Raw genomic sequence first — 72,089 nt, forward strand, 5'->3', positions numbered from 1 at the left:
CAAAGTATTGGAAAAGTTAGGTAATGCTAAAGAAAAACACCTGGTGGAGTATCTCATAACTAATAAGGTTTATTGGAAACAGGTCAGTGACATGATTCGGTATAAAAAAAGAGCATCCCAGAGAGGCAGAGTCTCTCAGCATTGACGGAGAGAGGTTCACCTCCCTGTAAACAATCTATGAATAATGTTCCACAATGTAAAACTGCAAGGCATTTGGGGATTTCATCATCTACGGTACAAAATATCACTACAAGGAGGAATGACAGAAGCTATTGATGTGTTTTTACTTAAATCAAGTTTTTTTCCTATTTACATTGCAGTGCTACAACCCAGCAAACATCTCAATGTTGAATATGTTGTTTGAACGTCCAATCAAGACGTCCCGTCGAGATTTAAAAAGTTGTCTGTCTGTCAGCTGGACGTCCTGGCAATGTTAAAATATGTCAGTACCACCAATGGGTCAATGCAGATATAGTGCTAAATTTAAACTGTATGTATATGTTACATGTTCTCCGATGGTCTAACCAATGTCCAGTCTGACCCGGACGTCTGTTATATACGTTTTAACAACATGTAACTTACAAGAGCCGCACTCTTGGCCAAAGCAGCAGGAGTTTAAATGATTCATGTGCAGAGTGTTTCCTCTGTGTGCTCAGCTCATCAGTATGCATGTTTCAGTCTGCTGTTTCAGTCTGACATGGTGGTAAAATGTGTTGCTCTGCCATCAGGTTTAATCACCAATGCTTAAGTTTTTATTGCTGCTGTGCGTAATCAGCCTGCTGCTGTCAGAGACTCTTATTTTAGTTGCAAATAAATAGAGTTGCAGATAAAATGCCTCTTGATTATGACCTGAAAATAAAGTGGGCTCCTCTGTGTTTTTTTTTTTTTACTAATGTAAAAACAAATCTTTTTCCAGCCTCTCTTGCCTTTAGGTATTTTACATTAAGGACACTTATAAAACCATAATGGAACTTGTGCTGTTATCTGAGGTTGTGCTTTTAGTACTGTCGCCACTTTGGAGACCATTTTCAGGAGCAAAATTTCTGCATATTTCAAGGGATGGAATATCTGTAGCGTGTCACCTTCATCAGTGACGTACGTCTGATTCTTCCCAGTTGAGAAAATATACTGGGAAAGCACAGCAGAACCCACTAACATAGACCTACACATTCGCATGATAATCAAATTAAGGGGAGCTAAACTATTGGTTGGATTTCCATAAAATATTGTAGAGACGATAATGGTGCCCACATTGATGAATCTGATACCAATGTCTAACTCGGATTCATCCACTGTAAAATGCTGGTATGTCTCAGCCTGAGATCTCCTTCCTGAAATGGCATCCATCCATCCATTAACTATACCCGCTTTATCCTGACCAGGGTCACGTAAGGGGGGGGGGGGGGGGCTAGAGCCTATCCCAGCTCACATTGGGCGAAGGCAGGGTTCACCCTGGACAGGTCGCCAGTCCATCACAGGGCCAACGCGTAGAGACAGACGGAAACAAAGACCATTCACGCTCTCATTCACACCTAAGAGCAATTTGTAGAACCACCAATTAATTTGAGATGCATTGTTTTTGGATGGTGGGAGGAAGCCGGACCACCCGGAGAGAACCCACGCAGGCACAGGGAGAACATGTAAACGCCGCACAGAAAGGGCCAGGCCCGGATTCAAACCCGGAACCTTTTTGCTGTGAGGCAACAATGCTAACCACTGCACCACTGTGCTGAAATGGCATAAAAACATGAATCATCCTCTGAGACTACGGCTAGACAGCATTCTTTAGAAAAGACTGTTGCTGATTGTCGTCTTTCGTTCTATTTACTAAATTCTGTATCTGTGATTAATTTGTTTTCTATCTCACATTAAACAAAGCTTGATGTAGTGATCTTCAGATGTTTGGTCCCTTTTGGTCTGCCTGATCGTGCTTTGATACAAGCGATCCAGTTTCCACAAAGTGTTGAGAGTGCCAAGCACTGCCCCTTCATAAATCCTTAAGTCTTTGACTAACAAGCTGACTTCTGACTCTTGCATCTAATTTTGATTCCATGTTCCCCACTATCACAATGCTACTCAGTCAGCTAATTAGCTCCCTGTGAAATGAAGAATAAAATATAAAATGCTTCTCCTATAAAGCTCTTAATGACCAAGCTCCATCATATCTTAAAGACCCCACAGTACCCTATTAACCCAATAAAACACTTAACTCTCAGAGTGCAGGCCTATTTGTGGTCCCCAGTGGAACCAGCTCCCAGTTTTGGAGGCAGACCCTCTCCATTTCCTATTAGATAAATCTTAAAATAAGTACTGGCTCTTATCTCTATTTTGCTCTGTATGCATTTGTGTGCCAGTATTACATTTTGTTTCTTTAACACTGATGTTTTAATGAGGTTGTCTTACTTTAACTTTTATAATTGAATCCGCTGCTTTATATTCTGTGTAACTTTTATAATTGTATTTACTCAATGTAAAACAGCAGTGGTTAATGTATTGTTTGTATTTATAAAGCATATCAGGACCACGTTGGATTGTGATTCTGCACTTTAAATAAAATTGATTGATTGCTTTGATTGATTCATTTATTGTTTATGGTCTCTGGCTTCAGAGTCAGACACCGTATGGAGGGCTTTTTTGGCTCGATAAATTGCAGGTATGAGCTCTCTGCTGGCTTCACACACTTTCTACTCATCACCACAAAAACAGCGTTTGTCAGAGTGAATCCGTCCCTGCAGAGTTAATTTGGCTCATGAAGGAACAAAACAAAACCCCAAAACAGAGGCAGAGTTAGAAAAGACAATTTTCCATCAAAGGGATCTGGACAATCTCTCCTCAATTTAAAGCCAGCTGTGTCATCGTTATTGATCGTATGCAGCTGGTGTGTGCGTGTGTGTTTGAATTTGCATTTGTTTCATGCTGGGTAAATTACTTCCTCTGCTTCCTTCACACCTGCTGAAAGTCATTGTAACAGTCTGGTGGAGTTTTAATGGAGAAGCACACATGCAGCTGATTTCCATGAAATAAATACAAACACACCCAGAGGATTTTTAATGGTGTTTGAAATATTCTTCAAGACAGAAAGTTGACACAATTTCCCCCTCTGTTCGTAAAAAAACCCGGCAGAGATTGTTCTGCAAAGAACAGAATGAGGAGAAAAACTTAATCGTCAGCTTTTTCCTAAATCAACAGTATCCACACAAAGTTTGAATCCGATTTTCATCTTGCTTTATTCACATAAATTTGATAGCCGGTATGGTTTTGCTGTCATTTTTCAGCTATTTGGCTGCGCTTTCCAGGATGCACCGATATCTGAGCACTGAGACGAGGATGCTGTAACTACAGAGTGTGTAAGAAATAACAAAAATGACAAGATGCCATCACTTAATTTGCCACTAATTAATTCTAAACTCACGTTGTTCATTTTACACTATGACGTCTCCAAGGTTGTGCAGTGTATTGCATCGGTCTTATCAGCTGTTCAGTCCAACCTCAGAAACCTTGGTGTTATATGTAATCAGATCAGACTATGTGTTTTCAGCAGCATATTACATCATCAAGTCGTACACGTATCTTGTATCTAAAAAACATTGCCAAGCCCAAGTTTGTTGTATTAGAACCGGAACTGAAAATGACCATTCGTGTTTTCACATCAAATAACTGACATTGTGGAAGATTAACATTTTCTTTTGCCACCCAAAATATCCCCCGTGTAGAAGCTGATACTGCCGCTTGACTTGTTGCACTGTGATTAATAAAAACATTTGAAATGAAACAACATAATGTGTATGTAAATAATTTAGCTGTTTGTAGAAGAATGCTGATTGACATTCATAAGGTAAACCAAGTCGACCTTAAATCAGTTATTTATCTTTTGTCCTGCTATCAGAGAAAATGAGTAAATTACATTAATGACGCGAGTCCACCTTCTAAATTGCCCTCGAGATATTTGTTAAACATATATTTATTAGATATTTATCAAATAGTCATTAGATTTGAATAGGGATTTTTGATTAGCGTAGGAAGGCACTCATCATTATCATGCAACCTTTTTTGTCTTCTTTCTCTCTTTTCTGTCTGCTCTTTTGACAGACTTGTATTGTGGGTGGAGTGTGACTTCTGCGTGGGCTAGCTGGATCATCCAGCTCTGCCACCGGCTACATCTGTTACCTCCTCCGAACACGACACCCTTTTCTGGAAGAAAACAAACGGCACCAACCTTGACCTCCTGTGGTTACTTCAACATCCACAATTAAGTACAGGCATTACTGACTTTGTTGTCTTGTGTGGCAAAGCTGTTAAATTCTGCATTTTTTTTTTAATGATCCTACTGCCTACAGTTACAGGAGGCAAGCTATTATTGGGCTGATTTTCCCATGTCCAGCAGCTTTAACAGCCCTATATAGGGTGCTGGTGTTACATGTTTTTTGGTGACCAATCAGATTCTCTGACTTGCCCTGATAATTTGTACCTATTAAATGTTAAAACTGTGTTTTTAAAATGAACATTTATTTGTGTGGACATGGCAAAAGACATGTCAGTGTGACAGCGAGCCTGCAGGACCCTGAAACTAGTCCTTAAATCTGGACTGAAGGGTTTAAGTTTGCTTCACACAAATCAAAGTGATACTTATTTCAATTTTCTCCATGTTGCCTTGTAGTTTGATCGAGTCTGTGCTCACAGGTATGCAAGTGTTTTGAGTCTGAACCATCATCATCTCAGTCTGACTCTCCTTCCCTGTCAAATGGACAGTTTTCATTTCCTGTGCTGTTACAGACACCAGATGAGTCCTGACAGCGCTCGCGTTGATCTCTCTCTCCAGACTTGTCTCCTGCGACACCATCGGCCGCTGAATGACGGCTCCGTGGAAAGCTAATCAATGGCAGGAAAACATCAGCAATAATCACCGCCGGCAGTGGCTCAGAGAGCACGACCTGACGGAGACAGATCCCCGTCAGAGCGGGAGGGCAGCGCTGATGGAGTCTGTTTGACAGGCTGGCGAGAGCTTTGATGAAGCCCTGTGAACATAACCTGGAGCCTCTGAAGCTGAACCATCAATCAGCTGCAAGGATTCATTCGGAGAGACTGCGGAGCTGACACACTGCTGCTGCTGTCATCCTCAGACGTCTCCATCACCAACCAACACTTTCATCAGCCATCATTCATCTCCAAACACTGAACGTGTAGGACAAATGTTGCTGCCTGAAATGTTTCAGGTGATTTTTCACAAATATATATATATATATATTTATGAATTACTGTCTCCAGGTACTACACACCACATATGGTCATATGGTACCACATATGTCTACTATTTGGGCAGCACGGTGCTGCAGTGGTTAGCACTGTCGCCTCACAGCAAAAAGGTTCCGGGTTCAAATCCGGTTCTGGGCCTTTCTGTGCGGAGTTTGCATGTTCTCCCTGTGCTTGCGTGGGTTCTCTCCGGGTTCTCCGGCTTCCTCCCATCATCCAAAAACATGCACCTCAGGTCAGGTTACCTGGCGCCGCGGTCGTGGCAGCCTGCTGCAGCATCTCCCCCCTGAGAGCCCCCCTGCTGTAGTGAAGACATTTCCCCTCGGGGATTAATAAAGTGTATAAAATAAATAAAAAAATAAATATTCCAACTGATATGAAAAAGGATATATTAACGCTGGTGTAAAGAAGGTTCTTAAATTTGTATGGTTCTGTAACAGCTTCGGTTTTCCACTTACTATGCAGGAGCAGTCTCTGAACTTTTTTATTCACAACATGGAAAACAGAGAGTTAGTCAATCAGCACTGTAAGATTCATTTTCATGCCCAGTTCAATCTGTATGAATTCCTGTGAAGGTTCCTGTAATGTGTTACGCTGCCTTTGAGGACTTAAATTCATAATGACTAAAAACAGGTAAAACATTTTTTTTTTATCAAACTTTATTCAGATAAAAGAAAAAAGTTGTATATTCTATTTTTAATTTTTTTATTTATTTTAGAAACGTTCTCCTCCTATGTTTAACAACAGCGTCACTTGTTTCAGCAAATGCCCAACATTTGTGATTAAGCTTAATGGTGGCTGTTGAAGTTATGGCTCTTGTTGATCAGGAGAAAGGGAGGAAGGAGTGTTTACGTGCTCGGGTGAAGTCAGTGAGGGTTGATTTGATATGATTGGCCGAAGTGGCCATTTCTCATGAGCGCAGAGAAGGTTTTTCATGTGCGCCCCAAATGACGGGCATAGAGAGAAGAATGGTTAAAGCCAACAGCCCAGCGATGTGAAAACCCACCTCAGTATTTTAGGCAATCTCAAAGGCCAGTACACCACTGAGTTGAAATACTTTACAGATTATTTATGCACGGATATAATGCCACAGTTATTTCAATAATGCACAAATAACAGGTCCTCCAACCATATAGTAGGTTACTTTAACCCAAAAATCAACCTACAAAGAAAAGAAGACAAATGTCCTCACTTTCCAAACTCCCTTTGATCCCCACACAGATACAAGTACAAGCACACATACACACAGAGGCAGTATCTCTGCTCCCAGTTTCTCAGCAGGTTGATTGATAGGTGGGGAGGCAGACAGGTGTTGCCTTCAACCCTGACCTTGGTTGCGGGAGAGACAGCGAGAGTGGTCAGAAATCATAGGACAAGTAAACACACCGTGATTGAGAGAGGGGAGAGAAATCTCTGTAGAACACACGGAGTCTTCAACGCCTCATCTCCCAGGAAACACTCAGACGATTGAAAAGCAGCAGCTTGTGACTATAAATAAATAAACACGGACATACGTTTATCAATAACTTACAGGAATGTAGACTTGTAAAGTCTTCACTTAATTATAAATATATCTTTCAAAAGACAATGCACTGCATATTTTAAATTACACATTCTAACAATAAATTCATTAAAAGCAAAAACAAAAATATAAATTGATCATTAAACTGTGAATAGTAGTCTAACTACACATTTGGGACCTATCATATAGTGTTACAGTGTCAGATGTTCCTATCAAATGTGGCCAAAGTTTCAATCACCTAGGAAAAAATAATTCCCTTGTCATTTGGCAAAGGCAGAATAAAATTCAACCCAGACATAAAGCTATTATCTGTGACAATACTGAATATATTATATAAGGCTTTTGACTGAAAGACTAAATCCAAGGTTTTGCCACATACAAGTAATGAGCATAATATTTTCCATATAATCTCTACTGTTATCTTTGTTGCTGCGGATGCTCGTGTCTGTCAATTCTTATATTCTGAATGGCATTTGGGCTCGATTATGTACGAATGATTTAAGAAGTTGCCATTTTCAATAAAGAGACAGGAACTAGTAAGTTTACAGATGAGTTTTGGTAACTTCACATCAGCAAGAGGATAAGCAAGGACCCATAAGCACTGGCTGCTCTCTGGAAGTTTCTCTATCAAAAGAAAGTTGGCTTTTGCAGAGGGGGATCTTACAGAGACAGGAGGTAAGACAGCTTGTTTTAGGCAGAGAAACCAAGGGGCTACGTGAAGGGCAGGTATAAGATATATAAGGATTTTCTGGCACTGTGAATTATGAAAAACTACATTGGCCAATGTAATGATGTAATACTATTATTACTATTACTCCATACATATAAAACTCCAATTTTTTAAATAGACAAAGAACATCTGCGCTAAAAGTGTGTCAACATGTTCAGAAAGTACATTTGTGCATCATGTTTTAATGCAGCTTCAGTCTCTATAGAAACTTTTAATAATGTATACCTTTATTGTGAACAACACATTAATTATGAGCTAGATGTAAAGAGCAGCAGATTGCAGAGTTGGATCACATTAATATCTGAGTTCAGGGAAAACATAAAAATAGTCATTGGCTGGTAGATTGCAGCAATAATTCATGTTGTCAAGGCTGCTCGCCAACAACTGCTGGTTTACAGAAACATTGTTATAGAAAGAAGACTTATATCTGAGAAAACATTTCTGCAGCAGGACGACAGAGGCAAGCTGAATTAATAGAAGTTATGAACGTGATATAATGCTGGTTTGTGCGTTTCTACAGAAGTCCTGAAATCGCAAAGTCAATATTTAAGTTCTCCCTATAAGAACTTGTACACGACGGTCACTTAATTATAAAGATTTCAACCACCAGCACAAGTTATACATTTATACTTGCTGTTTAGTAAGAGTAGTAGAATTAGCTTATTTTTCTTGTGTTGCATCATAATTGAATATTTGGGGGATTTTGGACTTTTGCTCAGGCAAAACAATATATTTGACTATATGAAATTGAATTACAAATTTGAAAAAAAATATAAATATGTATAATCAATGCTGGGGGCGGCACAGTGTTTCAGTAGTTAACACTGCTGCCTCACAACAAGAAGGTTCTGGGTTCGAACTTCGGCCAAGAGCCCTTTCTGTGTTCAGTTTGCATGTTCTGTCCGTGCCTTCGTGGCTTCCTCCCACCATCCAAAGATATGCATCTCAGGTTAATTGGTGATTCTGAAATAAATTGCCCGTAGGTGTGAATGAGAGCGTGAATGGTCTTTGTTTCGGTCTGTCTATGTATGTTGGCCCTGTGATAGACTGGCGACCTGTCCCGGGTGTACCCTGCCTTCGCCCACAGTGAGCTGGGATAGGCTCCAGTTCACGGCAGACAAATAGTTTGGCCCAACCCTAACTGTAACAAGGTGTGGACTGCCAGGTTGTGAAAACCCTTTTGTTTGTAAACTTTATGTTTTATCCTGGCTTGGGTATAGATGTTAACAACTCAAACATAAAGGGTTTTACAACAATGCTACAAATCAGGTCAGTGGTTTCCCTTTTCAGTCAGTCAATTTCACAACCTGGCAGCAGAAAACGTAGCCTCTTTACTGATTCATGAACATGTATAGTGCTGCCGCTGTGCACTGCAACGACCTCCGTCACTTTCTTACTACAAGTGTGGAAATAAAAAGTTCTTAGTTCTCTTGATTTAGTGGATATTGATTGACATTTTATGTGCTCGATATCCAAACATCTCTAAAGCATATGAGCCAAACAAACAAACAAAAACCTGAGAATTTTTGAAATTTAAAATGTCTTGACTGATTCCACAGTCAAAGCTGTAAAAGATTGATTCCTGTATATGTTTCAAAATAAAAGCCCTCGAGCTTTTCAGCAGAAATAAACCCTTCTATTTTACACCGGCTTTAATTGTGAAACATCTGGAATCTGTTGTGACTAAAATCGGACAATCCCACTTTAAATGTGCACTCCAGAACAGCCACTGAAAATAGCATCCAGCAAATAATATATCTGGCTATGTGATGACCATTGTATGTAAACTTGCCACCAGAGTGGTTACACATTACATCCACAAGTTAACCATGGGCTGTAGTCTACTTCAACATACATCACTACACCCCTGTGGAAGCATTAGTTCATCATTTATTATATATTAATATATTTTATACACAAACCAGGGTGCCTCTCAGTGCCCCCAAGATTCCGTTTCCCGCCCGTACTGAAGCTACACCGCATCAGATTCAGTCCAGGTGGCAGACGTCTTCAAACCTGTGGATGGTTTTGCACTGAGACGCTTTATTGTAACTGGTGTGACGTCAGTCCTTGATTTAAGAGCGCGAGAGAGGGAGAGAGAGAGAGAGAGAGAGAGAAAGAAAGAGGGAGAGAGAGATTGGAGGCTGCAGATCGCAGAGCATCTTCAGACGCGCTCTCAGCAGCTGCAACTCATCCTTCACTTTTCACCACCGGGCAACCGTAAACCGACCAGGACGCTAGACCCGGCGGGGAAACGTGCAATATGCCCGCTGCAGTAGGTCAAGCTGGACCCTGTGCCGGTTCTTCCATGTCTGGGGGGATTTACGCCGACAAGCGGACCAAGACTACTAATGGATCTGCAGCGCAGTGAGCTTTAAGTTGGAGCCTGAAAGCTGGAAAACTTAAAGAGTTTGGAGCACATTTAGTATTTTGATGAACGTGCTGCGGTGGACGGGACCACCTGCATCTGCAGCTGCTGTCTGCCGCCGCTGCGCCCCGTGACGCGCCCGGGAGCGCTGCGAGGACCCCGAAAGGTTCAGAGTCTGAGGAGGGAGAAGAAAAACCACTTTGCTGCCTCAGATCTCCCCCAAAGTGGAATTGTCACTTAAGGCTCGTGCGTGGTTAAACATCCCGGAGATGACATCTGTCCCCCGCGTCCGTCCTCCTCTGGGTCGGATAGGGATGGATGTAGTGTGGTGAGAGGCACCGGCCTGCGGATAATCACAGTTTGGACTTTTTGGCTCACTGCGCTGCTCGCTTCTCTCCCTCATGCAGCTCCTTCGGCTGGCCTGGGCTTTGACTGCCGCTGCGGTCTGCTTCCTGCTCCTCCTGCTCGTCCACAACCAGATCCTGAGGGAAGGTAAGTCTCAGGAATCGTCTCACAGTCCACGGGACAGTGCGTGCGTGCGTGTGTGTGTGTGTGTGTGTGTGTGTGTGTGTGTGTGTGTGTGTGTGTGTGTGTGTGTGTGTGTGTGTGTGTGTGTGTGTTTAAGATCAAGCAAAGTGTCCAGAATGTCTCAACAGGTCACAATATATGTCAAACACATATCCACCCTCAACCCTCACAAACACATACAACATTTCTGTGCGTAAAATCGTGCGTGTTTTGCGCAGAAGTGGATGATATGGTGATAAAAGGCGGGAGATGGAGAACACTAACCAGCAGCAGCAGTAACACGAGCCCAGCACCGGCTGGACTGTGCCGGGATGATCTCCAGCAGACCTCTGCTGTTCAAGGATTCAGATTAAAGACAGATGATAGAGGGAGGAAACACCCTTCCTCTCTCTCTCTTTCACGTGCCGCACACACACACACACACACACACACACACACACACACACACACACACACACACACACACACACACACACACACACACACACACACACACACACACACACTTTATTGCCGACAAAAGGTTAGGCTACATACTGATTTGAAATATGAGTATCTAATGATATTTTTCTGTTTTCAAATTTTCCAACAGAGAAACTAACTAATGATCACTTCTAGTATGGATTTATCAGTAGATTTTTTTTTTTTATGTAAATGTTAAATTAAATAAAAAAAAAAAAAAATTCACTGATTGCAAATGAAAAAGAAAAAAGCAACCAAAATGACAGACCCCACAAACCCACTGACTTTTTTCTAATACTTTTAAAAATCAATGAACCAGGGTGCTCCACCGGTGCACATGAGATACAACCATAAACGGAAGCTTCAGGGACTGGCGAAAGGCAAATGATATTTAATTATATCATGACATTTCAAGTAAGGTAAAAAATAAAAATACAGAGAACAATATTGAATCATCGGAGTCGTCAAAAAAATTCCAGTCTAGAAGATTGACAACCGTTACAAAATCTCAGGTTCCTTAATGAAAAGCCAAAGGTACTGGACTTAGAAGTAGATGTCACCTATGACACCCAATGTGCATTATGTTTATACACAACCAATTGTTGGGCGTAAAGACCCTTAGAGGGTCATCCAGTTGTATGTCGTTCATTTCTGAACGAATGGGTGAACAAGAGGAAAAAGTAGTATAAGTGCCACTTAGGTCTGTGTCATGCATACACACCAACCTCAGTTTAGATCTATCCTGCTTGTAATCGTGTATTCTGGATACGAACAGAGAAAAACCTTGTTACATCCTTGTATAATTCGTTTGTAATGCTTCCAGGCAGTCTGTCATTTCTGTTCCAAGGTACAGATATTATCCTTGACAGACATCATTTATGGATGTCCTGACTATGTTTTATCTAATATTTATTTCACTTTTTTTATGGTTAATTTTTGTCTCCTGTTACACAACTTAAAGAGCACATGTCACGTCTTGCTTAAAATAAGTAACACAAGTAAAACTATATCCTAATATGGTTTCGCTGGTAGACAACAGGGAACTTTTATTATCGTAGGTAGAGAGGCAATACTGTAAATTGCCAGATAGATTTAGTAGATACTGATAACTTAACTGCATACTTTTTCTTTATCGTAAATATTTTACGTAGAAATTTATACCACGTCTTTCGTGGTATTTGTATTTTTCTCACTTTGTATAAATACTTTTTTCACTCACATTTTCTATTTGCTGATAGTTATGCACCACTAAAACAGGATTTTTTTTATTTTTATTTTTTTTAATGAGAGAACAAAAATCTGCTTCTGCTTCTGAAGAATACACACTCCTTGGAGTATCAGCAGGCATTAGACTGTAGGAGAAATCAGAAAAGGCTATTTGCAATACTACATTTGCAATACTACATGACAACGCCCAAGACAAGGACTTCTTCGGTTTTACCCTATATTATTTACTGGCAAGGAAAATATTAAATCAATTGATTCACTTTTACATTAAAACATTTTATTATTATTGTTATTTATTAAAAGAGTTTTATTATTATCCAAATTGTATTTTTATACTGCTCAGAAGCAGGTCAACCCATGGAAGATAACTAGATCAAGATGCATCACATTCCTTCAAATGAAAGCTTGTCATTGACGTGAGGTGCAATAATGTTCCACATGCTCCATCAATTTTGGGCCCATAGAGCATGAGCATTAACGGCTATCTCAGTCGAGTAGGTAGAAATCATGAACAGAGACAAGGGTTGGAGTTTAAAACGTCTTTGATAATGATAACTTGACTATCTGTTCCTGAAAGATACTTTTTTTCTGTACCAATTTTATAAAATCTTATCAGAAAGAAATTGACATTACACATGGAAGTACAAGTCATGAGAGGGGGAGAGTGTAACTATGTTATTTTCTGTGCATATAATAAATGCCTCACATGCAGGCTATTGGTACACACTAGAATTTACCAATGTTATCTAAACGCCTCAGATTATTTGTAGACGGTAAAGACGTCTGTGCACAGGTAAGCCTCCAGTTACTGCAGCGCACGCAAACTAGTAATGAGACGTGGGCAGAAATGAGTTTGAAAAGAAGGGCATTACAAGTTGGTTCAGCGGTGTCTTTTTCTTGGCTTCAGCTTAAGGTCTGACCATCCTGACCATCCAGGGTCCTGTTTGGCTGGCAGGTTTAACCTCAGGATCTACGTGGGGTGTGTTTTTGTTCTTGTAAACTCATTTTGTATCCTAATAAGTGTCAAGGAAAAAAAATGTGTGTGTTTATTCCCAAGCAAATGCTGAGTCATTGCATAGCGGTTGTGCGAACGTCAACACGAGACACCCCGTAAAGCTTCCTACCATACAAACCTGTCTTTTCAGCAATTCTGCTAAGTTGTATGTATTCTGTGTGCATTCTGTGTTTAACAAAAGAAATCATGTCCAGTAGGGTCCAAGATTTTGAGATAATTCAATATTTGTCTGCCCCTTTTGTTTTAGTGACAACATACAATGCACTCATGGACTCCGCCAGTTTGCTAAAACCTGATAACCTATGACATCCCAGTATGATGTGACAGTGTTTCAAAGAGCTTCTTGTAATGTCAGAAGTGTTTGACTTCCGCAGTCTTCGAGTGCCCCATAAATCTTCAATGGGGTTGAGGTCAGATGACTGTGGAGGAAAGTCCATGACAAGTCAGCACTGCTTGGTCCTCTTTAATATTGAAGTAGTTCCTCAGAGAGTTAAGGTTTGTTTGGGCTCATTATTCTGCTGAAGTATGCATCCAACCAGAGGGTTGGAGGGTGTCTCTGAACAATGTGGTGCTACTTTTCTTTGGTCCGGGTGTCCCAACTCCTGAGTGGCAAAACATCCCCATACTTGTATATTCCCACCACCACGTTTCACCGTGGATTTGATACACTGTGGTATCATCCTCTCTTCTGTTTTCTCCCGACATCCACCCTTCTGTTACTGCCACAAATATCCAACTTGGATTCATCAGCATTTGACCTTGTTTCTCCTCCTAAGAAGTAGTTTAGAGACACAAATCGTCCTCTGAGACCACGACTACACAGCCGTCTTTTGACAGGAATTTTGCTGATTGGAGTCTTGTGCTCTTTATCGACCAAATGCTATCTTTGATGTTTTTTATCCCTCATTGAACAAAGCTTGATGTATTGATCTTCTGATGGTGTGCTCACTTTTAGTCTGCCTCATTGTGCTTTAGATACAACTGATCCAGTTTCCACAAAGCGTGTTAGAGTGCCAGGAACTGTTAGAAACCTCCCGTCTTGCTGTGGTTTGATGCTGAGAACACGGTGGATCCTTGTGTGTATTGGCGCTGCGCCTTTCACCTGAGAGGAGCAGCTGGAACAGAAAACATCTGTCCAGACAGCTGCTGGCATAAGCAATACGGGCTACTGCTAAGGCGCATGAGGACCAGGGGAAATATGCTGACGGAGGAGCTTGGCTCGTTCACGTTGACATTTATTCTGTCTCATTTTACAGATTTAAACGTACATCTTGATGGCTTTAAGGCCGACTCTTTACTCAAACACTGGCTGGTTATTACCAACTCTGTCTTTCCCAGCTGCTCTTTAATGTGAAACGTTTCCTGTTATAACGTAATTAATACCCATATTCATGGCCGTATTACTTTCTGAGTGGCCTCAGGTCAAATATCTGTTGCTGGGCTCCTAACGACCCCCCTACTGTACAAGGCAGTTTCACCTCCCCAGACACTCAACAACAGACCAGACCTCCAAATCAGCAGCTGATTGATGATCTGTGGACTTTTATTGTGAGCAAATCACCAAACATGCTAGTCTAGATAATGAGAAGGAAAATATGATTTCAATTTGAGATTCTTCAAAGTAGCCACGTTTTGCTTCGATGACACCTTTGTACTTTTCATTTTCTTAACCACTCAGTGTATCTTGCGTTGCACTGGGGTGCATTTTCGGTAATAGTCACGGCGCAGTGGTGACAGCAGGATGTTGTGGTAACCATGCTGGTTAAGTGCTGCCTTGAATTCCTGCTTTACATCTACAGACCTCTGATCAAGGTGCTGAACCCACTTTACTTTATTTCCATCCCATATAAAGAATGCGGACAGAGGAGGTGCTGTAGAAACTACACGGTGCCAGATGACCCGCCCCTTCCGGCCTGTTTGATGACAAAATCCGGCCACTGTACTTGAAACACAAGATGTAATCAAGTCAAACAGTCGCTACTTTGAATAATCTTAAATATGAAATATTTGGACTTTTTTCATTTTGTTGTTATTGTCTATTACATTTCATAGTTTGATGTTGCCAGTTTTGTCCTACGCTGTAGAAAATAGTGAAAACAAAGAAAAACCTCCTGAAGGTGTGTCCAAAGTATTCTCTAGTGCTGTAAAAGGCAAGTGGAGAGTTCTTATTGCTGTGCTATTGAAGGCATATTTGGGAGGTGGAACAGTATTTTTTTTTTAAATACTCTTGCAACATATACCTGTATTATATTATATCAGAAATGTCTGTAATGTTGAATTTATCCCTTAGTGAGAAGCCTGGCAGGAGGGCAGCAGTATTAATTAGCTCAAAACTTCAAAGGTAAAGTGAAGTGGACAGTTTGGAGAGCAAACCCTGATTTAAACACACATGCCGAATTAAAGAGTCACATGTCGACCGGTCATTATTTTGTTCTGGAAATGTTTCTCAGGCAGCAGTTATTAAGTTATCAGGATTAAAGGTGAACTCCTTTTTTTTGTGCTAAACTCAATTTGACACGTAAATTCTTCTTGTAAACGAGGTGTAAGACACGAGTGATTTTATTCTAACCCTGTCGTAATTTGAAAGCTGATTTTAGACATGAAAACAGTCGTTGAAGGTCTTCTGTTCACTGCAAGTTAACCGCTCAACTAACGCTCATGGTCCCCAGAGCCACCAACAGATTTCCCCTTGTCCAACCTCTCAGAGTTCATGAGTCTAAGTACTTCTTTTGAATATGAGTTATCTGTTTATACCCAGACTGTGTTGCTCCTTCGCATGAACAAATTATGAGACAACAAACCCCTGAGTAAAACATATAAAATATAAAGCATACATAACAGCCCCGTGATGTATCTTTGTGGCCTTTTTCATCGTTTGTGGTCACTTAAGGTGTCTTTTTAGTTGTTTTACATCACTTGGAATTTGTCTCTGTAATAGTTTTAACCCTCGTGTTGTCCTCGGGTCAAAATGACCCACAGCTGTATTCAACCAAGTTCTATTTTATTTCTATATTTTTATATTTTTTTGGGATCATTGGTCATCATTCTTTAAAGAAACCCTCACAGCCTCCTTGTCACCAATGATCCCAAAAAATATGAAAATAAAATAGAACTTGGTTGAACACAGCTGTGGGTCATTTTGACCCGAGGACAACACGAGGGTTAAGTATCTTGGTGGTTTGTTTATAGCCTGGCTGTGCCGACTGTCACTCACAGCTTCAGTTTTCTTCGCCGTGATAACAGTCTGGAATCTCTGCTCGTATTAATGTTTGCACAGTCACTTTGAAGGGCGGACCAATCAGCGACCGGTGTTGATGATTAACCCCATTTGTCACGCCCCTCCTTCTGTGATTGGATGGCTGGTGACAGTGAAGGGCGCATCATTAATATTTTTCGACTCTCCTTGATCGGAAAAAAATTGCAGAACATTCAGCGCAGAATTAACGTCAGCACCTCGTCACGCAACGGGCGTTCATTAAAGCCATTTAAAAAGTATGCTTTGGTGAACACGGTAAGTAGTCGCATCGGTGGCAGAGTGTCGGACGGTTTCGACGCATGCCGATTGGTAAACTTTTACTCGAGGTCAATGCCCAGTAGGATGGAATGACTGCAAACGATTCCCTATGGAGGGTCGCAAGACTCATATTCACTCAATAAAATTGGACGGGGTTCGCACCCAGCTATGTAGTTTAGTTGTCTTTCTAGTCATTTTGCATTTCCTTTGTTTTGTTTTTTCGGTCGCTGACATTTCTATGTGATCATTTTGGGTCTCTTTGTGGTTGTTTTGGATTTCTTTGTGGTCTTAGATCTTTTCACTGTCACCTTCCCTTTCTTTTTGGTTAGTGTACATCTCTATGTGTTTGTTTTTGGATGCTTTGTGGTCATTTTTACATCTCTTTGTAGACATATCTTTGTGATTACTTTGCTGGTCCTTTCATTTTGTGTCTCTTTGTGACTCAGGGTTCCCTAAGAGAACAGCATCCTGTAAAATGTAGTCTTCACAGACAGTTACAACATGAAGCACATGTTTTAATCAATGATATAAATCCAGACTTTACACACAGTGAGTGATAACTTGAACCACTTTTTATTTTCATACATCTTTCATGAATCTAGCTTCATTTTAACTTTATTTGTGAAAGACGGACAGAAAAATGTCATTCTTGTCAAATGGACAGATGACCACAACAATGACACATTTAAAGCTCCTCCTTTGTTTGTTTACAACAAACAAATAAGATGCCCGCCACTCTCTTATAGTCCAAAGCAGCAGTTCAGCGTTTCCTTTGCTCGGCAGCTGCTTCTTACTCTCCTCCTTATCTTATGCAGATGTTTTAGATCATCAGTGCTGCTGCAGAAAGAGGAAAATCATAAACTCCAGCAGCTGCTCATTGAAATTCTTGAGTCAGAGCTCGAACGGTCTGAGCTGAGCAGGTGCAGGTTTCCAATGATGCCGCAGAGGCTCTTATTTTTGAAAGAGATGAGGCCTGTCAGTTCATATTACATCCAAATGTCACATCAAATAGGTCAGCATTTTCTCTTTTAAAGAACATAAAGAATCAGTTCTGGGAGGTTGTGTCTGGGGTCGTATCTTTTGATTTCTTTTCATTGATCATCACAGTGTGAAAAGCTTTAATGAAGACAAACTGCAAGCCGACTATAATTTCCTCACGCTCTCTGTTTACTGAGTTTCTCTTTTTTTTTCTGTGCTTCCTCATAAAGCTCATTTAGATCCTGGAAACAAGCCTGTTATGCAGCACAGACACTGTTTTGCCTGCGGTGTAGAAAGCTTACCTAAGGAGCCTTCAGAGTCCAAATTAATTCTCAATGCTCCATTAAGTCGAGCATATATTCATGGGAATTATGAACACACTGCGTCTGAATGAAAGAAAAAATCATCAACTGAGAAAAAACACACACAAACAGAAATTAAGGGAGCAAAAAGCTGCAGAGGGTGTAATTGGATTTGAATAAATTCATCTGGAGGAGGAACATCAGCGAGTGATTCAGTGGTGAGCATGAAACTGCAACAAACATTGTCCAAACCCCCTCGGCTCGCTGAGACAAGATGATATCTGTTGTTGTGTGCAAAAACACTGACAGTCTTTACTCTTCACGATAAGAGTCTCTGCAGCAGGAACCTCTTTTATCTCGTTGCTAAAACCTGAAAATGTTTCAGCCCCTGAAGATGTCCAGTTTGAATCAATGCTGACACTGACAGGCGTTCAACATAAGATATTTATCACTCGAGTTTCACAAGCATGTACCGCTGTCCTCCGGCATCCAGTGTGCCACTTCTGTTTCAGGGGCATTCGGCGACTCTAAGAGGTATGTCACTATGGCGGTGTGTCGCTGTTGTTTGACCTCCATATTGCCCGAGAAACGCTCTGTCACTCCTCGTCATCAGTCACATATCACAGCAGCTGTTGATCCTGTGTGAGAATACGTCTGTCGGTTATTGATACAATGCTGCTGTGTCCCCGTTGTGCCACCAGCAGAAAAGTCACAGTCCAGCGGCCTATTTTCCTCCTGATACACGCAGTGCACTTAATACACTTATATTAAATACATTTGAAATGTTTTTATTTTGACATCATGTCCTGTGGTGAAACAATGAGTGTTGGCCAGACTTTGTTCAAAGCACTGTCTTAGTTTAGCCAGTAGGAAACTATTGCCGTGTTCCAGATGACATACTTGTCTTAGTACACTAACAAATAGTGCTCCCAAACATCAGGACGCTTACTTGTCCACCCTCAACCCTCACATGCAGGAGTTTCGACAGAGAAGTGTTGTTTCAAATCGCACACTGCGGTTCTGCACTGACCGGAAATCAACTGAGCATGTTAACACATCACCCTCCAAAAAATCTGCAGCTTTAATTATTTGACCAAGAAATTAACATGCTTTTGTGCCTTCGATTTAACACACCCAACAAACACACGAATGGCTTCTTCCAGCAGCAGTACTGAAAAAGAAACACTTTTATGCTTCCTCAGACGCCTTAATTTGAAAATTCTTTATGTCGGTGGCCCCGCCCCCTTCCTCTACGTAGACAAGATGGTGACCGTTTAGGGTGGAAAGTGTCCAGAGTTTCACACTTCTTTTTTGGACCGTTTTGAGTGCATCATCCTGGTACTTGTGGTGCACTGCATGTTTCTGTACTTGACACTGTGAACGCATTAATGCACTCAAAATAGTGAGTGTTAGTACACAAGTACAACATCTGGAACACAGAATATAAATCAGTGACTTTTCAATCATGTCTCCCGAAAATAATGTTTCTATAGCCAATAACTAAATTACAACAACAAATCAGTTTTAATACAAATGTTACCAGATTACCGTATCAGTTAACAGATTGAGGAAATATTATTTGATTTAATATTACTTAGGCAAGTTGCAAATACGTTGACACTGGACATCAGTAACATGTTTGTTGACAACATGTAGTTATAGCCAAAATATTTGATCTGCAGTCCCACATACTATATATACTGTAAATATGTATGTGAACACACAGGGACCTCTACCTGTATCTGCTATCAAAATGCAAAGGCAGTGCCCTTTTTATAAAGTTGCAGAGCGTGGCACATTCAATGGAGAGGCTGTCTGGCACGATGCGGCATTGTAGTGTGTCATTTCCATAACACCACTGTCACTGAATCATTGTTGTAAGTTTATAGTAATGATTGGGTGAGAGGAGTATTTCTTATCTCACTGTGGCCTGGTTATGATCACAAGGAGACTTAATATATGTTTTTTATTGTCTCAAGTGTCTCATTCATAGAGCCCAGGTTGTTCATCTTGGCCTTTCAGCTGTGGAGCCGCTACTGACTGGACTTGAGTTTTTGAAGGGTAAATATAGAAAAAATGTGGAAAAAAAAGTGTGCAGTGACTTGAGATACAATGTGTATTATAATTGTTTTCCCGGATATTAACCACAGTGCCTTTGATGCCTAATCCTAACCCAACCCGGTATCATGGCAAAGCGTGAAATAGACATGCCGGTCCACTACAGCAGAAGGTGAATTAGACACGCTTTGTCTCGGCGTGAAAGTTCCAAATTGTCCTGAGGTGGACGAAAAATGAAACCTACGGCATGCCTCTGTTGCGGGACGTCACATGACGTTTACGTGTGTGTAAGTTTCACTCTTTCAAAACGTGTAATTTATTATGCTTAGATAGCCCAAAGTTGGGCTATTTCACACTTTGCTGTCAGACTGGGTGTCCTAACCACAGTTGTCAGTCTAGATGTGAATGTGAAAGTGGTGTGCCTTGTAGGCCCACCATCCACCCCTCCCACCTCCTGCTGACTCCGATGAAGTTTATAAATTTGGCACTTCACTCATACAAACTAAACATTGCCTCAGAATTGAACTCAGACAGCTATTACGTTGCAACTACAATGCAAATAGGAAAACAATTTAGTTATATAGAAAGAAACATGCAGTAATGTCAAAGTGAGACTGTTGCCAACAATATTTGGCTTCAGTATACAGTAATGTGATGGCAGCTACAAGTTTCCAAACAACAAACTTATGATCTTCATCTTTCTGTAAATATCATATCACTTCCTGTCCAAAAGTTTCTCTCAATCTTAGTTGTTGGACATCTGTTTCCTGTCTGAGAAAAAGCAGTTTCAGAGACTTTGGGCCTGACCCAATGTTGGATTCTAAGTTTGTCTGTTGGTGCACAATAACAGACTCATTAACTGTCATCAGGGGATCGGCAAACAGACCCTGCATCACGCCAAAACCAATTTCAGCCTCATCATTATTCCTCCGTCCTCACTCTCAGTGCAAACACTGTGACTTTTCAATTTGCAGGGAAATAAAAAAAAGATTGTAGATAATAAAAGCTTATATCAACCATATGTCAGTTTATCTTTCCTCCTCTCATTCATAAATAGATTATATGTCAGCTCTCATTGGACAGGAAACAGCAAAACAAGCAGAGAAAACAATGTGATGTAATTGTTGTTGTTTTTTCTGCTTTCTGAGTGAGCTGTTTGGACGCTCCGTACTGCTGCAGTAACGGCTCTCAGTTTCAATCCAAGTAGAAAACATACACGAGTTTCACTGCAGTGATAAACTGTAGAGATCAGAGGGGAGACATCAATCCCCACAGACAGGAAGCACTGAGGGCTTACTGCTGGAAGACAAAGGAAATATGATAATAATAACACAAAGTTACTCGAGATACAAAAGATTAAATTAAAGCCATTATCTGTGCAGGTGCTTTCTTTATGAACAGTATAAAGATTTCCCTGAAGTTTACAAAGTGAGACTTTAAAACAGTGAGCTGTGATAAGATATGTAAGAGGATCACTGTGATGCAGGTTGTTTCTTCTGTTTAATGACCAATACTATCTTCTTAAAGTTAATTTTAGAGACTACTAAATCATTTTTTGATTCACAATTAAGACAACAAATTAAGCCTCATTATGCCTGGAAACAATTTCCTACCAATCCAGTTCTTGTACTGAACACATGTTCTCTCGGATTTTCATTTTGTCAAATTAGCTCTTAGAAGAAAAAAGGTTGGAGAACTCTGTTCAACATACTACTATGGCGGTCTTATGCCAGGATCAGACGACACGATATTAGCCTGATAACAGCTCGACCAAAAAGGTGGTGTAACACTATTTATTTCTTATATATATATATATATATACATGAAAAATTTTAAATAGAATATTTTGTAAAATTGTATTATTGGTTCATCAGAATAATGTACAATTAGGAACTGTAAATGGTCTGTGCTTATAGAGCACAATGGTTTACAAAGCACACATTTTTGCCCCCATTCACATAAACAATCACACACTTGATGGCGTTCATGCTGCCATGCAAGGTATTCAATAATTACCTCATGGCTGCTCACAGATTCTGCTGTTGTAGGTCAGACTTGTCATTTTTACCTTCTAGATGCACATTTGGCAGATGCGCCACCTCATCAGGAAGAATGTGTGATTATGTAAAATACAGAATATAGTGTGAGAGTCACATCAGCCACTGCAGCTTACAGTTAGCTTGTTATGCAGTGTGTCCATTTGCAGATGCAGCTGTGGCACAGATTGAAATAAAAAAGCATAGTCAGGTAAGAGAAGTAGAGAATCATAGTAAAGTTGTCGAAGGAATGTCTTAAATTGAGATAAGAGGATCTGCAGGGAGTGGCTGCACAGCCAGGGAGCAGGATTACCACAGCATCACTATATGTGAAGAAAAACAACATTCTCAAATTAAAGGAAGGGGAAGATATGACTACCTTGGTTTATTTGTACATATTCTCAAGTCAGTGCTATGCAAAATAGGGATTTCAATAACATGTACAGAGGAATATAAGCATTTATTTTTCTCAGATGAGCGACGTGTTACTTTGAAAAACTACAAGTCTAAAACCGTGGAATAAATAAGCCACATGTTAGTATTTCTTCTTTTACTTGGGTGAATTCAACACTCAGCTCCACCTTCGCTGAAGGCCCACTCCCACAGCCAGTGGCAGACGTCCTCTCAGAGGGTGACTATCTTGGTACACTGGTTCTTATCTCATTGCACAAAAATTAATCAAAATGTTCAGACAAATTAATTAAAATGTGAGCATGAGTTGCATCTCGTGCACACGCAATAGCTATTTGAGTGCTCAGTGGAGTAAAATGTTGCCATGGTGATTACCGTTGAGCTTGACAATTGATTAATTTACCCTGTGTGGTTTATTATAGTGGACAGTTGTGGCATCTGGGATGGCTCACCAAGTCCTGACAAAAAGACCAGAATGAGAGTTGTTGTTTTTTTAACTTTGTTCCATCTAACAATGTGTTCTGTGACTGTGAACCACTGGAACATGGAGCGCTCCTCTGCACACAATTTGAAGCAAAGCACAGGCTCCAAGAACAAGACCTCCAGTATCACACACACTGCTTCAGACACCACAGTTTCTTTACATTATTGTTTCCAGAGGTTGGGTTGTGAAAGTCAGTAAGCTAAGATTGGTTGGGAACCAATCTGTACAGTATCAGTGAAAAGCATGGACACCAACTTATTGAAGGCCTTTTCTGTATTTGCACTATTTTCAACAGTGTAGAGCAAAACTGAAAATACATACACATACAAATAAATACAAATGTTAATTAAATGAAGTTTCATAGTGTAGATTCTTAAAAGTAGCCATGGTTTACTTTAATTATAGATTTGCACAATGTCATCCAGCTGCATAAGGTAGTCCCATTGAATTGCTTTCAGTTCGAGAGCCTTTTCAATCAGTGGCGTTGTGCTGAGTACTGTTGGTATACAAAAAAAAATAGTCCTATCTGACTGCTGTAGTAATCTATATTATGGAAAGAATATCTTAACTAAGGAGAAACAACAGTCGATCATTACTTTGAAACATGAAGGTCAGTCAGGCTGGAAAATTCAAGGTCTTTGAAAGTTTCTTGAAAGTGTAGTGAAAAAAAAAACATCAAACACTGTGATGAAAGTGGCTCTCAGAGGGCCGCCCCAGGAAAGGAAGACCGAGAGTTCCCTCTGCTGCAGAAGAAAACCTGGGTAGAGCTACCAGCCTCAGAAATCAACAATTTACAGCACCTGATATGAGAGCCCACATCAGTGTTTTCAAGAGTTCAAGTAGCAAACCAATCTCAGCATCAAGTGAGAAGAGACTGAGGGAAACAGACCTTTAGGAAACAAAATTGTTGCAAAGAAACAACTCCTGGACACCAATAAGAGCATTTGTCATTTGTTGTTAAATACTGCATGTACAATCAGTATTTACCGTAGTATAAATACTGTGCAACCAGCATTCCTCCTTGGTAGGTAGGTAGGTAGGTATATACTTTATTAATCCCCGAGGGGAAATTTTTTGGCCACAGCAGCATACATACAGGAGCAATAATAGAAACAATAGAATAAAATAATAATAGAATAGAATAATATAATAGAAAAGCAATAAAATAAAATAGCCGTAAATAGCAGTAAAAAATATAAATATAAAATGCACAGTATATACAGTATATTATATATCTATATATATTATATACAACAAACCAATAAACACAGTCAACATATATATATATATATATATATATATATACATACAGTACAGTATATATCTATATATATAATATACAAGCAACCAAGAAACACAGTCAACAGTGTTATTGTACTGTGATGGATTTTGCCAGAGGTGAGTTATTGTACAGTCTTATTGCAGTGGGCAGGAATGATCTCCTGTATCAGGAATGATCTCCTGTATCAGGAATGATCTCCTGTATCAGGAATGATCTCCTGTATCAGGAATGATCTCCTGTATCAGGAATGATCTCCTGTATCTGTCCTTGTGACAGCGGAGCTGGAGGAATCTGTTAGAGAAAGTCCTCCTCTGTCCCTGCAGCAGGTGGTTGAGAGGGTGGACAGGATTATCCAAGATGGACAATAGTTTGTTCAGCGTCCTCCTCTCCACCACCTTTTCCAGACTATCTAGTTTGTAGCCGATGATGGAGCCGGCCTTCTTAACCAGCTTGTTAAGTTTGTATAAATAGTGCGTGTGCAACCAGTATTTACCGTAGTATACATACTGTGTGCAACTAGTATTTGTCATTGTATAAATACTGTGTGCAACCAGAATTTACCCTTGTATAAATACTGTGCAACCAATATTTGACATAGTCTAAATACTGTGTGTAACGGGTATTTACCATTGTATATATACTGCGTGTGCAACCAGTATTTTCCATATAGTGTAAATACTGCGTGTGCTGCAGTGCAGATAATTGTTAAATATTGTGCTCAGCAGCAACACAGCAGTCTCACGAGCTGTGTGGGATTCCCAATTAATAAAACAAACGTCGTGTCTTTTTATAACCTGAAGCTGTTCATGTTGCAGTTTTGACCTCGCAGTGAACGCAACTTATTTAAAAGACGTCCAGCAGTTCAGAGTTTTTAATATGCAGCACGGAGCCAAACGTCGGTGGAGCTCCTTTGATTTTTGATTTTGGTTTCAGTCATCTGCTTTGACTGATGGGAGATGAAGAGTTAGTGACGTTCTCGTCCCGGTGTGCTGCAGCAGATGGAGAAATAAAGAAGGCTGCTGACGAGCCACGGCTAACGAGCAAACAGAAACATGCCGCTGACGAGCCACTCTATCCCGTTACCACGGGATACTTGTTAGTGACTGCATCATACATCATCTACATGCAGAGTGAATCCCAATTACTGAGCCTCTCCTGCAGCAGCCGCAAGTCTGATCTCGGCATCTCAGTGGGCTCAGGGTCATTGAAATACAATAGTTGATACATGGTGTTCAATAAACACCTGTAAATTGTAGCTTTTTGTTGTTGTTGTTTTAACTAGTTTTACTGTGTGATCAGGGAGGGGAGGGAGAAATATTTTTCTCGAAAATATTCATTTTCCCAACTTCCTATCACAGCTCCACCTATCTGAAAAGTCACTAGGAGGGTTTAGTCGTTACATTGTCAGTTCTGAAAAACAAATTGTTGTTAGAAATTTCTGTCCAACTTTCCAACAAGCACTTGAGCTGAAACAAACTACTTCAGCAACTTTAAATCATACTTTTTTTAAGCCTAAATATGAAGTTCCCACAGGGAAACAAACAAGCTACAAAAATTAACAATTTGAATGAATGAATTAATGGACTAATTTGACTTTTTTTAGGCATCTTCAAAATGATCCAGGGGTGGGGGATGGGGTGAACGGGTTCTTAGGCTCATATAATCAGTATAAAGCAACCCTATCTCAGAAAAATTGCATTTATACACTCCCCTAACAGAAAAGAGGACCCAGATGCAGATACAACCAGGAAAGAGCAGTTAGGTGCTTTATTCATCTGAATAGACTGGCTTGCAGGTACACAGGCAGAAAACAGGGAGCGACAGGCATTAGATGTCAAGAGCTGAGCAACACAAAGAAACAAAGTGACAATCTGTCAAACTACTTTGGCAAGATGTCAGATATACTGTGTACACTTAAGCCCGGTTCAGACCAAAGATTCATGACGAGACTAAACGGATTGAAGACGCTGCAGGGAAAAGTTGCCGCCGTGTGAACTGGCCTGTCTCATCTCCACTCAAGCCAACTGATGGTGTCGCCGGAACGCAGCTTGTCAAGTCAGCTTTATTAGAGCAGATGCCAACTCCTCTAAATAACAGGAATGCTCTGGGAGAAATTGACAAAACAGTCTCAAGTCCACAGCGTACATTTGCAGAAGCCTCCTGGGTATTCTTTTAAAGCACCAATGGGCGGCTTCAAACTCTCAACCCTTTTTTAAAAATGTTTCTGCCACTACATTCCTACTAAAAATGAAACTGTTGCAAGTAACTTAAGTCAATTTTTTCATTCATGTTTTCAGACACCACACCAAAGCCTGAAAAGCCAGCAGTTAAAATGGAAGTACAGTCGTTGCTGTGCAGATGTTAAATCACAGGGTTCTGTTGCTTTGCTGGCGAGTTTCAGAATGTTGCAGACTGGAAAATCGCAAGTAGTTGCAAGTTTCAAATCATCTCGTTGTAACTCGTTGCTCCAAACTGCCCATTGGAGCTGAATGGGGTACTGGAAAGAGTTCAAATAGGTTCAATAGTCAAGTGACTGGAACCAGGATGAAAGTCAGAGGATAACCAGCGGGTGGAAAAGTGGTAACAACAGGGTTGAGACAGGAATAGTGACACATCCTTATTTTTGCTAAATACGTACTGCAAAAACATAATTGGTTCCAGGACTGAGTTCAGTGGACAACTTTAGTGTTTCTTTTCTTGTGTCTGACAGAAGTTGTAAGAGTGCAACATTGTTTAAGAAAACTTAGGGGCTTTGAAACCAGGGTTCACATCCTGAGTCGTGTATTTGGTGAGCACTAAATAAAAAGAGCAAAATGGGAAAAAGTGACATGTTCAGTTCAATGTTGAAAAATTAAATTTTGGTAAAATGGTCCGTACTTGTATAGCGTTTTATCACCTTTCGGTCTCAAAGCGCTTTAACATGGTTTTCCCATTCACACACTAATGAGACAGATCACCATGCAAGGTGCTGCCATCAGGAGCACATTCACACACTGATGGTTCACCATCAGGAACAACTTAGGGTTCAGTGTCTTGCTCAAGGACGCTTAGGCATGTGGACAGGAGGAGCTGGGGATTGAACCACCAACAAAACAGGTTGTTGGATATGTCGATTAAAAACATTTCCTCATGTTGTAAAAACATAGTCCAGGCACAGTTATGTTCCTCTCTGGCTGACTGTATTTGGTGTGGCAGAATATTAATGGCGTCTCTCGAAGGCAGAGTGGAATTGAGACTGTGTTTCCATGACGTTCAGAGATTCTGGCTTTAATTTAGTTTTTTCATTAAATCCTTTCCTTCACAGTGGAGGTCAGTCAGTCTGAGCTCCTCTGTTTGTTCGCATTCATGCTCTGACCCCTAACCTTTGTGTCAGACATGACTACACTCAGAGGGATGAAAGTTAGCGTGTCCTTTCCCCTGTACGACCTTTGACCCTTTAAACATGAAAGTGATTCTACCTATAGCTCTCAGAGGTCTGACTCTCAGCATTCACACGGAGAGGAGGGATAGGAGGAGGTGATAACCCTCATCACAGCGGCTCTCCGACAGAGACGAGATAGTTTATTAGCGTCCATGTAGCCCCGAGGCTAACAGGAGGGGGAGGACACATCAGACAGAGAACAGCAGTGGTGTTAATGCAGGCTGTCAGACGTAATTATGAGTTTCATTAAAACTGCAGATAGTTTTGACACAAAGCTCAGGGCAGTGTTAGTGTTTGAAGATGAAACTTCAACCTGTTAAATCTCCATTTCATGAAACAGAACTGCTTGCTTTGAAAGCCTTAGTAGCTTTTTAATAGCGACCTACATTTGTGAATGTTATCATATGTACACGTATACATTTATTTTTGTATACAAACTTTTGTTGCAACTGTACATTTTTTAAATAAATAATACTTTTTTTTGTTTCATTAGTTTGTTTGTCGTCAAGAATAACGTGATCGCAGAAATACCTTGAAATATCGTAATATCATTTTAGGACCTTCCCTTTTTTTCCTCCCTGTTTCACCTATTGTTTCGATTATGTTGTTTTTTTGGTAGGAATGGAGGAGCGAAAAATGTGTCTCGTCACACATTAATCCTCCTGAGCGATAACTCACCTGACGGACAGCAGCACTGACTCAGAGCCGATAGAAACAACAGCACGGTGTCTTCACTCATGTCTCACAAAGGCTCTGCTGACAGCCAACACTACTCACGGCATCCAAACCTCTCAGCTCCTAAGTGCTGCTGCAGCTGCATCATGTTTCAGTCTGACAACTGAGGCTTTTCACCCCAACAGTCAGGATCTCAAAGAGTCACAGCTACATAAATGACAGACTACACCAAAACAAATAAATTAAAAAAAAAAAACAGCTGAAGGGAAGAGTGACGTTAAAGAGAAGCTGTAAGACAAGGAACTAATTATACAGAAATACTGTAATACTGTTGTCCTTTTGACATGTTTTCTCTTCTTACATTTCCTCCTTTGACATTGGATAAACCTGTTTTGGGACCACAGGGCCAAAACAGTTTCATGCAAATTAAAAATGTTTTTTGTTTATATTTTGTTAAATTCACACTATTGGCCGATTTAGCTGTCAGCAGTTCCTCACTGCAATGTACTAATGGATGTACAGCCAACTAACAACACTTGATCCCTTTGATATTGGAGAAAACATAAATACTTTGATCTATATCATGTAGTTACAGTAAAAGGGGATTTAAAAAAAAAAAAAAAAAATGTGTATAAAATTGTATCATCAAGTTATTATAATATATTATTTTGGTTTGGAAGGTGTTGAACTTCTCACACCTGGTACAGAAAATAAAAAAATTGAAACCGTATTGGGTGGGTTGAGCTACAAATGACACTTCTTTCACAAATTTTTGAGTTTTGATATCTTTTTGTAATCAAAACATAATGTATATTATATTGACTGGATCAAACAATAACCATAAAAACAAATACATGGAAGGCACAAAGTCAGCAAGAATCAGTCATCTTGCAGGCGGGTTCCTCAATAGTCTCGATCCACTTCAGTGCCGCATGGAAATCTGTCCCCTCAATTGTTACGAGATTTGTCTGTCGACAGAAACGACCAGCTGCCTTGTCAGATACGATGCTGAACCTGTAGGATAGTATGTGCTCTTTAGACCAAATTGTCTTTAATGAGCTGCTGCTGCTGCTGCCGCTGTTGTTAGTGGTGATGATGATGTCGTCATTATTGTTGTTTTCCTCCGTCTGACCCCGCTGACCCCCGTCTCTCTGAACAGATCCTTCTGTGCTCCCTCCTCTCTGAGGTCCTGGCTGTTGTGGGTCAGGTCCTCTCTGGAGGGCGACGGTCCATGGCCCTATTGATGACAGTTCATCAGCATGCAGGGGGGGCTTCTGCCATCACCACGGCAACCACATACAGCCACCACCCCCCCACCAACTCCTGAGGCTTTAATCTGGCCCCTGTGATTCTCCCAACAGTCATCTAGCCATCGCTTTCCCTAAAAACTTTATTATTCTGTTAATCAATTAAAGTCTGGTTTAAAAGATGTCATGAATTATACAGCAGGATCACCGATCAGTGAAGCTGCAGCCCGCTTGTTTTCAACCGTTATCACAATGAAGAAATAGGAATTTTATTAATGAAGAAATAGGAATTTTATTAGAATTGAATGCCTTTATTGTAACATTTATTGCGGTGATTATTTAATTATTTGCATGAGTGAAGGTGTGGAAGGGGAACCAGGATTTGTCAGTGAGTTTGTAGAGTTCCATAAATAATTTTGACATTTTTCAGACCTGTAGGTAGACATGAGTGTCAACATTACAGTGCTTGGAAGCGTCCTATTTCTCAAGAGAAAAATCATACTGTGAAGTGACCATCTCAGGAGAATAAGTAATCTGGTCCAGTGAAATTAACTAGAAATTAGGACATGGTGTTAATGGAGCTGAAGAGTTAAATGTTTATGAATGTGAATACAATAAAATGAAACCCGCATTTCCTTTCCTGCCTCCTTTAGGTCAGCTGGTGGCAGGGACCTGTGAGATTGTCACTCTGGACCGGGACAGCAGCCAGCCCAGGAGAACCATCGCCCGACAGACGGCCCGCTGTGCCTGCAGGAAGGGACAAATTGCCGGGACGACAGCAGCCAGACCGGCTTGTGTCGACGGTAAGAAAGTCGCTGTGTTCAGACGGCTGCAGCTGAAATAGTTAGAAAACTTACAGTCATCAATTTGAGAAATGTAGCTATAGTTTAATCATTATTTGCAGTAGCTTAAAAGAATCAAGTGCAGCTGCGGTCAGAAAATAAAGGTGACAACTCAAATTTGACTAACTGCATTAATTACTGAATTTAGTCAGAACAGGTCTCAGAATTTTAGCAGTATAAGATCTCAGATTTATCTTCAATTCCAGATAATTATGGGTATCATCCATTTCATATCATTAAAGCAAGTGAGAACATTAGCGAGTTTTACAACATTAATCTCTGCAGTTCTTCGAATGAATCAGTTGTATTATAAGGGATTTTAGCTTTATAGTTTACGAACATTTTGCCAACCAAGCAGAATCTTCTCTGAGGCTGCAGTTTACTGCCTAATATTTCATATTTATGAAGGAAACAAACAGATCTGCGGCTTTTCTCTAAATCCTCAGTGTCTCTTCAGCTGGTCTGTGAAGTCCAGAAAGTCGCTGTCTAGTTGGGAAGTACCCAGAGTTACAGTGCATTTCATCACCGGCTTCCTCCTTATTCTCTTTCTGTTTCTACCATCTGGAAACGATGACAACAGCTGGAGGGGCTCGGTCTGCTCTGCAGGGATTTACAGGCTCTCCTGGTGATTTTCTGAACAGTTGTTTTGCAGAGTTAAAGAACCTCCGCGGTTTCCCTGCTGCGTTCTCTTCAGAGGAGGCGCTTCAGTTGAAAGGATCTTTAAATATTTTCTCATTCAGATTTGTCTTCAAGATAATATGTATTCCTCACGTCAGCACTGATTTCCTACTGTCTGAACAATTAAGCTCCAGTTTGGACAAAACTATTCAAAATCATCACATCCTACAGGATGTTACCAAAACCGTACTTTTGCCTAATCAGCATAAAAAGTTTCTGACCAGGTGTGAGCGCTTTGAGTTGTTGCTAAGGTGATTTTTTTTTTTTTTTTTTTACCCTTGGAGCTAGGCTTGCATTTTTCATGTGCTTCCACTCTTTTTGGTAAGCTAAGCTAAACACATCTGTGACAAATATATATTTATGAATTCCATTCAGTTGCTTGTAGCCAGATTTTTTTTGTTTTTCATTCTGTGGTTAGTGACTTAAAACAGCATTCATTAGCAATTTTTACATGATAGATGCAAATAAATGTTCATTTGCTTGCAAGTCAATGTCAACATACAGGACCGTGCTCGGTCCTGTTGTTGATTACGTTATGCCCTATTATTCTCACTTTTTTGCTTTTGACAGAGTTTAGCACTATTTTCTTGCTCATTAGCAACAAAAGTCTGTGATTTGGGCGTTGACACATCATTCAAGACTCAAAAAGTAATCATAACTACCCCCGTTGTTTATTAGGCCCTGTGCTATAAATTGTTGGCACATCTTTTGAAACTCTGGTAATGATGGAAATGCACAGTAGATTTTCTAACCTTTTCTACTTAGCCTTTCTATAAAAATAGAAAGTCTGTGGGCTGTTGGCAAACGTGTGATAAGTGCACATGTGGGCGTGCACACAATTAAGTTGTTGCTGTTTTTGATTCAAGGGTCGAGCCCTTGCTGGAGCAAGTGCCTTCCTCTGTGGGGTTTGCATGTTCTCCCCCGACCCTGTGTGGGTTCTCACTGGTGATCCGGCTTCCTCCCACCATCCAAACACATGCAAGTTAAGTTAATTGGTGATTCTAAATTGCCCTTAGGTGCGAATGCGAGTGTGCATGTCTGTTCCTGTTTGTCTTTCTGTGTTGGTTTCCATGCAATAGTCAAGAATGTATATTTCCATCACTTTAATTTGAGAAAGTCAAAAATAGATTTCTAGCTATTTTCAATGGTTGTTTTGGATTTCCTATTTTAGTCACAACACGTTCCCGCAAATGTTTCACTATAAAACCTTTGATAAGAAATGAAAGGTTTCTCTACTTAAACAGTGGGGTGCTTTTAAGCCAAATTGACTACAGGAAGTGTTGAGTTTGTATCAATGCATATTGCAGTAACTTTAACAGGGCAAACTGTGGAAGATCAAAATGAGGCTTTGAGTTGATCTTGTGAATTAATTGCTACACTTTAAATGTCAATAGAAGAAATTTCATCAGTCCATTTGGGGCTTTTTTTGCTCTTTTGCATGATATACACTTCAGAGATGATTTAAAAATTGTAAAAGAAGCGTGAATATTGTATGTCCTAACATGGAGAAAAAAAAGTGTCCGCGTTGTTCCAGCACGCCCTGTGGTTTTGACAGAGAATATAAAAACTGTTTTCTTTCAGTCTTAACACTTTAACTTTGTGCTGGATGAACAATTAAGAAACTGACTGTCTCTATTTTCTAAATAAAACAACTGAATTTCTGACCTGAGCCCAATTCATATTCATGTTGATCCCTAATGGAGCTGCTGAAGAAACAATTTGTGTTTGTAGAATTTTTCACTGTGCGTTGGAGAGTAAAATTGGTGTTGTTGAGCCGAACCTGTGCTGCTGGTGATCAGAGGTGGTTTGAATGCGCTCTGCTGCTATAAGAGGATATTTTTAGCAGCAGACTGGATCTGAGAATGATGGTGATCACTTCGACCTGTTTTCTGAGCTCAGAAACTCATCAACAACTTCCTGCTTTTTGCTCTCGGAACGTCTCCGAATAACTTAAACCTGCTCAAATTCTCTGAGATAAACAGGAGTTGTTTCTGGTTGTGAGATTATGTAGAAGATGTCACACACAAAACAAGTACAGCTCGTTGACTGATGGAGTAAAATAAAGCCTCTTTCTTTCTGTCAAAAGTATGTAAACTAATGCATTTTAGCCATACGGGATAGGTGACAGATACTCTTGGAAATAAAGTGTAACTTGCAGAGCACTATTACAAATGTTGTGGAAAAGATTTCTCAGTGCAAACTTTGTGGCCCTCATCTCAGTCTCTGTGACCTTTACAGAGCTCCATGATGATATTTATGTCAATTTGTATTTTGTGTTGCAATATCAGGTTAAAAAACAACAACTGTATATTCATTGCTCCAGCGGTAGTTTACCGATGCAGTTCACATAACATTGAACTTTATTCATTTTGAAGACTAAGTATAGTTTCTTTTCTTTTTTTTTTAAATCAGTGAAAAAAAATTATAGTTTTGTACAGTTTATTCATTGACTTTAATTCAGAACATTGCACACAGTATCACACAGACTGCATTGAGTCATTGCCTATTTTTTTTTATTTTGCACTTGCATTTATTCATTTTGTTAAGTTTATTTTATTGCATTGATTTTAAGTTGTATGTATGCTACTGTAAGTGTGTATTTATGTTTTGTTTTGTTTTTTAACTGTGTACGGTCACCTCCGAAAATATTCCAACCCTTCACTTTCTGTGCACATTATGGAGTAGCAGATTGCATTCATTTAATACAGATACAAGTTGTCCTTTTTCCCATCAATTACACTCAATAAGCCAGAGTGACAGCGTGACAACAGACCCTTCACCGTGGCTCCAAACAGTGGCTCGGAGCATCCTGTTTGCTTTAATTATCCTTGTGACGTGTCTAGAACTTGTTAAAGAAAGGAAGAAACCTTTGTACATAATGTCCCAAAACCAAGCCATGAACAAGATGGAAAGAAAATTGTGATGGGGCACAGATCAGGGCATAAAACCATTTTCTAAAACATTGGACTAAAACAATGTTTGTTTCTTAGGAAAACAGCTTTTAAAGGACAAAAACTCAATCCTTTGTGCAGAACCTTTAAGCACTAACAGCAGACACTGCTAATTAATTGGCTAACACCATCTCTAGAGTGAAGCACGGTGGTGGAAGCATAATGCTATGGGGATACCTCTCAGCAGCAGGCACAGGGAGAATGCAGAACTTAAGGCCTGGGACAAACTGCCTGCCTGGCGTGTGTGTTACCTTTCATGCGCTGCTCAGCTGCGGCTTGGTTGCGTGTGCGTATCCACACCGGATGCGTGTCGGCTGCGGTGCTGCGGCTGCAGGTCCTGTCATTGAATCAATGAGTTTTTCTGTTTTGATCGCCATCGGGATTGAATTTATGAGGTCTGACAAGGGATGAGTTGTCACCAAAAAGCAGGCACGTGGTTTTCGTTTACCCTCGTACGTAGCGAGGCACACAGACACACACAGGCACTCACACTGACACAGAAGAGCGATACGGACAGGGAGTAGCGGGGAAAACCTCGTCCTTTGTCTGCTGAAGTATCGGCATGATACAATTAGAACCTACGCTGTTTTGGTTTTTTTTGCAATGATTACATAGCACAAATATGATCACAGATAAATTCCCTGCATATTGTAGCTGTCCTTACGTGGCCCAGCCAAAACCCAGATTGAAATCCAAGACAAGATTTGCTGAGAGAGTGGACACAGGACATTTTCTTGCAATCAATAGAATTCTATATTTTATGATTTGTTATTTACCTAATGTTAAAACTATAAAGATGAAACAAACCATCATCTCAGATCTTTTTTTAAAGCTTGTTCAGAAACTTTTGAGTGTAAATAAAACTCATACCTCAGTAGCAGCTCCGTCTGGATCTCAGTGACCTTTTCTCCAGCAGTGTACTTTGAATCCGACGTCAATTTGTATCTGAGGTGGCGACTCACTTTTTCATTTGTTGTTTCCACCAGCAAAGTTCAGACAACCAAGTTCAGAGGAAGAATCCGACTGCAGCCGGTTCTTAGCTGTCCTGTCACATCCCACCAGTCCCGGCTTGACACCAGACTGTGTCCTGGTTACTACAGGTCTAGTCCAAGCGTAAATTACTGTCCAGAGAGAGCTACCGTGTTTACAGATACAGAAAAGAAAGCCCCATTAACTCTGGTTTAATTGTGAGCGCGTTTGGGTTTTACAAAGATGTTTTCCGACTTAGAAGCACCTCCTGTTCAAAGAAATCATAAAAAGTAGGCAGAGAACTCCTGAAAAATTAGAGCAGATGTTTTTTATCTGCCTAATCAGCCTTTCACACATGATCTGAGCAGTAAAATGAAAAGACGTAACAGTTTGAGAACACCACCTGCTGCTGCTGTTTTGTTACATTGAAATCAGACTGACAGCTATGAATAAAAAAGGCCACAGGGCTCTGAGCCTGTGCGGCAAAAAAAACAAACAGATGAGAGACGAGACCTTTTTCTTTCTCATCAGGTGAAGACGATCTGAAAAGGGCAGACAGGTGGGTGTGTTCAGGGACTGCGAGGTGTTCGGAGCGATTCCTATACTCGGAAGAGATGTTAAATCCTGAACTGACCTCAGATCTGAAGTCAGAAGAGAGAAAAAGAAAATACAGAAGTAGGAAAAAGGAGAGAAGTTAATATGGAGAAATAAAATTAGAAAAAGTAAAAAAATAAAAATAAAAAAAAGAAGCAATTTGGGGACATTTACTCATAATGTACGAGATATTAATGATTATTAGAAAAAAAAAGAAAACAGAGAACATATCAAATTAAAGTAGAAAGTGATAAGTTTGAAGATAGGAATGAAAAAGTAAAGGAAAATATGCACAAAATAAAGAACAAAATCAAGAGAAAGTTAACAAAAAGCAGGGGGATTTCTTTTCCCTGGGCGGCATATCAAACTCTGCTTTTAAAAGAGGAATAATGGTGTCGGTGTCCACGTCCTGTTACAACTGTAGCACATTTGTTTTCTGTTTGTTCTTTGCCTCATTTCCAGTCCGTTCTTTCCTCGCTGTTTCCCGTCCGATTGTCTAATCCTCCGGGGACGAAGCAGCAACCCTCCTTCTGGACGCTGTCTTTGATGAATGAAGCCATTACAAAATGGCCTCCTCTCTTTCTGAATAAATGAACTGTGCTGAGCGGTGGCGGATGGATCTGCATTGCGGTCGTTAATTTATCAGTGCGGTGATGCAGCGCTCGCAGGTGTTCAGGTGTTTACTGATACCTGCAATTAATCCACTGCATCTCCATTTCATACTACTGGCTCAAAACTCGGTTTTGCTGTTTCTGTTTTCTATTTTAACGTGTGAAAACACACAATGACTCACCTGGAAACACTTTTCATCCCTCCTGTGCTGTTATTGGTCAGAGGGTAAGAGACTTTCAGGTGAAGAGGTTTCTGCTGGTTCACAAAATACCTTTCGCTGATGACAGAGTTTATGATACCATAAGTCGGCTTCAATTCGGTTGATGATATTAAATTGATTTGGGGAGAGGTAACTAATATTATAAATGTCTCTTTTCCCCTGGCATTATAAGGCCCACAGGTTTGGTGTTTTGGTGAACATAAGTGCAGGGCGCAACTCTTGCGCAGCTCAGTGGTGAAGTAGGAGGAATAGATAATTAGAAGGTGTGTCTACTTCAGTCATGGCCAATCAAACCAGCTCCTTTCATTCGCTTTAAAACGGTCGTAATGCGGCCGACCGTGAATTTTTTTATCAATGAGGCACGCCGACAACAACATCCAAACCCACAGGATGAAACTGACATACTTTTCTGGAGGTTCAGACTCTAATCACTGGATTTGTGTTTCAAGGAGTCGCCCTCCGCAGGCTGATTTACGGGCTTGGGAAGAACTAACAGTGTGAATAACTCTTCGCCTGGTATTATTAGAACTGCTGCCCACTGTAAAAGGCGGTTCAATGATATAAGACAAAAACAATAAAACAATGTTGAGGAGTGAGATGTAAATTACGCACGCAATTAATGTATTAATGACACAAAGAAAGATCAATGTGCTCCAAACGTCACTGATGTGGTGTTAATAGATAAACTGCAACGGGGGCTTTGAGTGTGATTTACTTTGCAATCATGAATTAAATGACCTAAGCTGCTGTGTGTAAACTGCTTTAACCTTTTGTGTGTAAATGACACACTCTCCATGGTCTGACAAGCTGGTAGATTACTAAACCAGATGAGTAGGTGAAAGGACTTTTGAATTGTTTCCCCTTTATGTGTAATTTAATTACAATATTTTTTCAGCTGTCCTAAATTGCCTTTTATATTTCATGGTGTCCTGACGTGAGCCAACTGCAACTGATTCAATAGACAAGAGTCATCTTCATTTTTTATATGATTAACTAAATTGGAAGGTTGCATTAAACAAAAATTGTGTTTTAATTGTCTATGTAAGTGGTATTAAATACATATCCACCAAACTTGTATGTGGTATTTTGGATAGGTCTGTTCATGTGTGCTCTTGCGGACTGAACACTTCTTCTCCAGCTGTACCGGACTTAGACCAGGTCTGAGCTGGCGAAGGTGCAACAAAAAATGCCTTGTGCTGAACCAAAATGCAATTACTGTAGATGTGCGCTGCCTCTGCATTGCCCTGGGAACATAAATAGTGCCCTTAAAGGTCTCAACGCTTTGAGTGTGCCTAATGTGAATTATGAGCTAAAAGCTCTTTCTATACTGAAGCAAAATTAAAACGTTGAAGAATATTTTAAACTTCATAAATTTACTGTCCTCAAGGCCAAACAGACATAATTTCAGACATGGCACGTAATACAGTAGTTAGAGAAGCGCAACCAACGAGTACTCAGTATGTGTGAGAACTCCTTCAAGACTATTGGAAAAACTCCAGGTGAGGACCTCATGAGGGCGGTGGAGAGAACGAGGAAATTGAAAAAGCTTTTATCAAAGCAAAAGGTAGCTGCTTTGAAGAATCTAACATATGATTCAATGTGTTGTTTCATAGTTTTCATAGTGGTCTTCAGTTTTGTTCAGATCTGTAGAGAACAGTAAAAAAAAAAGTCCTTTTGTGAGTGAGATGTGATAACCAGATTTCTCACATGTGCTTAGTGTAACATAACATCATGTGAACACTTATTTCCAACAAGATTCAGAAATGTTTAAAACAAGACAGAAGCTAAAGTGGCAACATAAATGTCAGAATATTCCTTCAACTGCAACCTTCATCCTGTCAGTAATTTTATTTCATTTCATTAACTTAAATACAAAAAAAAAAAAGACCAAACAAAATAAGGTGGCGCCGAAGCATTTCCTCCTTCTGGAGGATCTCTCTGCCTCTTGATGGAAGTGTGATGCGATGTGAGGATTTAATTAAGTATTATGGCTGAACAGAGCTTCTGTTGTTCAGTAGGAAATTGGTTTGATAATTGAGGGCTAACGGGCTATCACAATCACACCACTACGCTGCCGCTCTAAAGGGAGAGCTGATTACCAGGTTATGTATTACAGGCCTGCACAGACTTTCATTTTCTTCATCATTCCCCAGGCCGGGCTCAGAGAGTGTAATTTATTGCTGGGATTGAGAGCGAGGCTGAAAAGATTGGGATTGATTGGGTCCGTAAAGTATCGGCCCAAACAGCAGGAAATCCCTCTGAGTAAAGAATTCATTTTCAAATGAGATGACGGTAAGAGAGCAGAAAGAGGATCAGCTGACAGACACAGATACCGACAGGACAGACAGCGTGTGTGTGTGTGTGTGTGTGTGTGTGTGTGTGTGTGTGTGTGTGTGTGTGTGTGTGTGTGTGTGTGTGTGTGTGTGTGTGTGTGTGTGTGTGTGTGTGTGTGTGTGTGTGTGTGTGTGTGTGTGTGTGTGTGTGTGTGTGTGTGTGTGTGTGTGTGTGTGTGTGTGTGTGTGTGTGTGTGTGCTGATTTCCACAGAGGACACATAGGAGTAGGACACCATTATATGATTTACCATTTCCACAGATCATTTGATATTACACTGTTAGATGATGTTATTCTTTGGTATAATTCCTGTAATCAGATCTGCAAACATGACCAAAACTAGTGGTACGTTTTTGGTTGTGAAAATTAACATCAGTCTGTTGTTTGTTGTATTAGTTTGTTGTTTGGATTTATATTTGAAGGCTACATATTCAATTAAATTCAAGTGGCTTTATTGGAATGACAGTTTCAGAAACGACACTGGGGCTCACTGTGGGCCAAACCAGGCTGTTTTAGACCAAGGCTTTGAATTTGCTCATGTTGAGCTGCTGCTAGTTTGCAACTTCTGCTCCATAAACAGGCAGGCTCACCTACCAGCGGGTCTGTGGCTGCGTTTTGCTCACTTTCCTTTCACCTATTGTCAACAAATTTGACCTAAAACTAATTTACATCATCCCACAAACCTATTTACATCAAGCCTGGGATGGCATTTTAATTGTGAGCCCTGTCAAATGAAGAAAATCATCATTTTTGTTTTAATGTTTTTTTTATTTAATAAAATATTCATCTTGTTTTTCCAATGCCTTTAGTAAGTAAAGTTTTGATAACGCTCCAAAAAAAAGCATCGGTTTGCTTCTGAGTGCTTTATTAGACATTCACTGGTTTGATAAAATAGTAAAGTCTGCAAGGAAAAACTAAATCAATTTAATTAAATGTATAAATAAATAAATATTTAATATTCATTATTCTGTTGCAGTTACTGTTGTATTGCAAAGCTAATTATTTTGAAATATTATGGAAGCCTGAATACTTGTATTCTAGAGCCAAGGATGCACTGTGGTTGCAGTCAGTTTTCCTACACGGTTAGAATTATAAATATTTTATCATTTGAATCATCTGAGAGGACAAAATAGAAGATTCCTGCTAACGTCAGCATCACTACCTGAGCTAATGAGTGCGTTGAGTGCTTCTTCCATTTATTTTTTTGTATGATGCTTCCTCTTTATATCTATTCTCTCTGTGATGAGGAAAAACGACTTTCTGTTCTCCCCTGAGTGATTCTCCCTCTGGGACTGGCAGCTATCTTTAATGAGATGCACATACAGTTCTGTTAATTGAAGACAGCTGTTTGCTCTACTGATAACATTAACAGAGAATACAATATTCTTTAGTTACATTGCGATCCCGAGTAAAAGAAACATCCGACTGTTGTAATGCTGGTAATCTGGACGGTTGATAACAATCTTTTTGCTTTATACAGCAATATCATGCCTCTGAAGGTAAAAATAACGATGAACATGTCTAATGTCATGACAGTTATCTGATTTGGCTAAAACAAGCTGAAACAAGCTGAAGGTGTGGTATATAAAAGATGAGGTATCAAAGGGAGAAACATACTATCCAGCTGCATTATGGGAAATGTAAGAGCCCCCATGTTTTTGGAGATTAACCCATAAACTAAAAGTGAGGGTATTCTTGTTGGTGGGTTCCTTCTAAATTAAAGCCCAACATGTTCCTCTCCATCATCACCCCATCCTCTCTCTCTGTCGGCCAATCAGGGAGCCACAATATGCAAATGGTGTATTTGTTTAAAAATAGCTGTGTGATGAAGATCTGGTCCGTAGTAAATGGAATCAGTTCTCAGGTGTTTAGTTCCCTTTCACTTGGATTTACTCTTTCCCTATTTTTTTAGATTTTTGGAATAAAGATGTCATATTTTGAGAATAAAGTCATTGTTTGGAATACAAAAATTGACAATGAATTTGTCAACTAAACTAATTAGAAAAAATGATATTATTGTCAGAAACAACTCGTAATTTTACACGTAAAAAGGTTTTAATAATTGGAAAAAAAAGTGATACTGGTAAGCAATAAGTGAAGAAAAAAATATAGACATGCTTGGAAATGTTCGGTGTAATTTAAAAAGAAAAGGGTTGCAATGTTTTAATATTAAATTCTAATTTTCACAAGACAAGTTATTGTAAGAGAAAGTCAGTTGTAATTTCTCGTCGTAATAACAGCAGCTATTGATATTACACGTATCTTTACCAAGAAAAAGGTTCCATTACATTCTGCGATGTAGCATTTTCGAGTATATCTTCGTGTATCAAGGCGTGTAGTTGTTCTTTGCGTAGTGGAGCTGAGTAGTTAGGAGGAATAAAATGTCAAAGTGCAAAAGTTGACCATAAGATAAGAGTAAGAGATCAGTGTATGGAGAAAACAAATAAGAGAATCGGATGGATAAGGCTGGTTTCAGACTTTTAGGAAAAGAAAGGTGTCCCCGTTGGTTCACAGAAGAAGGTCCTGGCTTCAAATCTCTCAGTCTCCCCCAGGTTCTTTCTGAGGCATTTTTTTCCTGTGTTCGCGGGTAGCTGCCGGATGCTCGCTCTCTTCCCACCATTAAAGACATATATGTGAGGGTGAATACTCCTGTCGGTACTCCTGACCAAGGCACAGGCTAAAGAACTGAAGTTGGTCCCCTGGTGCCGCAATGTGAGGCTGCCCACTTTTCCAGTGTGTGTGTACGTATATGGGTCAAAATGCATAGGATCAGTTTTCCAGCTGAGATTCATTAACTATTGCAAAATATGTCAGAACATATTTGCATATATGGTTTAGTAGGAAAAACAATATGTAAGAAAAATGGGCATCTTCAGAAAATCAAGTATCGACAAATGCAGTGTAACACTGTGTTGTGTAATGTTGAATAGTGTTGCTTTGCCTGTTGTAGCATAAAATAATGCATAATATTATCTTGTGTTACATTTGAATTTGAAGTGAAGTTACAGGGTGCATGCATGCTTAGTCTTCTTGAGGGAGGGCCGATAAGACATGAACAGGTGGTTCAAGATGAAAATCTGCTCTTAAAATAAATATTAGGAAGATGTTTAATTAAATTACTAGTAACACCATAAATAATATATGATCTACCACATCCAATATCAATGTGGACTGGTTTATGATGGTAAAAGGTGAGAAGCTTATTATTTCATTCATTACTTATTGGAAGAGGTTGTTAATTGTGTTGCTTTTTTTGTCGACACCTGTATTCAATGACTACCTGACTGTTTGTCTGAAGATGCTTGTAATATTAGAAGTCATTTATCTGTTATGGGATTGCTTAAGTTTTTCTATATTTCTTTCAATCTAAAAACAGTTGAAGACAAACAAATTATCATTCATTTATGACAAGGAAGTCGTAAGACATTGAGGAGTAGCATTCAACAGTGAGACATTAGAAAAAGAAAACACATAATACATACAAATAAAGCTGAAACAAATGTACTCACCTGTCTTGTCTCCTCTCCTCCTCCTCCTCAGTGCGTATCGTCAGGAGTCGACAGTGGTGTGAGATGACTCCGTGTTTGGATGATGAAGGTTGTAATCTCCTGGTTAATCAGTCGGGCTGGACCTGCACGCAACCTGGAGGCCGAGTTAAGACCACCACGGTGAGAACAGAACCTGAACTTGATTTATTCATTTCAGTTACAGGTATTTTTTTTTTTAATATATTTTGTGTGTTTATTTATGCATTTCTTTAAATATTTTTACATTTTAATTGTTCATAGTTCAAATTCCAATATATATATATATATATATATATACACTTTTTTTTTGATTTCTTTGTTTTTAATTTATTCTGTTATAATGAATTAATTCCATCTAGATTTCCTATAAGTATTTATTAGTTTGCTTGCGTGTCCCTACATGTTGTGTGCCCAGAGGTGTGCCGTGGGTAGAATGTTCTTTGGCGCAGTGATTGTGAGGCTGGCACAGCTTTTTAACTTTATCACCCAGCTGAGAACAGACTTCCAACAGATGTGAATCTGAATAATATGATAATAAGACTCTTGCTCTTGTCAACGACAGCAATGGGAGTAAGAAACACACTCCTACAGTTCAAACACAGTTCAGCTCAAAAACTGCAATTTCATGTTTATAGAGGCTCTTTCAGTTTATGTAAGTGAAAAAAAAAAATCATCATCACATACACAAAAAGAAGATTAAGGAAAACAAAAGTTTAGTCCAGATGGGTTTTTTCTGCTGTTGGAAAAAGGTTACTTTAGAATGGCATTAACGGCTCTGCAGGTAGAAGTGGCTGGAGATAATAATTAGGAATAGAAAACTCTGCTGAAAATGTTCTTTACAGTTCAGTTGCTTCACTCTTTCCTTCCCTGCCTTTATGTGTTTAGTGTCAATCAAAGATCGAGTTTTGACTTCAGCTTCATAATATAAAAACATCTTCAAATGGTCCTTATCAAAATCACAGCCTCTGTGTGTGTGTGTGTGTGTGTGTGTGTGTGTGTGTGTGTGTGTGTGTGTGTGTGTGTGTGTGTGTGTGTGTGTGTGTGTGTGTGTGTGTGTGTGTGTGTGTGTGTGTGTGTGTGTGTGTGTGTGTGTGATAGAGAGTGTGTGTGTTTTTGTGTATTTATTGAAGTTGATTGAGTAATTGCTGCCCATGAGTACTCTCTCCTCCATCTGTCTCACTCTTCACAGTGGCTGATTAACAGTATTTGTTTCAAAATCCTTCTCAAGCAGCTGATTATCCCATCAGCCAAACCTCATTCAACATTTGTTATGATACTGCGCTGCTGACAGTGATGCTGCGCTGGAGACGGTCATGGTGTTTTTGGGTTGTCTATACGTCTGTCCGAACGCCGAGAGGGAATTTATTCAAATTTTGATACGAGTATGAGCCGATTCGATTTTGGTGGTCCGTGGTCAAAGGTCACTGTTTTCTTCACGTCCTTGTAATAAATCAACAGCTCAGGAACACCTTGAGGAATTTTCTTGAAATTTGGCTTAAAGCTTTATCTGTACTCAAGGATGAACTTATTTGATTTTGGTGGTCAAAGGTTACTGTTACACATGTTACAGGACTCAAGAACTCAATGCTTATTTTGAAAAAACTTCATTCAATTGCCTAATAAGATAAAATAATGATGATGAAATAATGGCATTTTGCATCGAAAAGGTCAAAAGTCAACTCCACTGTGACATCATAATGTCCTGGATAAACAGCCATAATTCAAAACCATATCTCAGGAACAGAAGGGGAGATCCTGACCATTTGAATCGGCGACACTAATCTTGGATGTTCACCTTGAAACTGTGCAGATTGTATAGCTCTTCTGTGCTTTTGGGTTGAAGATGCGTGTGAAGAATTTCATGTTTTACAATTTGTAGTTTATTTGCAGCAACATTCTTATTTGAAGCATAGTCTACTGTTAATTAGTCAAGCACGCAAACATATTTATGGATTTCTTCAGCCTCAACTACATAAATGAGACTGGACAGATATGGAGGAACTGCAAATTGACCGGTTGGCAGAGGAATACAACCACAAGGCGTTGATTCTAGTTTAGTTTTTCAAAATGCTAACCATTATTTTCTTTCAATTCTCTATCACGTGCTCAGCCAATTATTTGCTGCCTAATTTGTTACTTGTTTTGGGGAAACCTTCAAACAGTCCCAGTTGTGACAGATTTTCCAGTTTATGCCTCCGTACTGTACCAATGTTTGAGTCACCAAACTTTTTTAGACAATTCAAAATCACAAAATCTCTTCGAGGTCTTCTTACTGGATATTTTTGGGGGGGCTTTTGTTGTTTCCCAGTCTTTATCAGCACAAACAGTTTTCAAAGTGTCTATGTTCAAACATTTGTTGAACACTTTTAGATCTTTTCCTCCACGTTAATTAAAAAGTTCAACAGTTTAAAAAAACGTGTTTGCATGATTGCTTTTAATGCATCAGGTAAACTGTTAAATTTGGTAGCTTCATTCCCAATAGTTATAAAGAAAGAATGTATGCTGGGAAATGCTAGTGTGGTTGTCCAATGACATCACTCCCTGTCATTTGTGATATGTCATGTGTGTGGCATTTGGGGCGAGGGGAGTGGCCAAAGAAAAATATCTGCATCAAGGCCAGTTGCTATTATATTATGCTGCTTTGTTTTCTTCATCATAAAATGTTGATGAGTGAGCCATGTTGTGGAGGGTCATATCAAATGAGCATGAGTATGTGACATCTATTTAATATATATTTTATAAAATTTACGGAAGTCCAAACAGCTCGTCCCAAACGTTACAGTTGCTAAATAGTCTACGGTTTTGCAGTATTTATAAAGACACCTGATTTATAATAAAACAAAACAAAACAAAATTAAAATGGAAAGCTGTATTTATACAACATGGGGACTTTAGAATCTGTGTCTCGCACATGGAAACTCAGTTTTGTGTGTATTCATGGCCAAAAAAATCTGATTCTGGAGGAGAAATGTAGCTGGGAAATCATGTCATTTATAATTTATATGACTATAACCAGTTGTCTGCAGTCAGACCCAAAGAGTTTCCTCTGGGTGTTTTCAAGCTGACGGGCGGCGTCCTGCATCAACCCAACAAACCCCCGCTTTTTTCTTTCCTTTGTTCTTCTGGTTTGAGACAAGTCAGTCTGCTCTCTGAATAATAAAGTGTGTCAAACCGCCGCTGAATTTCACATGTCAGGATGGTTAAAATCCTCCCCCCTCGCCGTGTAGTGTGCGAGCTTTCCCTCCACTGGGAACTTGTCTTTTTCAAAATGGACAGCAATGCGAGCAGCGGTTCTACGTCGGGAAAGTCAGTCAGATTGTTGGAGCTTAACCTCTCAGCCTCTGGAGGAAACAAGACAGAGAAACCGTGCCGGAACACTTCAAGACACGAGTAGACGACTGATAATTAAACCCGTACCAAAATGCAACCGACCTGAGCAGACCTTCACGGAGAACACAAACACCGGTGGCAGCATGATGCGCTGTCAGTCAAATTTACATTCAAAAAGTTCTACTTCCTCCAGCAGCAATAATAAAATCCATCAGCAATGTTTTTCTCAACTCTGTTGACTAAAAGAGGACCAAACAGCTTATGTGCCTGCAGGTTTTCCACTTCCCTGTACTCGTTTTCCTTTCATTTGTTCCTCATGTTGACAACAAACACATCCATTTTTCTCTTCACTTCAAAATTCATTGTCTCTCAAAACAGCATTTTCTCGCACAGTGATTGTGATGTATCGTGTAGTCAGAGATAAAAATGGGTCAATTTTGGTATTGGACATATCAACCCGTGCAGGATAACGAGACCCGACCCGATTGAACTGAGTGGATTTGGACTCTGATACAGCTCAGGTGTCTGTTTCTCAGAACTGAGTGAACCTGTGAAAACATCTTTCGTTGGTATTGATTTGAGCTTCACTTAGAGGGATAATTGTTTCCATTTCTGATTTCAATTATCATGTGCCAGAACGCGTGTTGCGTTATTTTGATGTTTGGTAACTTTGAGCGACTGTTGCCAACAGTCAAAACTGCACCACCCACTTTGGGGGCCACTGCTTTATTTAGTGCAAGATCTAGGAGATGAGAAAAAAAAAGAGGAGTTTTATTAAAAATCTAATATTTTTTGCTTTCTATGAAGAGAATTGAGACTCATGACCGAGGACCCTTTCATGTTTTATGTTACACTTCATTAGTTTGCTTTGAAATATACATTTTCAACAGATTGTAATGAGTCCTAGCCTTAACCGGGACTGTTGTATCGTCTGCGTTAGTCATGAACCTTCTCGTGAGACTCCACTCGTTATTGTCTTTCGTATTTTTAGGAGCGCCTATGTTTTTTTGTTGCGTTCCAGACAATTTTTGGTTGTTGACCTTGTTGGTCCACAGCGTAAGATATATTAGTTTCACAAATTATGATGTACTTACATTTTGCCTGGCCTAATCTTTTCTATTGGTGTGCTTCCACATGACCTGACTGTCCAACGAAAGCGTCTCAGTCAGACAGATATGCTACCTTAGGTTTAGTTATGAAAACCACATGGTAAAGTTTAGGAACAAATATTTCAGTTAGAATCAGAATCAGCTTTTTTTGGCCAGGTACGTTTACACGTACAAGGAATTTGACTCTGGATGTGACTTGCTCCCTCAATGTACAAAAACAGACATAAATAGACATATTAAACATACAAATACATTAAAAAAAAAAACATATATGCATCGATATACCTAAACTAAGGTGCAATTGCGCCTACTGCAATTGAGTATCGTGTGACACGATCACAGTTAAGTTAGGTTTAGGTACCAAAAGTACTTGGTAAGATTTAAGTTTACTAACTTGTGTTACTTAAAATTCATCCAAGCTGATTTTTGCTTTCTCACAGTCTCGACCAGCGCTCTCCCAGGGGACAGTGCTCTATCTGATGCATCCAACCCCCCCTACCTCCTCGCCACTGTCACTCTTTCTACTTCTTCACATGACGTCCTTCTTCTCCAACCCAATTTCAAATGTAGGCATCTCCCAATTTTATCTCATGTCATTGTGAAACTAATATGTTTTGTTCTGTGGAGCAACGTAGTTGACGCTACGTTGCGCTGTGTTGCGCTGACCTCCTTCTTGAATAAGTATGAGGGATCTGCTCCCCAAGCCGGAGCTCTTAGCGGAAAATTTAATCAGTCAGCAGTTAAAAGAATAATGTGATGAAAATAACAGTCAACCCTGTAAACTATACACAAATATACTGTATAACCATCATTTTCAATGAATTATTAATCATATTTTGATGAAGACATTAAGAACATTTAAGATAAAGACCCCAAAACATGCCTGACAACATGATATCATGAATAGATGGTTATTTAAGGTTTCTTTACAACGTGGATCAGGATCCCGACTCTAACTGGAAGCTGAGGATGCTGGGAGAAGAAGTTTCCTCCTGATGAACGTCTCCCCGGGCTCTGGCGCACAACAACAATCTCTCTCCTCATGTCTTCATTTTCTTCACGGCAGCACGTCGTTGCGTCCGTTGCCTTCGGCTCTGCACTGAATACATGGACATGGAACATGTAATTTTTTTAAAGAGCTTCACACAAACAAACTCATCTGCTAATGAAGGACAACAGATCTGATTGCCTCACTGGAAGGCAAATTAAATTACAGAGACGCTGGGCTGAGTGGGCGGACCGACATGAAAACTCTTCTGTGTTTACACGAGGAGTGGAGTCAACGTTCATTAAAACTCAGAGAGCTGGATCAGAGGAACAAATCACGTTCAATTGGCCTGGAGGAGGTTTACAGGCTTACAGGGATGTACAGAAAGTGTAGAGGATTTAGTTGGTGATATATAATGAGTATAGATGCGGACATGTCTCCCTCTACAGACGGATGGAGAGGTTGTTAAAGGGCACAACTGTTATGAATTATTTATGGTCTGGTGAAAAAAGGCAACTCCTACTTCCTCTTAATGGAAACACAGCACTTTTTACTGTGCATGTCAAGATTTCCAACCCTAAAACTCTCTGTAGGACCCTTTGACCTGTATAATTCGTACTTGTTTCAGAAAAAAGTATCTTTGGTAAATAGTTGTAGATGTCACAGGCGGCAAATTTATTTATTTGAAGACCTAAAACAGATTACGACAATTCAAACAATGTAGTTTCAATGTTGCATTCCCAGTACAGTTACAATACAGGTTCCATTACTTCTGCAAGGTGTTTGAAGCAGCCCTGTCCCCCCCAAAAAAATTACATTTACATTTTGGAAAATATGCAGATTGGATCAAGTTTTCTATTTCCATGATGAATAATTGTTGTTGATTAAAAAAAAGTGATCTTTCATGGTGACCAGTCTAAGGCACACCTGTGCAAGAGTGAAGCTGTTTAATCAGCATTTTCATGTGCCACACCTGTCAGGTTGATTGATGATCTTGGCATTGGTGAAATGCTCACTAACACATTTGTGAACAAAATTGAAGAGAAATAATCTTTTTGTCTGCATAAAAGCAGTTTCGTTGAACAGCAGGAAAACACATTCATTTCTGAATGAAGCTGTAGATATTTTGTCAGCTGATAAATGCTGAGGTCATTTCCGGTCCGTGCAGAACAGCAATGTGCGATTTGAAACAACACTACTCTTACAAAATTCCTGCACTACACAAGTAAGAGTCCTAACATGGAGGAGTATTTGTTAGTGGAAGCAGGGAAGTATGCCATTTGAAACACAGCTCTTTTACTTCAACCCTTGGAAAAAGTGTGGGACAGAAGGCAGTGAAATTTGATGTAAATGTTCACGGTCCAGTCACGATAACCATCAGCCTCGCCTGTGCTTTATGTTTAGTTTAGTGTGTTGCATGCTAACACAATTAACTAAGATGGTGAACACTGGCAACAATATACCTGCTAAACAGCAGCATATTAGCATTTACTGTGAATAAGCCTTCTATTTCTGGCACCTACTGTAGCTCATTGCACCACTGTGTCTAAGTACAGCCTAATAGAGCTTCTAGCATAGGCACTACATATTTACTGAAATATGATAATAACGTTTATTTACGGAGAAGTTTTCAAAAACCCACAAGGCAACAATTTCTAATCAACAACATTTAAAATAAAATGGAGGACTAAAATGTAATGAAAAGACAAATAAACAAGTACCGGTTGTATGCATGAAGAGGTCCCAAGTTTATGAATAAATAATTTTGTAAGGTGTTATGACCCCCGGTATACATGCTCTACAAGTCTAGTTCCCTAATTGCAAACTGCAACCAACACCAGGAGGAGCAGGAAGTTTTCTTCACCTGAAAACTCACCTCTGCGTTTCACAGTACTTTCTCAGGAGGATTTTAAATATCTATAGGCTCTCAGATTATTAAAAAACAGGTTTATAGTCCTCTTTAATATTTCAAGGAGCTGCAGCTTTGCAATATTAATGAGACAATTTCTGGCTTGTTTTTGCTTTGGAAGTGAAATAAATAGAAACGGAGCTCATTGTTTCTCATCACTAGCTGCAATTCATCATACGGCAATTATGTATGAAACAAGGCCGCCTGCTTTCCAGTTTACTCCCAGCTGTGGTGTTTATCAGGGAAATAGCAGATAACACTCTCACACACACACACACACACACACACACACACACACACACACACACACACACACACACACACACACACACACACACACACACACACACACACACACACACACAAACACAAGCACAGGCTGATTACTAAAGGCTGTTTGCACCATTGTAGAGCAGTAATATGATTCAAACTGATGTGTAACTAACAACACGGTGGGTCTCGTTTCTGGAGTCTCTGTCCCTGATTTAATTTCTTTGTAATGGTTTTTCTCCTTTAAGGGCTTCTCCAACTTCTCCTCTCATCAGAGTCTCTGATGATATCTAGCTCTTTTATCTTTCTTTTGCTGCTTCTTTGTGGATTTTGAAATTAGTCAAGCTTGTGTTAATTAGCTGTAGACAGTAATGCTGTGATATTAACACTGGCTGCTGATGACTCCTTTTAACTTTAGAAAGAGATAAATTATTATTCCAGCTTGTGTTTACATCTTTATTAAAATCATCATTACTGAACGGCTTCTGTATATTGTCTCAACGTACCCAGGATATCTTTTACTCATCATCTGGCTTAACTAAGACTAACAAACGTTATCCTGATAAACAATCAAACGTAGGTTGTTATCAACTTGTAAATCAATGCAGGTTTTCCCAATCTGGCTACAGTGTATACACATTCACAAAAGTGAGCGGGGTTTGCTCCATATCACATATGACAAACATGGACAAGTGTACTGGTAGCAGAGCGGCATACTGTACCTGTACATACTGAAAAGCAAACTATAATGTTAGACAAATATGGAGAAGTTGAACACATAATCCAGGATCAAAGCAACACAGTTGCAGCTGCCAAATGCAGGAAGTACAGCTGGCAAAAAAAACAAAAAAACAAAACACTGTGTGAATGCATAAGTTAATAGGCTTATAATATCACTGTCCTATCACAGTGCACAAGTACATCTGGCTCTAATTATATTTGTGTTCTCCATTTAATTAATGTGCTGCTTATATTATTATGGTGTCTTTGATTTAAAAAAAAAAAAAAAAAAATTCCCAGCAAAAACCGAAAGTTTGTAAGTGAGTAATTAAACATTAATGCAATTTAAACTTTTCCAAAAATTCCGAACTGAAACTGAAATAAATCTGTTGCTAAAAAAATTGTAGCTCAGCAATGTTTAATCTATTTCAGTGATGGCAGTGTCAGGCAGCTTCATCATTTTAGCCATCTGGATAGCTTTGTGCTCTTAACTGTTAAATCTGCATCATGCTAATAGCTCTCTGAACACAATACATTAAAAAGACAACAATTATTTTATTTCTAAATAGTGTAATATACTTTTTTATATATACTTTTTATATTTCTTATTGTGATATGGACAAAGAAACAGTTAACTTCCTAACATAATCATTTACATTGAATCTATTGCACCACACAATGGCCATTTATTGAGATAGCTTTAAAACAATTTTCAAGCTTATTCCCAAACGATTCACTCTGGATAAGGACATGCTGTTATATTAAAAATCCACCTAAGGCCATACAATAAATCGCCTTCAAAAACATGAAGTAGCACCAGTCTGGAATATGACAGGAAGGTATAGGCCACTGATTTCCAGGAATTTTGATTGAATTAACATTTGTTTTTGGTGGAAAAATAAATATTGTTCGTGTGGCTGTCAAACATTTCATGTCAGATTTTCGGCTAAGCTTTAGCAGACATTTTGCTCATATTGCTTGTGGATTGCTTGATATAATTAGAAAGACAAGACTGTCCAGTTTAAGATGATAACAAACATGCTGCTAGATCACAAGGGAAAACTTGTACAATAATAACACGTTAGTTTTATCAAAAATAGAAATTAAAACCATTTGTTTGCTACTCTGGAATATTTTACACCACCCCTTTTTTTTTTTCTGAAACATCAATTTTGTAACTTTCCCAAAATTATATTTTAATGATAGATGTGGCCCATCCTTGACACCAGGACAGGAGTGGTCTCCACTTTTTAATCCAGTGGTTTGTCAACCACTGCGTCCACCTAGTCTTAATGCTTACTGTGTTTCAGTTTGTAATCACATTTTGTCGCCTTCTCAGTTTACTGTGTTTTCAATGCATCTCTGATTGTTTCCTGTATTTATCCTGAGCTGTGTTATCAGCCTAAACACCTGGCTGTGAATTAAAACCACTCTTCCACTGGGGAAAGGAGAAAGCGATGCGTGACAGGTGCTGAGTTCTGGTCCTCTTCCTGTAATTGATCCCATTGGGCCGGCAGGCTTTAGCAAGAACCAATCAGAGCGCAGGTTTAAACTCTGCGGCCGCAGCTGCTGGTGTGAAGTCGACAGCGGGAGACAGGAAGTCTTTGAAGATGACCAGGCTCATCACAGCGGCACTAATTAACGCTGCAATCGCTGAGTTTAGTCGTGCCGAAGGTAAGATCGCCCTATGACGTCCTGTCATTTTGAATTTCATACTGTTTGTACTGTTTTGCCAAAATACATTCAGGATTTAAAGAGAAATGTTATTTGTTAGTTAGTAAATTTAGTTTCTCCCCAATTCTGATCTTTTTGATATATTATGTCTTTTTTATTGAGCCTTTATTTAACAAGGTAAAACACCAATAGAGATAGAAATCTCTTTTTCAGTAGGAGAAGGCAAGAAGGCACTAAACTAAGCTATCTGGCGTAACAAACAGACATGAGAGGGGTATCAATCTTCTGTCTGCCAAAAACTGAAAATATCAAAACTGATCATTTAAATTTGATTTCCTTATTTCTCCTCTTGATGCCGAAAGCCCTGGGCTATTTTTTTTTTTGTTAATTATTATTTCCACCAGAAAAACCATCTCCAAATTTAGTCAGTACTCATTCAATAACTTTAAAATGGAAAAATTAGGTAATTCGAGTTAAATATGTAACAAACACTGGAGAATTTATAATACAGTGAGTCTCCTTTAAAAGTGAAGTTCAGAGAGTCAGTAAACATTGAGCCACAGGTGATTCCTGGGGGAGTCAAGGAGGTTAAAACTGCTGTTCAGCTTTTTTTTTAAATAGAAATGGAGGAACTGATAGTGGTCAACATTTAATTTCTAACATTTAAACACAATGATTACAGCTTGTGGAGTAAGGCTGTAATTTGCCATTGCAAAGGTGTGATAGAGTCGCAGCGGAGACCGGAACTCATTTGCAGCCCGCTGCATCGGCAGAGTCTGACTTTACCTGTTTCCCTGAGTGTTGGTATGCTGAAGCTTCCCGTGTGGTTGAAGACCTGCAGAGGTACTTTGCATCTACTTTCAGTCACACTGGGAGAAAATGACAGAGGAGCGAATCACAGTCTGCTCAATCAGACAGAAATCCAATTCTCCTTGGAGAGAAGGGCAGCTGTTTACTTCGAATGTGAACAAGGCACAATGCAAATTCATAGACTAAATATCCTCTGTATGTTGTTTTACTTTTTAAAACATGAAAGAGTACAGCCGCTTGTTTTTCACCCTGTTGTCTGAGCAGGTAGAAACTCTCAGGGTCAGTTTTACTAAAAGCTCCCTGTGAACTTCAGGAGGTAGTCTGAAGGCATGAAGTGAAGGAAAAGGACTTAAAGGAATACACTTTTTACTTGACTATAATTTAAACAGTGTTTGTTGTTTTATATTTGAGGACTGCGTACATGTGTTCACACCATAAGATATTCTCCTTGAATGGAGAGTAATGGTTTTTACAGAGTGTTGTGTGATGGGTTGTTTGCAGCTTTATATTAGAGCGAGGATAGACAGATCCATGGTTGATTTTTAACTATTAAAAAGACATGTAAAACACCACATCTCTTTACACGTCATTGAATCTGCACCATGCAGGATAAGTCATGCTGCTTTAGCTGCTAGGAGTCTCTATCTGTTCTATAACTATTGAAACAGACAGCCATCACTGAATTACTTTTGACACTGAAGAAAATGTCTCACTGCGATAACATGTAACATGTAAAGTTATAAAATGGCGTGCCTTTGTATGGCCATTTGGACATCTGAAACTGTGCCTTTACTGGTCGTATTATGTGTCTGATGTACAAAAAACAAACAAGTTCTTCCTGTGTGTTCAGACACAATTTTTCGCCTTGCCTTATTCGCGCGACTGCGGCCGGTCAAGTTAAATATTGTCAACTCGAGCGGATGCAAATTTGCGTCCAATCACGTCGCCCGGTGGGAATTCGCAGACATTCGCATCTTTAAATTAACTTTGTATGTAATTGTTCTGCGGAAGAAGCTTGCTTGGCGTTTGGTTTGAACACACTATTAATATGCTCACACAAGCAGAACACACCACTGTGATGTGCGTGGAGCAGTTTGGGTTGTTTGGTACTGAATGTTTTCCCTCAGACGGGTCAGAATATTGCAGCAGGACTCAGCATTGACAGTCTGACCCAGATGAAGAATTCAAGGTACCCAACCCCGCAAACATCAACCAAAACCCGTCCTGTTGAACTGCTCTCTACTCATGTCCATCATGAAAATGCAAACAGACCAAACTGGCATGGGAGGAAGGGAAACTGTCTGCTGACATCACTGAAGAGCAACGTAAACTCACCGAGGCAGACCTCATTATCTTTCAGTTCCCCATGTACTGGTTCACTGTTCCTGCAATCATGAAGGGTTGGATTTTTGATACGCAGCGAGAGTGTTCAGTGTTGGCTCTTCTTCCTGTAAAGATGTTTCACGTTCGCTCTGACACAGATCTGAAAAGTTTCAAACACTCTCACCTCCATGTTTAATCAGCTATGAGTGGAGAGTTTAGGGACGGTCTGTGTGTTGATGCTGTTTCAGTGTGATGTATGGTCCTCAGTGTAATCCAGCTCGTCCTTGTCTGACTCCTCCGGCTCTTTTAGGATTCCAGCTGCAGTCAGACAGGACGGACATGAATAATTCAGAGGTGAGCGGCTCAGAGGTGCCACCACTGTTGCTGCTTCGTCTTCTTCTAGTGAGTCTTCACCTGGAGCAATTACAGGAAGGCTTCTTCCCCACAGCGGAGACAAAAATGAAGTGTCCCCAAGTTTTGTGTTTTTAATCCCAGAGCCTTCAGGAGGACATGTCCATAATGTGAGATATTTACTCTATACGTAGAGTGGAGTTAATATCAAACTGAGGCGCAGTTAAGCATCAAAAGCAGTTCAGCAGAAGAGTAAATTAAACATCCTCTGCTGTTAATGTATGACACTGTCCTGGTGTGGACCAGTCCTAATTTCACAATTTTGTGAATATGGGTCAGGCCCCCCTCCATAGGGAATCGTTTGCAGTTATTCCATCCCACTGGGCGTTGACCTCAGGTTCATTTTAACCAATCAGCATGCACCCATACCTGACGACCGCTGCAACTACCTCCCTTGTCCACCAAAGTGTTTTTTCCTGAGTACAGCATATTTATAAAGATTTTGTAATGAACTCCATCAGCATGTCAAGGTGCTGATCGTTTATTTTGTGCGCTGAACATTCAGTGACTTTTTTCCTGTCAGCGAAGGTTAACAGGTTATCATCGCGCTCGTCACTGTTACCAGCCGTCCAATCACAGTGAAGGACCTGGTTATTGGCTGACACTGGTCGAGTTAGCAGACTGTATTCACACTGTATTCTTGACTGTTGAGTGCTCACTCAGTAATTCTAGTGATCATCTCTATCTTCCTTATTGTCAACAATTCCATAAACAGATCGAAACCAGTGAGCCACACTGATGCACTGCACCATGAACACACACTTTGTAGTTTATTTGAAATCAGTCCCAAATACAACATCTTGCTGCCACAAACACTCACAAACAATGAATGTGGAATAATTTCCCGTGAAATATATTGCCCAACAAAGGCATCTTTTTCTCCCAAACGTTTTACAAAAGCTTCGGTGCCCAACTGTTTTAGGCAATGACTGAGATTTATTTGGCAAATTACCCTTAAAATCACGGGTTGTTTGTCATACAATTTAACGTACCTCACACATACAATCATTACCAAACGTTTATCAAGAATTGTCTTCTTCAGGTGTTTCTCATACCTCAGTCTTAGATAACACTAACAGATTAAACCATACATTAGAACCATATTTATAACCGTTCCACGGTGTATAACTAACGATAACAAAGATTCATTTTGTCTTTTTAGAAATTTACAATCATATCTGGAAGTCAGAAATGGGTGTTTTTGAAATTCACGAATATTTCTTAATGTCAACTGATTTATTTCATGTTCTAGCCCAAATAAGTCAGCACAGTAATAACTAATCAGTTACACACTCGTGGTTACTGTGATATGGTTATTCCAGTGTGTATGGCTCCATGTGGATGTACGACTGAGGATTTCCAGTACTTTCGAGGGAGTTTAGAAGTGATTCTGATTCGGGACAAACAAAAAATGTATAAAGCGTCCCTCTGCTTTTAGAAGTTGTTGCACCTCCTTCCTTTTCTTCAGCTGTGGCCACAGCAGCTGAACAACAACAGGCACACATACAATCACTTACTGTATATGAGAGTCTCTTCTCTTGGGACCACTAATTGGACGAATGTTGTACAGCCATTGTTTGAACTTTTGTCCCAGGTGCTGCGGCGTGACGTTTCTATGACAGGAAGCTAACAAAAACAGGCTTCTTTGTGATCAGGTCTATATTTATTCAGTGTAAAAGGGATGCAATCATGAATTGTACCGGTTTCAATTCCCCCAACAAAACCCCAAATGCTCCACAGCAGTGTACCAGCTGTAATGCATACTGAGACAAATCCGGTTGGCTGCTGCCTCAGTGGGCCAGCGAACAGTCCAAAAAAATCCATTCAATTTTCACCAGCGCTCTTTGTGTTTCTGTCATACATGTGTATGACATTTAGTAGGGGCAGTTGTCCTGTTGCAATTTAATGACAGTTCAAAATAATCCACCCTGTGATTCGGATTCACTCCAAAATGAGTTCTTCTATGACCCATGTGTTACTGTTATGCCCCCTGACTTAATTATGCCTCTTGTTAGAAGAGAGCTGGGTGTTTGTGTTTCAGGTATGCCACACCCCTTCCTGCTGAAACACCCACATCTGAGAGTCCTCAGTTCATCAGTGGAGCTGCATATCAACCCCAGATCCTGTGATGCTCTTTCTCTTCTGATTTTCTCCTGGCACGCTGCTGCTGCTGCCGTACCTGGTGCATCGACAACAGAACTGTTGTTTTTGGTGAACTTGTTACAGGGGTTCTCTGCCAATTATTTTAGTACTTCCTGTTTTCTCCTGTTTTGTGGCTAGGTAGAGCTCAGGATTGTTTTTCTGTTTATTTACATAGGCCAGCTGAACTTTTCTTTTCAAGTCAGAATGGGGGGTTTTGTTCATTGTTTTGGCCTTAGAGACCCTGACGTCATTGCTTCCCAGGTAGTTGGTTTTTGTTGTTGTTTACTTTTATGCTGTGAATACATGTCATTGATTGCAGCTGCCTTATCTCGTTCATTTTTGTCAACCCTTTTGCCAGTTTTTGTATCACCTATTATGTTACTTCCTTTGTATCACCAAACTCCAACTGGTTGTTTTTTCCATTATACTGCTAAAAATCAAACAAACAAACTGCATCTAAAATGTAACCTTCTTGGTGGAGGTAACAATCCTTTTCATGATGTTTTACTTTGTGACACCAGAAGAAAATTAATAAAGGGAAGTAGTTGGAGGAATAACAGTGAATAGAGTGTGTAATTGACAATGAAAGTAATTAATTAGAAGGTGTGTGATATAGTCCTGGTTCTTTAGCAATGCAAGGTATGAATATAAGGGTCAAAACATTTTTTTTTAACTTATTTAGTCAGAAAAGCTTGTTTTTAAAAGTGACTAAAACGCTCTTTTAAACTTTGCAGGCCTTTGTGCTTGAACATTTACAGTCTCTGTAGTGGCAATATTTCAGATCCTCATTTACTCTTGTTACTTTCTCCCTTTGTGTCTCCAACGTGTGTGGTTGTATAAATTTCCCATGCTGTCAGTGACTCCGCGTTCAGTTTGGATTCCAGAGCATCTGTTTTAATTGGATGGAGGACTGTGTGGGTTTTAATTCGGCGGTCTATGTCTATGTGTGGCTCGTTTCTTTAATGAAGCACAGCAGAGTTGCTCGAACCTTGACGCTCGCACACACCAGCTGGACGGAGCTGAACAGTTTTTAAATCAGAAATCTCAGAGTCATTTAATATGTATACTTTTCGTTTGTTGTTTATATTAGCCACTTGGTGGTGCATAATGATCTGATGCAGATTATTGTATGTAAGACTGCATTATTTAATTTTATTGTAAAGGTCTACAAAGAGTTCCTTGGATTTTATGGCTTGTTTTTTCCCCCCCCTAACATGCAGTATGAATAATGAGAGCCTACATACACAAGTGTGTGTCTGTCTAAACTACTGGCTGGCAAGGTCCAGTCATTAGCATAACAACAGAAACAGGATGTGTAGATTGTTGAGTGTAGATTGATGGGAATTCACCTTCAATAAATGGATCAACCAGTCGTATCCTCTTAGGTGAGCCTTAAAGGGGAAATCTGTAAGATGTTTATAATGTAAAACCTTAAAAATGCACTAAACCTATCCCCAGTATGTGTATAAATAGCAGTGTAGACATTTTGTCACAGATGTCTCAGTATTGGACCAAAGTTAGCATGCTTACCAAAATAGCACCTGTATTGTAATACCACTTTGGACCACAGGATGGTACAGTGAGTCACTGTAGCATAAAGTCTGTCCAACAGGAGAGACAGAAGAAGTGTATTCTAACTTCTAGTTATGATGAATGGAACTATAAATATGACAATGGTGGAAACTTTTGGGCAAAACAGAAGCTGAAAAAGAGTTAACAACCACAGAGATGCCTCTGAAAACTAAATGAATGATTTCAGGTTCTGACTTGTTACATTTAGTTTAAAACCGCATTTTCACTTTGTCTTGGTTTAATATTAAATTTAAAATAAAACAAAGTGTGAAAAAAGTGAAAGGGTTTGATTACATTCTGAAAATACAGTATCTGAATATCTTCTTGACAGCTGTCTTTGTCCTCTCAGACCAGCAGACACTGACTGTTTGTGAGGGATTTTCTCCTAATGCGTTTTATATCTGTCCTCCAGGTCTCCTGACAGCGGCGCTGAGGATAGACGCTCCCCAGAGAAAGACTGGTTCCCATCGTCCATCGCCCATCATCACTAAGCGGACCATCTGTTGCCGCAGCAGCGGCTGACGACCAATCATCAGCCGCCGTCAGAGCCGCAGGGCGAGGCGCTGGCACTTTGTGCTTCATGCTTAGGTGAACTGTGGAAACTGCTGCCTAAAGTTTTCCTTTCTTAGAAGAGAGTGACTCTGTTATATTATCCAGGACATTTAAGGAATGGATTACGGCGCGCTGCTGGGTGGATTTCTTTTGTTTGGCACAAAACTCTGTTTTGTTTTTACAGACCAAAGATGAACAGAGCCGTCGATGAGACACTTTTAGAGGGGTGGAGACTTTCAGAATGCCCTACCCACACACACACACACCATCATATCCTTGTAAAAAAAAAAATTGAACACATTGTAATATTATACAGTAAGTGACTTAAAATAAAATTGCATATGAGTTAATGATAAAACATGTATCTGAAAGAGGAGATATGAAACTGTTGATGTTTCTGTTGGGACAGTTCGGCTTGTTTGCTGAACATCTGTTTGGTGGAGAAGGTAACAGAAAATCCTTTCTGGCATTTTTATGACAAAAACATAAATCTCTGTGCACTTTTAGAGGCCACTTAAAGACACACTTTAAAAATGAGGGCAGGTAAAAGGGAAATACACTTGTACAGAAAGTGACTGTATGTAAGAGTTTCTACAGTTACACAAGCAGTTTATTTACTTCCAACAAAATGTATCATAAAATGTAATGTTAAATCTCTTTTGGGCCATTTGGGGTCCATTTAAACTTAAAATGGTCAGTTTTTGTTTTGTATATATATTCAGCTCTACATATTACTTGAACGCCAATGAACAAGACACTGATGATGATGATGATGCATGAAGAAAACAGCCGCAATATTAACCAACCACCTGATTTGATAAAGACATACATAGGATCAGATGTTTTAGGTAATCCAAATATTTTTGTTCCTCCCAGTGGACAGGTGACACTTCCACTCACACTACTTTTCAAAATACAATGTTAGTGTGAAAAATCAATAAAATATTTAAAAAAAATACCATAATAATAGTAATAATGACTATATCAGTATGCAGAGTTTTTACTCTTTATCATAAAAACTGCAGATTTCGAAAGGATTTCTGTCTCCTCTCCACCAGATTACATTATGCATTACATCAGATTCAACATTTTTCAGTGCCACATTTGAACTAAATGCAGTCAGCATGAAACAAGCATACCGAAACAACAAGCACCCATTTTTCACACCAGTTGCCAAGCTGCCATTTCTGTGTGGGGGGCGGTAGGAGGGGGGGGGGGGGGGCTAATACATAACATGTATTTTCAAGTTTAAAGTTCTATATTTAACAATTTTATATGTTGTATCTTTGTAGAAAACCTTATTTAACTCTTATGTTGCTCATCATCTTTGAACACCAGTGCTGTTCAAAGCTCGCTTATGTTTTCTGACAGTCGTACTGTTTCTCAGCAGGGACGGAGGAGGAGAATTTGATACCACTCTCTGATAAGTCCTCTTAAATAATTTACAAGTTTTAACTAAGTAATGATTATTGATTCATCTACAAAAGTTATTGACTATTAATACCTAAACCTTCTCCTAGTTAGTGAAACATCTGTTGGAGTGGTTATATCTACAGTTACAAATATTAGTATGTCAACAATCAACCTGGTATCACGGCAAAACGTGCAATGGTCACGCTTTGGCCTGACTAGGTGTGACAGTTACACGCTTTCCTGTAGTGGACGAAAATTAAACCTACTGCAGGTGTAGAACTATGTGACTTACAGGAAAATTAAACTTAATGCTAAAACACGTGGTTGGGGTTACTAAATAAGCAAATGGTTGGGGTTAGGAAAGAAAACATGGTTGGGGTTAGGCAAAAAAAAAGTGTTTGGGTTAGGAAACAAAAAACAACTCTACAAAAAGTTTATCACCCACTGGATTATTTTCCCGCATAGCAGTCGGTGACAAATGCCACCAAGCCTCCCTCCTCCCTCCTAATACCGCCCAAAAAAAATATTTGGTTGCCTCTGTTGCAGTCACATGATCACACATCACATGGCATTTACTTTGGTGTCAGTTTCACGCTTTCAAAACGTGTAATTGGCACGCCTAAACAGGTTAAAGCGTGGCTATGTCCTGTTTTGCTGTAGTGGACCGGAGTGTTTATTTTACACTTTGCCATGATATTGGGTTGCAATAATAATGTTTTGTACAACAAGCCATCAAATCTACAGCTTGAAATGTCAAGTTCATTAAAGCAAGTGTCATGTCGGAGGACACAAACCAGTCAAAGGGATTTTTCACAATTTGACAAGACAAAAGTTGATTTTATTAATAGCCTAAAACGGATCTAGTATTGGTTAATGATTTATTATCACTAATGAAGTCATTTTCATTGCAACTTAGAAACCCTTTTTACAAGAGAGTGGTAATGAGTTTTCCTTCAACTGCGATAGGGTAATGCACACCAAATCCCAGAATGCCATGTTTCTGTACGTCATTGCCTTATCATCTCGTCTCAGTCTCCATCTGCTGAAGGAGATTAATTCACCGTTTCTGTTTTGATGCTCTGCCTTTATGGAACCATGTTTTTCATTAAACAAAAAACACGAGTTTAATGGTCTTTCATTTGAAAGGTTTTCTTCTGACGACAGACTGAGTAGTTTTATATGGAACCAAAAACCTACAAACAACAACTATTGTTTCAAGATCATGGCAAGAGGGGAGAACGAATCGGAAATGTATATTTAGTGGCAAGAGTAAAGAGGTAAGGTTACAATTTTATATTCTTTATGTACTTGATTTTAGTTAATTTAATTTCCAACATATTGGAAATAAACCAGCATGTGCAGATCAAAATGCAGATTAGATCAACCATTGATCAAAATAGCAATGAAGATCTCTAATGGAATTAGCAAAATTGCTGTTCCAGGCAGCTAATATGTATAAATGGAAAACAAATCACATTTTCGTAAAGCTGCACGGCGCTCATGCCTCTTGATCCGAAATACAGTTATGTGTGACTCCTCTTTTCCCCAAATCCTTGCAACGATGGTGGAGAGTCCAAAGTTTCATGATCCGTAGATCCACGCTGATGGAAAATACGCCAGGTTGAAAGAAACCAAATTTAGCCTGTTAACACTGTGTACTCTGCTTCTCACAGTGGAAATACAAAAGTTGATTTGAACAAATGAAGTGTTGCATGAAGTTAAAGGGCAGAAAGGAGTCAATTGTTCATGAAATTCAAGTAGTGCAAGTCGTCTAAATGTCAGTGTTTGTAATTAGCATCTTCAGGAATGAATGTGGTTGAAAGAAGCTGAAGTGTCACCTAATATGACACAAAGACCTCAAAATGTTAAACCAGGCAGGCTTTATAATCTGTCAAGACATGGTGAAGATGATCTTTTCAAAACTACCTGATTTCCACACCAACACACGTTGTGATTCCCCAGCTGTTAAGTGAAAAAGGAGTCTCCCTCTTGCTCTCTTTTTCATTTGTTACTCATGTTGATTTTCTCGTGTACAACCAAGTGAAACATACTAACGTCATGGCAGACAGATTGTCTGAAAATGGGCGTTGTTATTCCCATTTTTAAACAATATTGTGTTCCTCTCTATGCTTTTTACTCTCCCTTCCAGTGTGGCTGTTTGGATCAACGATTACCACATTTGATTTCCAACATAGACACACGACACATCTTAGGCGCTCGTTTTTAATAGACCCATAACCCAGCTCTGACAGGAAATATAAATTCAGGTGTCAGTAAAATCTCAGATGATTTCAGTTGAAGTGTTGATTTATATGGTGTCTTTCAAAACCAGTGTGACAAAGTTATTTACACATGGAAAACAACAAAGACAAAGACAGTATAATGTAAAGGGGAGGACATTGTTAGAAAAGGAAAATGATTAGAAAGACAAAATTGTCATTGGAGAAGGGAGTGTCCAGAAAAATGACATGATCCATTACACACCCGTTAGCACCTCTGAAAAAGCCCAAAACAAACTGTAACAAAGCAAACCTAAAAAAAAGGAAAATTAACCCGCAATCAGATAATTAAGATTTAATCTTGAGATGATGTTTTGAGATAATGATATAATGAAGATGTGATCTCAGTGGTAGTTCAATATCTCCAGATAATGAGGAGATTCATTACAAGATAATGATTTGATCTTTCAGCTATATAATCAAGATCTGACCTTCAGATTACACAGATAGCACAAACAATAATTACAGTAATTATGTTTTTTTTCCAGTGTAGAAGTGGTTTGCTTTGAATGTACACAATAAATTACACTTGTATGCGTTTGTATAGAGAGGATTTATAACCACAGTTCGCTCCTCCAGACATCAGACTGACAAGTGTTACAACCCTCGGCTGTCTTTATGTCAAAGCGAAGCCTTCACACATCTCTGTGTTGAATCCACTGAGTGAATGCATCCGTTTTCAGGCTTCAGATGAACTAAAAATACTGAGCAGAATGTAGGCTGAGCTCTCTGAGGCTTCACTGCTCTTACATTATCCTCTTTTATTTATTAACTTTATATTCTGGCCTACTTCTCCTCCTCAGCAGTATTAGCCCACTTTCATACACAGAACAGGAAATCATCAGAAACCTGCTTCTCAATAATACCTGTTTATTAAAATCAGGATCAGTGAGAGCTGACAGCAAGGCGTCGCTGGTCAGTTTTCATTTGTATCTCCAGCTGAAAGATACTGTCAACATTTAGTCAGTGAATCTTGTCTTTTATCTCACACAGGAGCTGAATGCTGATGCATAGAATTTGCTGTGCCTGCAGACTTGAGAATTTCAGGGGCAACATTCCTGGGTGGTCTGTGAGTGCCCGTGGCCATCCAAATCTGCAATTCATCAAGTCCACAAGAGGCCTCCAGTCCACTCTCTGTGGACTTCCACAGATGTGCTTTGGGAGCACACTTCACCACACTTCCTTTGAAAGATAACACAATTCATCATAATGCTAGTGTGTCTTTATAAAAGTAAGATTGATCATAATAATCATTGGGTTGACATTAAGAATGGTTCAGAGAAAAAACATAAGGGGCTCTACATCAGGATGGCCCTGGAGAGTTCAACGTGAGAACAGGAGCATGCCATTGTTATGAAAACAACAGGAAATTAACTATTATATGTGACCCAAGAGACAAACAACTGTGACGTCACTCAATGGTTTGTGAAGGGTCGTTATGAAGCTGCAAGTTTGTAATTTGGCCGGTGCCATATTGCTCGTCCCAGGTGGTTTGGAGCCGGTAGTGACCATATTTGGACGAACTGGAGGGGAGCGAGCGGGAGATTTGAATCTATGTCCCGCCCACCGATAACGTAACCTGACTGCACCACAGGCCTGTCAATCACCCCCCCCTCAATTTTGCTATCAATGAAGGATTATTTTCAGATGGATCGCCAGAAAACTAATAAGAAGGAGCGACTTTAGCTAAAAAACCGAGATAACTTGCAGAGAAATTGTATTGACTGAGAAGTTTATGAGACTAGTTGAATGGGAATCTATGGAGCTGGAGGCTTTTTGGAGTCAACCTCTAGCAACACCCGGTGGTATTGCAGGTTAAGTCAATGGTGTGACCTGTTGATGTCTCCAACACAGTCAGCAGTTGCAGCAGCAGCGGCTGTGACACACAGCTCATGAAGGTAGGTGAGGTAAGATGAATAATGTGTCAGACTTGGAAAAAGCCTGACCCAAATGAACTGAAACCAACACTAAGTACATGGTTGCCAGGGAGAGAAGATGCAAGTCAATGGGAAGTAGACTAACTCATTTACACGTTATATAGCCAAACCTGAGGTCCTGGTTCTTTACTTGAGTGTTTTAATTTCCTGCCACTTTATACTCCACCACATTTCAGAGGTAGTTATCATATTGTTTTCGCTGTCACATTTATCTATAGCTTCTATTTACTTTTTTTTTGTTTGCAAATTAAGATTTTTGCATACAAAAAGTTTCAATGATTTCACAAAATGTATTCATTTCCGATAAGTTTCATGGTCCCAGCTTCTCAAGTGCTGAGAATATTTGCTGCCTTTCCTTTTAAATATTTGAAATAACTGTATTGTTAATCATTTTGAGGTTTTGGAGTGTTGGTTGGACAAAACAAGCGTGAAGAAGTTGTCACTTTGGCTCTGTTCAGTTGATCAGTAATCTCAGTAAATATGTATAAATAATCAAAGGATTAATCTCTAACAATAATTTTAAAATAATATGTAGTTCCAGTTCATACAAAATATTTAAAAAACATCACCTAAACAATGACTTAGTTTTGTACTTTTGCTTCGGATACTTTCCTGATTATACGCACTTTTACGTGAGTAAGATCTTGCATACTTTGAGTGCTTTTACTGTGCAGTACTTGTAGTACATTTATGTAAGTCAATCACTGCAGCTGAAACGGGTAAAGCCATTATGATTAGTGGTAATTAAAACCTAATAACAATCAACCATGTCACCACTGCTACCTGTGCCACAGCGATGGTCAGGAAAGTGCGTAAATGTTCCAGAGCCGACGTATTAGCGAAGTCCATTAGGGATCATTGTCCACGTCTACTGGTGGACATTTAGAATAAATCACAGTTCTTTTAGAGAGTAAATGTCAATTAATAATGAATTCATGTATGTGTTTGTGTTAACCGAGCATACACGATTACACAAATTTCCAGGACAGGATGAACTCACGATATAAACCAGAGTTATCCGTTAAATACTTCTAACCACAAACACATTCCAGCTGTTTTCATCTGGAGCCACACTGTCCTGATATGTGTGTGTAATGTTAAACCAGACCTGGCGAAGCTCAACAGAGCTCTATTAAACCCTGCCAGCCTCCCTGACATGATGCCGTTAAAATGTGACCTGTGTTGTAAGAGTGTGTGTGTGTGTGTGTGTGTGTGTGTGTGTGTGTGTGTGTGTGTGTGTGTGTGTGTGTGTGTGTGTGTGTGTGTGTGTGTGTGTGTGTGTGTGTGTGTGTGTGTGTGTGTTTTAATGCTCTCCTCCAACTCCTCGCTTTTAATATTCCAGCAGTGTTTCTTAGAATTAAAGTGTGGGAATCTGGAAAACACTACAAGTCACTCAGTTCAAAGAAAAACTAAATGAAGACTCTTATTCTAAAATAATGATGATGAGAACACTGAGCAGAGCTGACAGACGGAAATATGATCACACTGTATTTTCTCATCAAGTCAGAATTTAGACCCAAGATATAGTTTTAAGAATTTTTAGCCATTCTACTGGCATAATTGTATGAATACTAACATCTTTCTGTCAGCGGGTCCTTAATTGTCAAGAACCTAATCTCTATAAAGACATATCTGTGTAATGCAGAATCTGTTGGCAACAGAACCTAGATGTTGGTACTGGAAGCATTCTGGTTTTGGTTTGTAGTCTGTTTGTAGTCTGAGTGTCATTGATCAATCACATTTTAGTGTGATTGGTCACGATTAAACATCTGATGTCAATGATGCTATTATTTGCATTGTTGTAATGGTTTTAAACATTTAAGTGTAAACTGGTTAATTGTGTTGTGGATGCTGTCACTTAACTCTTAATATTGGTGCACTTGCAAGTTGCTGGTCTAAACAACAACCTGCAAAAAGTCCCTGGAGGCTAATTGTTGTTGGGCCGATAACCAATAGGTTGTACAGCACATGGTTCATAATTACATACCGGGATATCTATTGACATTCCTATCTGCCTCAGGTGTAGGCTACTTAATATTTGTGGCTATTTAGCAAATGTTAGCATGCTAGCACACTAAATTAAGATGGTGATCTTGGCCAACATCAGACATCACCTTGGTGGGTCAGGAGCATCTAAATCCCAAGTCCAGATGAATATTTCAGAGTAAATTAACCCCTCCAATGGAATTTTACAGAAAATGAAAGATTGAACAGACGTGTCTTTGGTTAGCGGCCCTGGCACAGTATGACATCACTGTGATGCGTTTTTCCCATCAGCATTTTTGTGAAAGCGAACAGCTGCAGCCACTGATCGCTCATCTGACACCTAAATGAAAAGAATCAGCCCCTCTGCCAGATCCTTTAAAAGCCAATTTCCATCCTGTCAGCTCTCATTAAAACACAGTCTCTGCAATGCCCAAAGATTAAGCCCCGCCCACTGACTCTGTCCTCACGAGAAAAGAAAATCTCAGTGTTTGAGCTGATTTCTTCAATGCCCTGTTTCATTGCCTTACTTTATTCAAACTTTGGCTGGTTTGAGCATCATACTGCTGTTTCAAACACCAACATATTATTTAGCAAAAAATTGGGGCGACTGTTGCCCATCGTCCATTAATCACATTGTTGATGTGAATGATGCTGACAGTCAGAATCTGGTTGTTACGGCAACTCCCGTTTGATGTTAAATTGATTTTAAATCAAATAAAAAAAATTGGGTCATTTCACAAGAATAGTTAACACACCATAATACACATCCCCATGCCTGCTTTGGAGGGCTTTTTTTTTTTTTGTATTATCTGCACACAGAAAAACCTGAGTCGAGCTCTTTTAAAAGATGAAGCTTCCACTCTACTAAAGAGACTAAAAATGGCAGCAGATAAAAGCATCACATCTATGTGGAGCAATGATCAAACAGAAACACATGAAAGAAGCAGAAATGGCATTTTCCCATCATGTTTACCACACTGTTTACGTTTGTTTGAGGCTTTTAATTACATTTTCTGCAATGGTTCAATGCACTGACATACCTCAGGTCCTTGGTGACCCGGCACCTTTATCAGGTAGGTTAAACCCTCACCACCACCAATATGTTCAAATAACATGTCTGTGTGCTTGTGTGTGTGTGTGTGTGTGTGTGTGTGTGTGTGTGTGTGTGTGTGTGTGTGTGTGTGTGTGTGTGTGTGTGTGTGTGTGTGTGTGTGTGTGTGTGTGTGTGTGTGTGTGTGTGTGTGTGTGTGTTATCAGAGCCCGTAGCTTCTCATAAAGGAACCCCGACCAAACCCAGTTCAACCTAACTGCTAATCCGTCACATGCTCAAAGTTACTGCAACACAGCTCTTACTTTGCTTGGGCTGATAGCATCTCGTGGGAGTTTTTAAACAGAATTGGTTCTGATTCTGGGGAAATACAATATTTTTTGCATCCATCAGCTTGTGGAAGTTGTGACACCCTTTTTCTCCAGCCATCGCCACAACGGTTTCAAAGGTGTTCAAGTTTTCCAGAATTGTGCACGTATGACTCCCAAGTTAGAAACTTGGCTTTGAAAACCAATTGCATTTTAACAGAAGGGGTGAGACAGCAAACTGTAAGATGATGATTCCCTCATCAGTCCTCAACCCTCTTATGACTGCTAATTGGACATAATTTGACATAAAAAAAAAAAAAGAAAAAGTTGTGAAAAAAGTATTGGCATTTACAATATTTTCCCTGAAAAATAAAAGTCACTAAAAAAATTCTAATCTCACAGTCTCATTATCTTATTTTATTTTGATATCTTTTTTTCCATTTAGATGTGCTTTTCAATGTCAGTCCTCTGATTTTTCCTCATGTTTGTCTTTTTTCTGTGTCTGTATTTTTTTTACACTAAGTTTTCAATGTAACAGGTTTCAATACCAAATGTTTCATGTTTCAGTTCCAAATTTCTATCACTATTTGGGCATAGAGAGGAGATTGAGGGGAGGGGCAAATGAAGAGCAATGAAGCGCAACCATTTGACAAGGTGTGATATACCTAATTCTTTTTCAGATCTTCTGAACACTTGGATGGATTAAGCTTCTTTAAGCGTCCAGTTTTATTTGTGCTCTCAGATTTAAATTTGTCAGTATGTGCCTGCTGGCTATGAATAATCCTGCAGAGCTGCATTACCCTTTCACTGAGTTGGTTAACAGAGAAGGAAAGACATTCAGTATCTTTTAACCCTCCCGTTTGTCCTCGGGTCAAAATGACCCGCAGCTGTGTTCAACCAAGTTCTATTTTATTTCTATATTTTTATATTTTTTGGGATCATTGGTCATCATTCTTTAAAGAAACCCTCACAGGGTCACCAATGATCCCAAAAAATATGAAAATAAAATAGAACTTGGTTGAACACATCTGCGGGTCATTTTGACCCGAGGACAACACGAGGGTTAAGAACCATAATTCCAAATTTAGAATCAGTGGGAAACTCCTCATTACTGGAAAGAGAAAACAAAAATGTACCTTTGTTATAGCAACTGTCGGGGAAAAAATTTCCGCTTTAATTTAAAAAAAATTTTTGCCCATTTAGTGAAATGTAAAAAAGCAGAAACTGAAGGAATCAGCCGACTTAAAAAAAGTTGAAGGTCAATGTGACTTTCAGACTCATTCCCAGTGTAAGAAAGTACTTGATGAAGTTATTTATGTTGTCTTTCTCTGAATTTGGCAGATTGTTCAGGAACAACTCTTTGTTGTTGATCAGCAGGTAAGTGCAGGTAACTTGCTTTGAAAGATTAAGCACCCAAACATATTTTCAAATGTAAATGTCTGCGTATAAACAGTACATACTGATGTACAGTCATGTATAAACCACATGAACACCAGCAAGCATATGTTGTACTTTACATCCTTTAAAACCTTCCACCATCCCACACAGCAATCTCACAAAGCTGCGCGAAGTTTGACGGCAGAAGTTGAAATTTCATTAAATTTGATGTGAAACTTCACTAATCCAAAATGAAAATAATTAAGAGTTGCAATCTCTCAATACGGAACTATCTGGGGCTAACTGGTTAGCAACTGTGCAACACAATACAGTACACATCTTTGACATCTAACGTCAGCACTGCTATTTCCTCACAATCTGTGGAAAATTTCAGTTCATTTTTTAATGTCTGACATGAAAACTAATACATATCGCACCTTTAAAGAAAGCAACAGCATCACAGAAATCAAACAAACCTTTTGCACACAAGAAACAGGCCAAAAACTCCAGAAAAGAGAACATTTGCTGATCATGCTTTGTGAGATTAAGGTGTTAAAGGCAGAGCTGAAGTCCAAGAAGAGCAGTCTAACACAAGAGCCCTTTCCCAGTGAGTGAGGGCCAGGTGAACTGTGAACCACAGATGAGATGGCAACTGCAGTTAAGAGGTTTCTAGTGTTGGTCAACTGTAACGTTGATGACATTCTTCATATGTGTAAAGCACTTCATCATCATCATCATCATCATCCTGTCCATCAGCAGCTCTGACAGTTGGTGTGCGGAGTCCCTAAGGAGCAGGCTGAGATGCTGTCTGAGCCTGCAGCCATGTGGGGGTTAACTTTATGTACCAGCGTTTACTGTGATCACACTGAGGAGCAGCTCACCTGGTGATTGGGTGAACCTGGAGCCATAGTATTTGGAATCCTCAAAAAAAGCATAAAAGGAAGAGGAAGCAACAGGAAGAGAGTTCCTTGGACTTTCTGCATCTCTTCTGGTGTTGGCAGCACTTAACCTTTTAAAAACACACCTATTTTTTAGGCCTCTGCTTGAAAACTGCATACCCATAATATAAATAGCATATCTCTGCAACCACAATAAACAATTATAAAACAAATAAATTGTAATAATAAAGGGAAGACTTGTGAGATTTGTTCAGATGTGTAAATATCAGTATATATGTCCATATTTTAATAATAGGTTTGCTAAGTCTTCTTCCTGGCCCCGTGTTTGGGGGCCTCGAGGGCTTAAAAGGTTAACCCTCGTGTTGTCCTTGGATCAAAATGACCCGCACATGTGTTCAAACAAGTTCTATTTTATTTTCATATTTTTTGGGATCATTGGTGACCCTGTGAGGGTTTCTTTAATGAATGATGACCAATGATCCCAAAAAATATAAAAATATAGAAATAAAATAGAACTTGGTTGAACACAGCTGCGGGTCATTTTGACCCGAGGACAACAGGAGGGTTAAACTTGAGGTATTTGAAATGTGCTATGTGAATAAAATTGACTCGATTTTGAGCAGTCCATAAAGCCCTTGATGCCCCTTCACATGCTCAAGAGGCCACTAATGAAGTGACCCTGAATTTTGAGAGTAGCGTTAGCCTTCTTTCTACCCACAGTGAGGTTTCTCTTTGCTGCTCTGAATGCAGATGTGTTACCATTGCTGTACATACTGATTTTCAGATAGAGGACTTATGCTATTAGCCAGGGTTTCCGGTTGGAGTGAATGGTAATTGTTCCGATGATGGTAACATGATCCACACAACTAATGTGGATGATACATACTCCTCGACACATCTCTGAGCTTCTGACGGTCAGTACATTCAAAACACTCGGCAGTGTTATTGGGCCACGCAGTGATGGTTTTTGTTGTTGGCTTTTTGGACATCAGCAAAGTGTGGTATATATATGACCTTTATTTAACCAGGTAAAATCAATTGAGAACCAATTCTCATTTACAATGATGACCTGTCAGCACAATCCACACAGTGACACAAACAGCACAGATACAAAACAGTATGACAAACACATGAGGAAAAGGCTAAAGACAACATGGGTAAATGAATAAACACTATGTACCAAAATAAACAATACAATTAATAAAAAATAAATAAATAAAATGAGAAAGGCAGATTACTGGATTTTCTTTATAAAAATGAGAGAAAGAGAGAGAGAGAGAGAGAGAGAGAGAGAGAGAGAGAGAGAGAGAGAAAAGCAAGGGCTGGTCAGCAGGTACAGCAGTCAACTATGATTTGTTGCAGCTTTAGTTTGAACATGTTGAGAGAGGTGAGAGCTGTTAGTTTGAGTGTGTTTTGAAGTGAGTTCCAGTCGTTTGCAGAGGCAAAATGAAAGGCGTTATGACCAAACACAGTACGGACTTTTGGAACGATGAGCCTCATGAAGTCACTTGATCTTAAATGGCGATTGCTGTCCGAGATGTGCAGAAGATTTGAGAGGTAGCAAGGGGTCATTCCCAAAAGGGATTTGTAGACCACGAGCAGCCAGTGTTGTAGCCGCCTGGTGTGAAGGGAGGGCCAGTCCACCAGTCTGTAGAGATCACAGTGGTGGGTGGTGAAGGGGGCACCTGTGGCAAAACGGATTGCTGAGTGGTGGAGTGTGTCCAGTTTTCTGAGGGTGGTCTTAGATGCCATTTTATAAATTATATCGCCGTAGTCAAATAGAGGAAGGATGGTCAT

General features: G+C 39.6%; 1 protein-coding gene across 1 annotated transcript; it reads left to right on the forward strand.

The window, feature by feature from the left end:
- Positions 1 to 9,696: 9,696 nt before the first annotated feature.
- LOC138633110 (chemokine-like protein TAFA-5) lies at positions 9,697 to 60,237 on the forward strand. Its single transcript, XM_069719151.1, has 4 exons — positions 9,697 to 10,362; positions 30,164 to 30,313; positions 42,249 to 42,376; positions 58,906 to 60,237. The coding sequence occupies exons 1-4, from the start codon at positions 10,272 to 10,274 to the stop codon at positions 58,912 to 58,914; spliced, it is 378 nt and encodes a 125-aa protein (XP_069575252.1). The 5' UTR covers positions 9,697 to 10,271; the 3' UTR covers positions 58,915 to 60,237.
- The last annotated feature ends 11,852 nt before the right edge of the window (positions 60,238 to 72,089 follow it).

Source organism: Brachyistius frenatus, unplaced genomic scaffold, assembly GCF_029030835.1.
Source record: "Brachyistius frenatus isolate BFR_SWC_R1_liver_20210118 unplaced genomic scaffold, ASM2903083v1 Contig_208, whole genome shotgun sequence".
In the NCBI taxonomy this organism is placed as follows: Eukaryota; Metazoa; Chordata; class Actinopteri; family Embiotocidae; genus Brachyistius; species Brachyistius frenatus.

Excerpts from the sequence above, each read along its gene's own strand:
- LOC138633110 (XM_069719151.1), top strand. The coding sequence starts at position 10,272 with ATGCAGCTCCTTCGGCTGGCCTGGGCTTTGACTGCCGCTGCGGTCTGC. Across the intron at positions 10,363-30,163 it reads CAACCAGATCCTGAGGGAAG|GTCAGCTGGTGGCAGGGACC; the intron begins GTAAGTCTCAGG and ends TGCCTCCTTTAG. Across the intron at positions 30,314-42,248 it reads CAGACCGGCTTGTGTCGACG|TGCGTATCGTCAGGAGTCGA; the intron begins GTAAGAAAGTCG and ends CCTCCTCCTCAG.